Below are 72,089 nucleotides of genomic sequence, written 5' to 3'. Positions count from 1 at the left end.
AAATACACAGAAAAACAGTGTGGACTCAGAAAACCTCATCTGCATTTGCAATAAGGTCTCAATTGAAAAACTGTTGGCAATGTGACCATATAAACTGATATTTAATCTCAGGTCTTTCCACATTATTTCAGGTAAACCTATTTTTAGGGGTAGCCAGGCCCTTCAGCAATTTCCCTTCCTAAAAATGGATTGACTTCCTTCCAAGTTCTGGTTGTTTTGCAGGTTAAATAGGAAAACAATCTGTTGCAACAGATGCAATGCATCATATTTCCAATATTGATAAAAGATGATAAATTAGGAGGGAAGGTAACTTGATAAAATAGAAAGGCATACTTTTGCTTTAAGAACAAGCTACCAGGTGAATGAACAAAGTTTTCATGGGGAAGATACTTTGAATATTACTTAACAGGTGAAAGAGACAAAACAAGTGAAAATTTTTGTGGAAGGCAGAACGTCAAGTACTCATAATAATGTGTTCTTACTACAAATAGTATTTCCTTCATCTCTGACACGTTATTTTAATGAACAAGAGGTAGTAGTCTTATTTTCTGTGTCCATCTTATCAACTCTATGGATTTCATAGAACAATAGTCTTTAACCTGGCAGATGTAGAAGTCTACTCTAATAGAAATTATCAAGATGGAATAGACAGCAAGAGAAGTCTTGTAAATCAGTAGAGGGATTCTCACCTTGGAAGATATAAAGTCAGAAAAAGAGCATAATGTAAAAATTGTAATTAATTATAGTTAGTGGCAATTCCAAGCAAAGATACTATGCTTTAGCACCACTGGCAATTCTGCAAGCCCAGGAAAAAGACAGACGAGTAAAAGCAAACATTGAAAACAAGTGCATCTGTATATATAATTAAAAGACCAATCCAAACCAACTCTGAAACTGAGAAATCAACCACTTTGTGAGTACACAGATAACAAATGTTCTGTCACAGCTTGCTTGACTAAAATCCCCAGACAGACTGGAACAGGATTAGTGGGATCACAAGTGGTTATCCTTCTCTAATGCATTCCAGCCAAGAAGATCTACTTGCTAGCTCCTGCTCTGATATACAACTGCCCAGGAAATACTGTGTGCTAAGGCCACTTAAGGCCACTGAGCCCACAGTGGTGGGCTAAGTATCATTTATAACTGCCAGGCCTCTGTGCATTTTAAAATCTCTTCTGCTTAGAATAGCCTTCCTATCAAACCAGCGTATTTATGGTTGTTATTGTTCCTTTTTTTTTTTCTCCTTTCCCGAGGTCAGACTCTGGATTTTCTTATTTGATATTGCTGGTATTCACTCTACATGGGCACAGAGCCTCTAGAGACAGAAATAAATCTACATAGTCTATGTATCTTTATGTTACTGCTATTACACTTAGCTGAAAATTAGCTTTAAAAATAATTTCTGCTTCCTGCAATACAGCTTTCTATCCAGAAGGTAGAGTCTGTTTTCATTTTTTATCCCCTCCTTGGTTCAGAGCCTGTTTAACAGACTTATTAAAATACTGTACTAATTATGATGAATATACATTGAATTGAGTGGAACTGGACTTTTAATCTCCCAAGACAAGTGATCCTTCTGTTCATATGTCATTGTCTAGAGACATTGTATCAACACAGGAAAATATTTTCTCCCCTTAGAGCATGAATAAATTTGATGCACTCTGTGATGTAACAACCATCTTATCATGTTGGAATCTTCCTTCGGAGACCAAATTCAGTTTAGACAGACCTGAAATGCTTGTGTGTGATTTTCTCACTGAGAAGACAGAAATGCCAGTATGTCTGAGGAAATAAAAGCTTTGAAAGACAGGGAGCACTTTGGTTCTATGAGTTGCTAAAGGAGAATTAATCTGTTCCAGTTTAGACAGTTCAGAACGAAATGAATTCTTAGAAAATTGTGGAAAACTGGTATTACCTGTTTATGCAGTTTAAATCAATCCACACAGTTGAATGTCAGGATTATGAAGGAAGTATTTCCAAGTTTACTTCTGTAGGTTTAGTGCTCATTTTCAGCTTGAACTGCTCCCCTGTGGTATTTTTTTGTATTTCAGTAAACTGAAAAATACTCCAGATAATTTTTATCATTAAAACTTTGAGTTAAATCTTTCTAAATTACAGTTTCCTGGTGGTAGACTACTTGAACTGACTCATGTTCAGCTCTCAGAAGAGCTTACAGACACAGTGTGCATATATGCTGGTTTGTTTCCTATAAAAGCAGGCAGTGCATCAGTCTCACAGACCATGCTACAAGCTGGAATGTGTGCACTAAAAACTAAGGCAGAAAGGTCACTGAATTCCTTTCTTTTCCATGTCCTTTGTCACTAGTTTCTCTGCCCCACTGAGCCTGGGTCCTACAGGAGCCATTTTTGCTGCCCTTTTCCTTATATCCCTACTGAGTTACAGCTGTGTTTCGGTGTTTCTCTGTATGCTCAGGAAATGTGTCTGTATGCCTCCTGGAATACCTGTTTCTGCTTCCATTTCTCAATTTCCTTTTCCTGTTTGAGCTCAGCCAGGTGTTCCTACATCCACACCGGCCTTCTGCCAGGTTTGCTTGGCTTTCTGCATGTTGGGAGGTCTTTGTGGTTTGAAGCAGCTCTCACAGAGATCAGCCTCTCCTGGGCTGTTGATATTAACACCCCACACTTCCATATCAATGGTGATACCACATCACTGATTCAACTGAGTACAGCAACTACAGAAAACCTGCTGAATTCAGGACTGCCACACCACAGCAGCAAGCAACCTGACTCTCACTGCCATTTAAGGCTTAAACCCCCCCGCCCCCCAAGAAAACCACAAACCCCCCACCAAACTTAACTCTCCCCCCCCCCTCCAAAAATCCCCGAAGGCTGCCTGAAAAAAGTATTTTGGTACAGTGCTTTTTGTTTTACTCAGGTTCCTTGTTCACCAGCGTGTCATTTTGTGACTCCTGCTTCAGATACAAATTATATTACATTGTATTGTGCTGTAACAAAATGCTAGTAAGGAGTACAGGAGCAAGTAGCTGATCCAACTGGCTGGGATGACGAGGGCTACTCTTTTCCGCGAGTCGAATGTTAAAGCACATCCCACTAGAGGGCTCTCCTTACCCGTGAAATGGAAATCTGCCTCCGGCACTACCGGGTCTTTTATCAAATTTTCCTGGTTAAAGACAGGTTTTGGTTTATTTAAACAAAGCATTGTAGTGCATTGGTATAGGGGATTGGATCCCTTTTGGAATTCAAAATTACTTCAGAGGAAGTGTGCTGATCCAACTGAATTATTTTTAGTTTGTGAATATGAACATTTTGGATAATTCCTTATTGAACTAACCATCTTGCCCCAGTTCTTATTTCCATTAGATCAGTAGGAATCAGATTAGTCTGAAGTTATTTTATAGGTTCTGCAAATATAATTAAACTATTTTTTGTGGGAACTTCTGTTTGTATGTGCTGGCCTTTCTTACGTGCAGATAACTCTGCTTCCTACCTCAGAGCCTAAAATCGTATTTTACATAAATAGACCTATAATTAACACTGCTGTTTTCATCCCTATCAGTATCCAAACAGCAGCTGTTCCTTTTTTGATTTCAACACTGTTTAAAAACTTGTAAATAAGTAACATTAAGAACAATTAATCACCATTTCTACATAATTGTATGGTGCTATTCTCATCAGCATTTCAAGATAACAGATTGTGTTCTTCCTATGTAAAGACAAACATGGCTATGTTTGTAAAGGAATGTGGGCGCAAGAAATTCAAGCAGGTGAGACCCCTGATGGACTGTAACTCCTGTTGCAGACAAAATTTGGCCTTGCACTCTTTTGCAGTAACCAATTTTTCTCTAATAGAATTATGTTTGAAACATAACTAATTTAGATCTGGAAATATCTCTCTAGAGTGCTCTGGAGTTGCTTTCCTTACCCAAGGGAAAGCTCTCTCTCATCTCCAGTTGAGCCCTTGGCTTGTGCTCTCTCTTCCTTTGTCGTTCTCTCTGTATGTTTGGGACAATCATTTCTCCTTACTCCAAGCAGTGTTTAACCCTTATGTTGCGTTTGCTTTCAACCTCCTTATTCACAAACCTCTTTTCTTCCAACTGACAGTTTTCAACTATTTTTCTCTTGTTCTCTGGAAACTCTAGTTGCTATAGAGACACCTGATGATTACAGAGACAGTGACTACCTTTGTTAGAACCTCAGTTGCTATAGCAATGACTGTTGGCTGTGGGTTCAATGAAATCTGCTACATGGTTCATGCCCTTTTACACAGCAATACAGCTTGTAAAAGCTTCTTTTAATTGTTGTGCTCAGTAATGAGACTGCGAGCCAAATTCTGTTCTAATTGAAGTCAGTGGGAGTTTTGCCATTAACTTCAGTGAGACCACAATTTGATCCTAAACTCCACTGCCCATAAATAACAAAAGGAATCCACTTTCATCACTGTGGCCAACAGTGTATGGCTTCATTCAGCCAGGAACAGCTGAACCTGGGAACAAACCTTTGATGTCTGTGACTGTATTTCAGTAAAGTCTGACTTAAATGATAATCTTTTTCTTTTGAATATCATAGAAATTCTGTGACTAAATAGTCAATTCTCAGATCAAACATATTGTAGTCCTTGTGAGGACCAGTGTGTATTCTTTTAAACAGAAGAACTGTGAAACAGAAATGTAATATTTAAAATATTTACACTATTTTTCTTCTAAGAGAAATGTTTCCCTTTTGTTGCTTTGTGGAAATAGTGACAAGAAAGCAAACATTTTCAAGGAGATATCATCATTTCACAGAAGAGGTATCCCTACTGAAAAGGTAGATACAATGCTGTTCTTCCAAAGGATGTTATTTCTTGGCAGTATCCCTGAATTTTTTTTGACACTATGGGAATGACCTCTGAAGAATGTCTTCAAGTAAACTTTGTCTTTGAGCTATTTCTGTTCTATTTAAGGTATCCTGGAGATACTTTCAAAGTCACAGGAATCCCATTCAAGTAGAAGCTGAGGTTGGAAAGCACTGTATTTGATGTGTCCATCCATAAATGTTTGTTTTGTTAGGTTATACCTGAATTATCACATATTATGATTGTTGTAATCATTTGTGCTTTTATCTGGAGCATCTTCAGGAGCTCATTATTGTTCTTTTCATTGTCCTCTCTCTTCCACTGTTTCTGTGAAGTTATGGGGAAATTTGCTATGAGTTTATGTCAGAACAGTTCTTACACTTGATCCTGTCTATAGGGCTTAAGTTACAGGCAAGATTACAGAATGTCTCATTTTCAGCATGCCCAGAATAACAACTCTGACATGCCCACTTCAACAGCTGCTTCAAAATTAAAAACCTAAGAAATCCCCTTACAGACTTCTACCATGCATATTTTGTGTGACATTTTAAGCAGTCATGACTAGATGAAAGAAAAGTACCTGAAATAAATGCCATTGATCTATTTGGAAAGAGCTAGGCCAGAATGAACAGAGTAGAATTTTTCTTTTGCTAAGGGAAAAGTAAGAAATGGAGAAATATTGTCATTACAGTGGAAAAACCCAAGTGACACCTTATATCAACACATACTGTGTATAAATTTTTACAAGAGTTACTCCCCAGGTACTGTCAGATAGCTGAAGAACATCAGGACTCTCTGTGTACTCCCATGCTTTTGGTGTGCTTACTGCTTTGTAGCATTTTTTGTACCCAGACCAAGACAAAGAAAGACTCTAGACTCACTTATCTCTCCTTTCCCTTTCCGCAAAACCTGGCATTTTTTCTTGCTGCAGCAGACATTTTTGTTTCTCCTTCCACAGCTTATCTTTGGAGAGCAGAAGAAGACTCCTAAGATGAATCATTCAAAAAATCTTTTCTTATGAATTCTGCTCTCCTCTGGTGATCAGTTTCATCTGCTGATCAAAGACCATTTAGGCATTCCTTTGTTTTGACATAAGCCTTTTGGTCAAAGTGGTTGTTCTTACTGTTCATGAATGCCAGGCTTTCTGTGAGTAGAGGCTCATGAATTGTAAACAATGATCTGTTGTGAATCCTATGCAATTATCTTCTTGAATTTCTGATTAATTTAGCACCAACAAGTCAGAATGAAAGAATAATCCAGATTTGAAGGGACTTCAAGGGTCATCTTGTCCAAAGTCTGAAGCAGTTAGATCAGGCTCCAAAATGCTCAGTGTCTCACTGTGTTTTTCTTTCTGGGTATTTAATTTGCAGGTATAAGAGAGAGGAAGCAAAATGTACTGCATTCAGTATTGTTAGCATTTTGAGTTATATACACAAAAAAAATTCATACTGTGGAGATGAAATTCAAAAGTCATACATAAACTCCATAGTATTCAAAGCATCTTATGGCGACTCCAGCATTTTCATTCCTCTGTCAGTTTGGACATGGGATAACATTAGAATTGCTGCTTTCCTTGTTTAAGTTTCACTTTCTTAGGCTTTACATGCACATCTTCCACCAGTCTGGAAGACACAGGAAACTGAAATACTAAAAATTCTTGGGGACCATTAATTTTTGTGAGATTTTATGCTTTGCTAGAAAAACTTTATGAATTGTGTTCTCTGTAATCTGTTCTATTTCTGAGCCACATGAGGAATTTTGTCCTGTCTTCTAACATGCATACACAATGTATTTTAGATTATTCATATAGTCTGCTTGGAGGTCTAGTGAATTCTTGTATGATTTGCAGACAAACTGTGTTCTGGTATTTGAAAAAGAGATGTTATTTTCTATGCCCTTCTAGTAGAAGTGTGTTATCTGAAATCAACACCAGTCAGTGCTGTACATAAATAAGTGTGGGGAAATACTGGGATGGAATATGTGTATTAAAAGCTGTTTTTCAGAACAGCAGACCTTGATGTTTAGCATGTCTTCATGCATGATGCTTTTACTATACACGCTAAATTTTTTTTTTTTCTTGTAGCATTAGTGTCTAGGAAGCAAGATTTTTATCTGCAACAGCAGCATTTGGACAGATACTTAAAAAATTTAATTGAAAGAAAAAAGCTGTTGCAGTGAGTTGGTTTTCTGTCCTGTCCCTTCTGGAGACACAAGGTTGGATTCTGAGTTGAGTCACAAATGAAAGAGTAATTTTATGCCAGTCACCATCTGTGCAGCATCCCAGCACTACCACACATTCGAGCATCATTCTGAAATCCAAGTTACAAGGACACACATCCTCGCCTCAGGAGCGAGTGGTACTGACAGTGCTGCTTGGGAACACTTAAGCAACTACTGCATGATGGTTCATTGTGTTGCTGCTTCACTTATTAAAAGCAGATCCTCATCTCTCTTGTATCAGAGGAAAACAAGATCACAATTTGACACCATAGCAGTGAAATAACTCATCTGCTGCCTAATGCATTATTCTGTTAAGCACTGACATACCAACCAGTCCCAGATATAATCCCCTACTTTTTGTTTTAATCCTCCTGCAATTTCAAATATACTTTCAGTGTTGGAGATTTTTTCCTGCATGGAAATATAATTACATCTTTAAGTTTGGGCAATGAAACATTTGCATCTGGCATGAGTGACTTTGATACCTACAGGTAGATTGCATTAAGCTGACTTTGCTGCTGAAAACTGACAGGGCTTACAATTATGCCATCACTGAATCTGCAGAAGCAGAGCAAGGAAGCAGCATTTGTGAGGCTGCTTTGAGCCAGATGGCACACCATGGCAGAAAAATCTATTTGAGCCCTTGTGTTCTTGCATTATAACCAGCAGATTGTCAGCTGGAGTAAAGTACAGAAAGTATGTAATTTAACTGACCTTGTCTCTGTAGGAATTTTCAGATCAGAGGATGAAACTCTTGATGTTTTTCCTTGGTGAGGCCATTTCTTTTTTCTTCTCTCCCTCATATGAGATGTATTAGTGGTTGATAAGGACTGCTGCAAAACTTGCTCTGAAATGTGAATGATTTGTTAACTTGAAAGACATGCCATTTTAATAAAATAGCACTCTTTAATACTGCTGCTCAATTCTATGACCTCAGGTCCCTAAAAGTAAGTTTATTTTGACTGCAAATGATGAACTACAGCTTTACTAATTTTCATGAGTGCATGCTAGAAATTGTATAATTTCATATTGTGATCTTTAAGTCAGACTTCAGACACAAAATCAGACTGCTTTGTAATTCACCTGCAACTTCCCTGGATAAACCACTTCAGTTTGAATACCCAAAGCACAGCACCTTGTGATGTAACAGAGTGGCCAGCAGGTACCAGCCTTTGAGCTGAATTTGCTGTGGTTGTGATCTACCTAAACCCACTTGTGTGGACATATCCACCTTTCAGGAAAGCCTGGGGCATGAATAACCATGATCTCTTAATTCTAGTCATCCTTATTACAAGGTCTGCAAACATGTAGGCCTTGTTACCATGTCCATCTGCAAAGCTGGGTAAACACTATATGTTTTTCCATATGCAAAACTTTTGGCTGAAGCCAAAACCAGCTAGAACCGGCTTTCAAATTATGCCAACTCGACAGCAATTTGTTATTTATTTCTTAGCAAAGCCTCAGTAAGAGTTAAGCAGATGACTACATATATCAAATACATTTTTCTCCTTCTGGTGTATCTACTATTGCAACATGGAAAGTTGGGTTTTCATGAGCTTCATAGTTTCCTAGACTAGAAAGGACACTAAATCAGTTTGGTGCCTTAACATACTGCATGCAATTAAACTGTAGAAAGCTATGTCTTAAGCTAAATCCATTGCTTAACTGACCAATAGTTTATTCTGCAAATGTGAATTGGAAAAATGACAGAATCATAGATTAATTTAGAATGCAAAGGAACTCAGAAGATCATGTAGTCCATTTCCCTGATGAATGCATGCTCATTGTGGGTTGATTTCAGCTGATTCCATGAGACCCCAACCCTTCTAGGCTTGCTATCAACTTGCTGTGAGCCCTTGGGACAGCAGTGGAATGTCTCTGTGGGACTTCAACTCTTGCCTCCGTGGTAAGAGCTGGTGCCAGCTCTGAGCCAACAGGTGCTGGCTGCAGTAGGTGCAGACTGACTCAGTGGATTCCACCTCTAAACAAAAATTTATTTTACAAACTTGTAAACCAGCCTGCAACACTGAAAGAAAACTCTGCTTCCAGTACACCTGGGTTGTTTTATTAAATTTTTAAGAATTCTCAGTGGTTGCTTGACTAATAAGAAGGAAAAAATTGTTCTAGAGAATTATTTCCTTGCTGGAGATAAATTTCTCTTTTATTAGACAAATGCTTTGGAAAGATTTTTTCCTAGACTAAACTAATCCACCTTATGAGACAATGTGAAACTTTTCATAGATCCTATATAGTAATATATAGTAATAATGCTGATTCTGCACTAAGTAACATTTTTAAAAGTTAAGGAAAAAAAATTACATTCTTTTTGAATTGTATTTTTTGGGGAAGATGTACGCTAATTTCTTTTGTGGTCAGACTTTTCTTTGAAAGCAGGGCCCGTACATTTTTTTTTAAATCCGTGTATCCTGGTGGGGTTTATTATTCTCCAGGTTGCTTCTCTATGAGTTCTCTTTCATATAAGAAAAACAAAACTAGTTTGGTTTTATCCACTACCGTAAGTTGTAAAAGCCTCACTTCACCCTTTGTGGATCTTCTCCATTCCATAGAAATTAAAGCTTTATCCAACACTTAGCATTAAAGCAGAAGTACCTTAATTGCCTTTAGCAGTGGTGTCTGCAATGACTCAGTCTTCCATCCATTTTCCAACACCCTCTGCTGTTCCTTTAACGCATACTTCCTTGATGCTCGCACTTCTCAGATATAATTGTGTTTAAAATGAGTGGTTCATTTATCAGTGACACTTGAACCTGTAAGGAATTAGGACTGGTGCCTCCAGAACACTGCAGCAGTGCTGACAGCTGAGACGTCTGTGACTTCAGTTATGACCTACACAGGAGAAAACAGCTTGGGAAGAGTCCTCCCAGGAAAAAAGAGTAAAAGAGTAGCCTTAGTTAGGGAGGGACATGTAGGCCATTAGTGGATCCTGTAACGCTTTCACAGTTTAATCCTTTACTTTGGAAATCTGATTTTAACTGCAACATTTTCTAATTAGAAGCTAATTTTAGATCTTCCCTTCCAAAGCAAATATTCTTAAAATGGTGCAGTCTCCTGACTATAATTATTTCCAATAGTTTCCAGTGTTTCCAGAAGCTCTGCTTAAAGTCACAGTTATATCGGCAGCACTATGCTAAACCTTGAATTTATCTACCAACTCCTGTGTTCTATCTTTTCTACATCAAATCTTAATTTTTAAACCTATTTATTGCCATGTAGTATGTTCTGTTTTCGTTCTTTGTGCCTAACCCTCCTTACAAAAACTTAATTCCTATTATTGTAGTTTAAAATTTAGTTTTGTGTTTCTCATTAGCTGTCATAAATTATTTTAGCACTTACTTTGCACCACAGTAGAATTTTTTAAATTTCTCTTTTACTTTAGTTAATTATTTATCTTCTAGGTGAAGCTTTAAGATAATCTGACAAGTATAGCTTATTCAAAAATTTAATTTTCTCAACTATTTCTATATTGGGTTTATGTGGCAAGATTTTGCTCGCAGGGGTGTGGTGTGTGTGTGCTGCAGGGGTGGTATGAATGTACCTCAAGTGATAGTGATAAAGGAATCTAAAATACCTCATCTATTAAAAAAGTAGCACCCTTTGTGGCAGCTATTTCTAAGTCAAGTTCTGCATTTCATGACTGTGGTAAGTACTTTCAGAGTCACCAACTGTTTTCTTTGTTTCTTCCAGTATGACTTAATTTTAATGAGCTCCGTGATTTCACATTGTGTTCCCTACTCCTGGAAACTATCAAAATGCAGTTAAGAGAACTTCTACATCCTTTAGAAGATTCATCCCAGTGGCAGGAAATTTTCAATTAGGTTTTAAAAAATGTATCAATAAACGGCCATAAAACAAGTGTTTTAGCCCTTCAGTTTACACTGAAGTTGAAGCATTTTTAGATGCAATGTTTTATAAACAGAATAATAATGGACTTAACTGTCAAACAGTTGATCTGCAGACGATGTTCAAATATTTGCATTTGCTTCAAGTGTGAAAACCAAAGATAGTAAAATTAAATATCTTATAGTTGTTTTATACTTTGAAAGGAGATGCTGTTTGCAGGGTATGGACACTTAGGGACAAGCTACTGGGCCAAAGCAAATATCCCTGTAGACCAGTAGGCTATCATTAAGTGTATCCAGGAACTGGATGTCTAGGAAGCAGCGGGAATAGGGTGTACATGTGCTGTCATCTAATACTTCTGCAGACCTTTTGCACCTGAGCAATCCTTTTCAGCTCAGCTACTTCCAAAGTCAGTTGCCATGTACTTGGTTGGCCCTGATGTGCTTCTCTTTTGTGAACTCTGCATTCTTCCTTACAACCAACAGAAACGCTGGCTGTCTGCAATGCCTTTTGGCATGGAGTTCCACAGCTCTGTCACTCCGTGCAGCACTCATTGCTCTGAAACAGGATCCTATGAGTTTAATTTGGAGGGGCAGGGTTAATTGGTTCTTGCAGTTCTGGTGGTAGAAAAGCTGAAGAACTTCTGTGACATTACCAGCCTTTCCATCACACTCATCATCTTGTACTTTATTATATCCTTCCATTATATCTTTTTCTCAAACCCAACAGTCCTAGTTTGCTTCATGGCTCCTAGGGAGGAAGTCGTACTTTTGGTCAACCTGCAGCTCTTCCAGTCCTAGTTTATGGTTTATTTTTTTAACAGGACCAGCACTCAACAGTAACTTCAGATTTTAATTCTTCCAACACTCTTCTATGCTACATAATACTCTACTTCTACAAGTAATAATAGAGATTTAAATTTGACTTGTAATCTCTCTGTGTTACATTTTCCTCATCTTTAAGGAAGGGATAACATAAAATACTTCTCTGACAAGATTTTTTGGAAGATGAATGTGATAATTTTACTGACACGAGGAACACATTTCATATTTCCTCTGCCCACTGGACCAAAAGAAGTGTCTCATTGGCACAGCACAATGGCATAGCTTAGATCTAAAGGCATCTCTGAAATCTAAAACAGAATACAGCACAGAGCTGGAGGACAACTGACTGGATTTTAGTTCTTAGAGTATGGGACATTAAAAAATGGAACAGAAGCCCCAGTTATAAATTCCTCCCAGAAAGGCTGGCAAGGGACAAAAATTTCTTAATGACTATTGATTATAATTGCTAAAACAATCAATAAATATAGATAGCAAAGGCATTTTCTGAAACTGAATTACTGGAAAATCTTCTAATGTTTTGAATTTGACAAAACAGTATGTAAGAGTAACTTCTCATGGAACAAAATCATGTTAAAGCTGAGGTTCCATCTATTTTTCAACAACTAAGACTGAAGCCAAAAAAACTAAATAAACCTAACTCACAGATTGGCTGCATTTGACATCAGATGTGTAGCTTTTGAAATGCTGATGTCTCTTTTTCAGGCTACACATGTTAAAATTGAATGAAGAGGCATTGTCAGCTTTAATGTATATATGCAACAGCAATGAAGAGCAAGCAGCTGCTGCTGTGGATCTGTTACCATAGCAATGCATTCCCATAGACATTTTCAAATCCATTTATAATAACAGTGCCTTTAGTAAACAAGAAAGCAAAGTTGCTGATAGCATCCATGTGGTTTCCTGTATTATGGATTTTAGATGTTTACAATAAAATAACTTCATTATCAGATGGACAGCCCCCACTGATGGAACATGATGAAGTAAAATATTGTTTGAATCAGTTACTTCAGACACAGGACAACTCCACAGAAGTCCAAGCCAATATCCAAGCAATGATACGTTAAATTTGGTGCAGTTTTATCAGGTTCACACTTATACAAAATACAAAAAGAAGCACAAAGTTCACAAGCCCACAGTTTCTATGCCATGAAAATTTTGATTAGAATAATATAAAACAGTCTGATCAGAGTGGTGTACAGGAAAAAAGAAATAATCCCACCTAAACCCTCCCAGCAGACAAACCTGAAAATCCATGTTAAGCAATGGTACTTCTAAATAAGCAGATTTCAGATGTCATATAATATATGTGGAGCTAATTGAACAAATAAAGTTACACATAAAAGCAGCAAAATTCTCCACTGAAATTAAAGATATTACGCGTTTATGGTAGAACTATTGTGTAAAGTTTGAAATGAAAGCAAATTATTTAATTGAGAATCTCAACATTTCCATCAGAAACAAAATAATTAGACTTCACAACCGGACATAAACATTATCACCCCGTTCTTGCGCCAATATACAGAACACACTGCATGAAATCAGGATAAAAACAATGTTGACTTTATAGGACAGGGATCATCCTTAATCTGTACTTGAAGGTGTGAGGAAAGAGAAAGGGGAACTTGAAAATACTTTTCCAGCTTTTTATATTCAATTTCAATGCAATAACCAGGCACTGTCTGATTCATGATGATAAAGCACATTTGCTAGGGTGTTGATTCAGCAAAATAATCTGTAATGTTTTTCAGGTGCTCAAAGGCTGTAATAGTCAGGCAGCAATTAAAAGGAAGAAAAAATTGAGGAAAAATGCCAGATTACTAAAGGCAATAATTCTACAGAGTAAGTATTTCTGTTACACTGCACCAAATACAGTATACTATGTGCAAAAAATTCAACACAATTAAAAATGTTATGTCTATTTATAAAAATTGTCATTTTGTAGCTTTTTTATTTTTGCTTGCACTCTAAGCAAGAATTAGTATTCTACATAGACAATTAAAACTCCAATTTAATGCTATTTTTTATTGGTTAAAGGACGACACTCGCTTCCACTAGTAAGATTAACAGACTAACCTAACCCACCTTTTAGGTGTTATTTTTCCAGAAGCACAATACTAATTTCATTTTGCCATCGGCAAGTGGCACAACATAAGAAAAGAGATTTTCAATCTGCAGAAGGTAGAGCACAGAACAGAAGTTGTGCTACACATCCTCAGAGAACTGCAGTCAGGGTCCCTCGGAGTGTGATGACTGGTTGGATGGACAGATCCTTCACACAGTCCAGCCACATATCCACATTCCTTCAGACACATTCTGTTTTCTGCTCAAGATGTTTGAGGCTATTAAATGTTTGTCCCAACCTGTGGCTATCCCCCAAACACAAAAAGGGAAAATATTTGGAAATTTCAGGCATGCCCACTACAGCCCATGCCGGGACACAGGCTTCTGAACTATGTGTGTGCAGTCAGTCTGATGCATGTAAACGTAAATATGTAAACTGTGGCTTATAAAGGTGAAGAACTTAGAATTGTTCTTTCCAGCACATCTTTCAGACCTGCCTAAAGGGACAAAGATCCCTATTTTGAAAGTGGCAAGGTGACGTGGTGATTAAGTGTGAGAATGAGTGTCTAGACAATTAAGAAAAAAAATACTCCAAACTGGTTTGCAGTATCTGCAAGGATTTTGAGATAGCTGCCATTTTGAATAGCTGCTTGCTCTACACTTTGAAATAAGAGCTCAGAGTGAAATGCCCTAGTAAGTGAGTCTATTATCAGACTTTTCAATAGAGCTGCTGGATTATCTTTTCTTTCTAAACTGTTTACATTCTGAAGGTTATTTGCTTTCTCATTATGGAGACTGGGATCTAGTCAAGTGTTTCAAATCAAAGTACGAGATCGTTGTGTAGGACGTCTCTGCAGCTGTGGAGTCAGTGATCACCATGAGGCCTCCATGTCTGAAAACAGTGGCAAGATATTATGTCCACTTGTATAAAAGGTCTGTGCGTAACTCCAACCCACCACTGTTACAGAGATGTAAAAAATCCCTGGATGGAGGCAGCAATATTAGGGAATTGTTGGAATGGCCCTCCATACCACACAGCAAACAGAGACCTGTTGCTGTGCCATGGCCCAGCCCTGTGAGAACCTGCTGCACATCAGAGAACGTCGGGCACTGGCTCCACTGCCAGCCTGTGTTTGCATCCCAGCCACTGCGAACCTTGATGAATTACTCCATCACATATAATGAAGCCTTCACAGGAAAACTACTGTAGTTAATTTTGAAGGCTAGTCAGAAGGTGGCAACTCTAGAAAGACAGGAAAAGCACGTATTATAATGCATTATTTAGTTTATTTTGCATTCTCCTGCACTTTGAAATAGATCATTCACAAATCAGGCTTTTAAAAACTACAGGATATATCTGTCATTCTTTCAGAATTAACCATTTTTTACTCTGTTGGTCCCCCTCCTTAGCTTTTTCTTTCCAACTCTGCCCCAACCTTTTTTTTTCTCCACACGTTTTAGTCTTCCAAATGGTTCCATTTTCCCATCAGTCTCTTTTCTTTATCCAAAATTCGTAAAGCTGTGAAATCAAGTTAAAGACACATTGTATAGAAAGGCAGCCTCCACCTTCCCTTATCCCTCACAAACAACCCCCACGGTCTCCAGTGAATGCCAGTGAAACCCGAAATAGCTACAGAACAAGTTTTCTGATATGTTTAGAAACAGCAGATGTATTTGTTTATGAATTTGCAATGTCAAATGCTTTAAGAACATTACATTGTTGTTGAGTGTATTAGACTATTTAAATGATTCTTTGTACTTTAAAATGTCTTCATCTAATAAAGATTCAAATATTCTGTTTTCATTCAGAAGGATCAAGCTGTTTCCCTATAAATGAGCAAATGAGAAAGCTTGAGAAACAGGCAATGCAGCAAATAAACATTAATTCAGTATATTTGTTTATATTTGGATTTGTCAGTGATTTAATAACATACAGATAAGATACTGTAAGATGAAAAAAAACCCACTACCAAAATGTAAAGACCAAACATCTTTAGCTAGTGAGTTTGGAGTTTCCATGGAGAAAAAAAACCCAGTTCATCTTTCAGATTCAATTATGATTATTTGAAAGATGACATCAAGCAGTGCATTTCCTAATGATGACTTGAATTAAGGAAGTTGATATGTATTTATGTATATACTTACTTTGTAATAAAGCCACTGGTTTGTAGACCAGAATTTGCTGATGGAATGTTTTCACCCTACCAGCAGCATTTAACAAGGCATATTGAAATAGATTTGGTCAGTGACAAAATCTGAGTATGAGGAATACTTTATACTAGACACAGGAATGTCACAACACAGTACACCGGGATATCAGAACATGCTGTATAAAAAGAAAAAATGTATGTCCAATATTCTAGATGCTATGTAGCTAATTTTTGTATAGTGCACATAAAATAACTGGAAATTATCCAGTCTGCTACACCTCTTTCCCAACGACCATATCCCTACTGCACTTTTGGGATTGAACAGGAAATAAACTCAGTTGCTTCTCACAACAGGAAGGTTGTCTTTAATTTGTGAGAGCAGTGTCAGACGAGATTAAGATTTCCACCCTTTTTCTTCTCTTTGTTACTCAACGCTCCGTCGAGTGTTACAGAATGGTTCTTGGCCGGAGGCAGGGCCGGTGACACCGCTCACAGCACGGTACGTTCCTCAGCACGGTACGTTCCTCAGCACGGTGTGCGGACGGTTCCTCTCCCGGAGTGGGCATAGCGGGAATGCATTGCAGAGGATCGGGTCAAGCGTTCCAAGGATAAAAGGAGACACACGAACTGCCCCTTGCCAGCACTGGGAAGGACAGACCCTGTCCCGCGGCACCAGCAAGCCGAGCTGGGGCGCGGCGGGAGCCGTGAGGGCGGGCTGGGACACCGGGGTCGGCGGATACTGCTGGGGCAGCACGGCTGTCCCGGGCCGGCCTCGGGCAGGGCGGCGTCCGCGGGCAGCGGGTGAGCGCCGCTGCCCCGGGCGGGGCGGGGCGGGGGCGGACACGGCGGACGGACAGACAGACACGGACGGAGCCATACGCAACATGGCGGCAGCAGCGCCGGCCCCGAGCCCCCTCCCACGGCGGCTCCGCAGTCCGGCGGGCCGGGGGCTGAGGGGGCGGGAGGGGAAGGCTGAGGGGAAGGCCGCCGCGCCCCGCCCCCCGCGCGTGGCGGCCCCGCCCGCGGGGCCGGGATGGGGCGGAGAGGAGGCGGGGCCGCACGCGACAGCGCCGCGTCACGCGCGGCCAACCGCTGGCGGCGCTCGCGCTAGGCCCCGCCCCCGGGGCGTGTCCAGCGGGGGGCGGGGGAGGAGCCCCCGGGGCGGGCGGGGCGCGGCGGCGGCGGGAGCGGGAGCGGCGGCGGCGGAGCCCGAGCCCCTCCCCGGGGGCGGCGCCTCCCGGGCCCGCGCGCCGCAGGCGCCGCCCCCCCTCCCCTGCCCTCCCCCTCCCCGCCGGCCCCTCAGTAACTTGGCCGCCTTTTATCGGGCGGGCGGCGAGGCGGGGAGTTTGTTGGAGCCGGAGCCGCGGCGCGGCCGGGGCGGGCAGCGAGCTCGGCGGAGGGCGGGGGGGCCCGGCGCGGCCCGGGACGATGCTGCGGCTGGTGTCGCTGAAGTTGGGGCGGCTGTACCGCTACGTGAAGCTGGCGGTGCTGGGCAGCCTGGCGGCGGCGCTGGTGCTGAACACGCACTCGCTGCTGGCCTCGCTGCAGCGCAACGAGCTGTCGGAGCGGCGCTTCCTGCAGCTCAATAAGTGCCCGGCCTGCTGGGGCACCAGCTGGTGCCGCAAGTTCCTCAACGGGCAGCTGCGCCTGGAGAGCTGGGGCCGCCTGCGCCTGCTGGACTTCTTCAACGTGAAGAACGTGTACTTCGCGCGGTACGGGGAGCCCCGCGAGGGCTCCCGCCGCGTCGTGCTGAAGCGCCTGGGCTCGGCGCAGGAGCTCGCCGACATCGACACCAAGATCTGCCGCCGCGCCACCGGCAGGGGCCGCTGCGACCTGCTGCAGGCGCTGCCCGCCACCGAGTTCGCCAGCCTGAACGGCGACGTGCGGCTGCTCACCCCCGGCGCCGTGGAGGGCTGGTCCGACCTGGTGCACTGCCCCTCGCAGCGCCTGCTCGACCGCCTGGTGCGCCGCTACGCCGAGACCAAGGACTCGGGCAGCTTCCTGCTGCGCAACCTGAAGGACTCGGAGCGCATGCAGCTCCTCATCACTCTCGCCTTCAACCCCGAGCCGCTGGTGCTGCAGGTAAGCGCGGCCGGCAGCGCCCGGGTGGGCGCCCGCCGGCGCCGCCCGTCCCGGCGGGCCCCTCGCCGAAGCGGCCCTTCCTGCCCCTCGCCGTGTCTGCGGGCGGGGGCCGAGGGCTCTCGGGCAGCTGGCCCCAAACCTCCCCGGATCGCGGAGGCCGCCGCTGGCTCTGTGCCCTGGCTGACTGCTGCAGAGGTGCCGGCAGGGCGGGCTGAGCACAGGGTCCCCGGTCCCTGCCTCTGGGCGGGAGGCGTTTCTTTAGCTCTAGTTTGTTCAGCCTTGATCAGCTCTCCTCCTTCTTTCCTCCTTCAAAGTCTGCGTGTGTTTTCGCGATTTGCTGTCCTCCTCAGGGTTTTAACTCTTATCCCCATCCCGCTGTGCCGTCGGGTACCGCGCGGCAGCCGCGGTCCCCCAGGAGCGTGCGAGGCAGTGCTGGAGGCTGACGCTCCTTGCTGACTTGTGCCTTTCGTACAGTCCGGTGTCAGCGTGTTCCACAATTCCCATATTCCCAGGCAGCTGTTGGGTGCCCGTGAGTCATTTCTTAGGGTCTAGTTTAAGAGGGAGTGCATAGAGACTGCTGCGATGCTGTTGTGCGTTCCTTGTCAGAAACTGACTCATGTGCTATGTCATGTTCTTAATGTGAGCTAAATGTAGCTAGTGCTGGTAAAAATTAGAGATAGGTATTTGTAGCCTGAAAATTAATGAGCAGTGTTCTCTTTTCGGCATTACATGTTCTGTAGTCTTTAATTAGGGACACGGCTACGTGCGAAATTTGTGCTTTTATATGTTATGTAAATTTTTAGGTAAAAAATGCGTAGGAAACTTCTGTTCTGTGGCATCACTCAGTTGTTTCTATTCCATGTCTGTTTAGATGCGGAGCTTTTCATTTTGGCTTTTAACATTATCAAGGGAACTCCCAAGTGTGCATTTAGCATGTAGGTTTGGAATCAGAACTGTTTTGTCTAACTACTGAACTGTCCTTGCCTTTATCCAACATATGATTAAAACAATATTTTGCGAATATATTTTGAAAACATTACCTCATGATAATTATTAACATCTGCTGTTTCTCTAGTGAGAGGCCAAGAAATGTTTAAAAAGCAGTGCTGCAGGCTTTACCCTCCAGAAAGTTTGCCTACTGACTAATTTCTAGAAAATCAATTTATGAACTTAATTACAAGTATGTTTTTCAGTAGTATGCCTTCTGCCCTTTAGTCTTTCCCTGTACAGCTCTTTAGTTTAGTTTCTGAAGTGTTTCCAGTTTGCTTCTCAGCAGATTTGAGGGTAAGTCTCCAGTTTTGCTGTGGAGTTCATCCTGAGCACAGCGAGAAAGGAAACTCCACTTAAGTAAGAAAATCAAAGCTGCTTTGCTCTGCTGAGTATATTCAGAAATTCTTTGAGAAGTGATTTGTTTGGGCTGTCTTTCATACAACTTACTTTTTTGGTTTTGAGCAGTGGCTCTGACATACTGAGTGTAGACCTCGATGGCCAGGGAACAGCTGTGTTTCATCATAATTCTTTACAGACAAAGGGTATATGGCACACTTGTGGCATTTACTGTAATGGGCTGGATCATAAATGGTGGGCAGTGGGTTGATTAAGAGGCTTGATTCCTCTCAGCTTCTTGATGAACTGTAGATGAGTCCTGAGATTGTCAAGCAATTCCGTTGAGAAGAAACTCTTGGGTGGACTTGAGTGCTCTGCTTGACATGTATCTTAATAAGGGTGCAGCTGAGAGCAGAGCAGGTCGCGTTCAAGGGAAGTGAGGCAGCTCTTAGCAGCTCAGAGCAAGGTAAAGCAAGTCTGTCACCTTTTAACAGATCAAAAGTGTTTTATAGAGCTTGAAAATTTTGATGTTTAGGCATATCTTGGACAATATTTATGGGGAGGTTCAGGCCAGCTTTGGGTGCTTGAACATTCCTAGTGGTTTGGCTTCCCCAGAGGAGTGTTAATTAACTTTAGCATTGGGTACTTGATGTTTGAAGATATTCCCTCAATTAGGAATTAAATATATAAAATACATGAATCTGTATGAACTCTTCCCATTCCACGGTACTCCAGGTTTAGTTTCCATCTGAGAAACACGTAAGGAATGGATAATTCTGTGTTCTGCAGCTCTTGCAACAGCAACATGCCAGATACTCTGAGAGGTGATTACTTTCTAGAATTGATAACTGACTACTGAGAAGGTTGGTTGTGTTTGTAGGTAACATTTATAAAGCATTTTATGGTGTAGTTTCTGCAGTATTGATGAAGGCAGGTAGTGCTGTAGGAATGAAACTTGCAGTGTTGTTTTAAAAAGAAGCTGCTTCTAAGAAAAGAAACCTGCATGATGTACGAAAAATCAGATTTTAATTTAAAATAAAGCAGTCAATAAATTGATGCATTTAACTCATGCTGTCTGTCACCAGAGGACACAAGGAAAAATAACTGCTTGTTTTTTGCCTCAAGCCTTTCATGGAACACTACAGTGACTGAGCAATGTTATTATTAACAGTTTTGGTTTGGAAATGGGGATAACGTCTAACTCTTGGTGTACAGGGTATGCAAGTTCTGTGTTGCTTAATTGTGCTATAGACAAATGTAAATAGGCAATTTAGTAGGAATTCAAAGCTTGGTCTTTCACTTATAATAGAAAATTCCCTGTAGTTGTCTACAAGAGCCAGCAATTTGTGTATTATGAGGCTTCTTATCAGAAATTGGGATTTTAGCTCGAAGCGTGTGCAGAGTATGGATTATTCCTGAAGTGGTATTGCTTGTGAACTGCATTGTCACAAGTGATTTACAGCTTCTGCTGTGGGAATTTTTCAGGCGGGGCTTGAACCCATAGCATGGTATTACTGTTCAGGGATTTGTATCAAAAGTGTAACACTGCACAGTTTAGTGTAGAGTACATATTGTAATCCTAACTCGCTAGTTGTATTTTTTATAACTTTCTTGTTAACCTTCTTTGTTCACACTTATTTATTGTGGAGGTGTACTCAGGAAGAACTCAGCCCCTTTTGCCATTTTACTTCGTTAAGCAAATGGAATGACAGCTGCAGTATCTTCAAGTACAGTTTCCCTATTTTTTTTTGGTATTAAAATACTATTTTTTCATCTGTAGAATCTTTCAAGACTGCTCACTAATTAAATCCTCTCACAATTTTCATCTGAATTCCCATTTGAACCAAAGAACTTACATGCTAAAGATTTAACTTCTGATAGATTTGGGGTTTTTTCATCTCCCCTCCTAATAGTTGTTTTCTGCAATAAAGATGATTATGATTAGTTTTTAGTAAAATAAGGTGAGATTTGTAATCAAAATGCTACATCTAAACCAGTATTTCATGTAGCATGAACAGCTTATTTGGACAAAAGCAACAACAAAACTTGCTGCTGTTTCAACAAATTCAATGATAAGCAATGTGTTTTAAATGGGAGTCACTTGGAGGGTAGGATCTATGCATGGCATCCTATTTCTTACTGAATATGATAATGGTGTGCATCAAACACTTGCAAAGACAGGTTGGCTGAAGTTTGGAAGAAATAGAAAAATTGTAAAAATAACTTGGATTAGAGATGGAGTGCAGTGCGACTGTTCACTCTTCGCAGAATTTATAGAACCATTGTAGATTTATCCTTGTCCTGTGACTTTCTATAAGCTACCCAGCTTCCAGTTTGTCTTGTAAAATAGATGTTGTGGAGAAAGTTTTTGAAATATTTTCAGCAGTGATATCTGCTTAAATAGTGGATGTTATTCAGCTTGATCAAGTAACTTGGTTCATTTTTATCTTCGCTTGCAAGCTGGAGCATAAACTTATTGTTAATAGAACTGAAGGGTGTGATAGCTCACTTTTTAGAGTGCTCTTGCACTGATACCTGTTAGCCTCCAGATTTCTTCTTTGGAGGCGCTGTGGCAGCCTCCTGGCAGTTTTGGATAACAGCTCCTGAGCTGCTGCTGTTGTGCCACTGTAGCTGCTGTGCTGTGAGCCATGGTGTGCATCCACGCAGAGTCTGACACGTTTTGCCAGTGGCCAAGTTTTAAGTTTTGTACTTAAACATGAAAAAACAACAGTGCCCCAAATCCTCATTCTCAGAGGTAGGAAAAGTGCAGCGGGACTCAAGACTGCTGAAATAAGAAATTGTTTCTAGATAAGAAAGCTGTTTTTCAGTAAGGTGGTTGTATTTCTCCTGTGATCTTACGCTTACCTGAAAAAACAGTTTACATCTGTACTGGCAAAACTGAAATACAGGATTTAAAAATCATTTTGGCAAAAGTGCATCTAGAGCTGGTCTTGCAACCCTGAAGCTTGCCTTTGTGTTGGTTTGCAGGATTGCAGGGTGCCATGTGAAAATGTCAGTTGCGTTTGCTTTGCTTTGCTTTCAGAGTGTTGTGGTTTAACCCCAGCTGGGAACTCAGCCCCAGGCAGCTCCTTCCCCTCACACTGGGGTAGGAGAGAGAACTGGGAGAGTAGGAGTGAGAAAACTTGTGGCTTTTGAGACTAAGACAGTTTAGGAAGGAAAGCAAAGCCAAACAAGGGATTCATTCAGCAGTTCCCTGGGCAGGCAGGTGCTCAGCCATTGCCAGGGCAGCATGGCTCCATCACATGGAATGACTTGGGAAGACAAATGCTGTCACTGTGGATGTGTGTCCCCGCCTCCTTTCTTCTCCTTTCCCCAGCTGCACGTGCTGATCAGGATGCCATATGGAATGGAATATCCCTTGGATCAGCTGGGGTCAGCTGTCCTGGCTGTGTCCCCTCCCAGCTTCTTGTGCACCCCCATTCCCCCGGCTGCTGGGTGTGGAGCAGAAAAGGCCTTGGCTCAGTGTAATCACTGCTCAGCAATAGCTGAAACATCCCTGACTTATCAATGCCATTACCAGCACAAATCCAAAACACAGACCCATACCAGCTAGTGTGGAAAAAAGTAGACCAGCATACAAAAGAAACTTGAAATTTACACACATACTTTTGCAATTAAAATAAGATGTTTGCATGTAATGAAGATTTTTTTCAAACTATAGAAGGTATTAGTCAGTTAAATCCAGAATGCATTAATGCAACTTTGTCTTGAGCTGCAGCTTTTAACAACCTGTTTAAATGGACAATCTTCAAAGAATGATGGTGAACATTTGTGTCACGTATGTAAATTGCAAGTCTCAAGGACTGTAATTTCTCTGACTCTAAGAGAAATGCCAATTTCTGTGTGCCAAATAGCAGTATTTCTGCATTTTTAATAGACTGTGTAAATCATTGCCCCTCCCTCAGATATGGTTTTAGTTTTCTAAATGCTTAAGTTTAATGGCTTTATTTTTCTCACAACTTCTGATCATTCTCATTCCTTGTAGGGAAAAAGCAAAACAAAACAAACCAACAGCTGTATCTCTATTCGTGGTATAATTACTCTGCAGGAACAGTCTGTTGCCGCATAACCTAAAATTCTTCTGGTTTCTCTACATGTCATCCTTGGGCTTTCTGTTTCATTTTGTTACGGGAAGAGCAATAGTTAACATCTGGTAAACCTGTATTCAAACTTTAATTGATCAATTTGAAACAATTTCTTGCACAGAATTCACTCAAAGTAGCAATTTAACCAAATGCTCCTCAAAATCTTTTTGCTGATTCATACGTAAGAAGGAAATGGGAAAATTCCTCTTTTCTGTTTTTTCATACATACTCTTCTAATCACAAGTTATTTTTGGTAGTTCTATTCTAAATACATTGATAGAATGTAGAATGGCAAGTCAGTTTTAATTCTTGGCACCCTTTCAACTTTCTTCATTGCTGAATTTGGTGTTTCTGTTCCGTAATTCTGATGCCATAATCCAGGTAGCAGATTTAAAGTTATCTGCACTACCTGATGTGTCCTTGGGTAGACTTGTGTTATTTAAGTCCTGGCTCATACAGATACTAGGATTTTAATAGACTGAGTTTCCATTGTGAACCTTTCAAAAGGAACGAAAAATTGTTCTTTGTTGAATTCAAATTGAGTGGCCTCATGTTACAAGAATGTTCCACTGATGTGGTTGTATTTAAAACTGAAGAATTAGTTTTTGCAGTGACACATGACTGCACATATTAGACCAGAACTGGCTTGTACTTGTCATGTTAACTGTCATATTTAATTATGTTCCTTAAGTTATCAAAACTTCTTTCTTAGTGAAAGTTCCCTAGAGTGAAAACATATAGGGTGAATTACAACTGATATTTTAAAATAGTCTAGAAATTCTTGAGGCTGTTGTGGAGTGTATGTTATGATGAATGGCTGTTTGGATTTAAAGGCTGCTGGGAAGTCACTGTACAGGCTTAAATAGAAATTCTCTTGAGAAATTCTCACTGTTGCAGTTTTCAGTAGCAGAAAAAGGTTTGTTACCCCACATTAGAAACCTTGCAATACCAATGTTGTTCTGGTATGTCGGATGTATAGGGGGAGTTGTGTTTTGCTTCCCTGAATTAAGTAATGGAGGCTTTGTTTTAGACTTCAGTTTTGAAAATTAACTTTAAAAATAGGGCCATGTTTGCTAGGACTTCTTTAGAATGATATATTCTAGGCTCATTACTGATGAGAAGTAAATACACAGTGATGATTTTCATCTGTTGCAAATATATTCTGAAAAAAACTTTTATGAACTACAAACCAATTTGAACAAGTGACAACCAATAATGACATTAAATTTGCGGTACTATGGCTCTCGAGTTTAATCATTGTTCATTAATTTATTTGGAAAAGAGGTGTATCTCTGCTGACATTGTGAAATACAACTTTTACAGCTGAAGCGTTTGTCTTCAACTGAGTATTTAGAGTTTTGTGTAGTTTTGTTCTACAGTGTGTTAGTTAAGCCTGGTGTGAACCTCTTATTGGCATGAATTGTATGTAGTAACTGGTTGAAATGTAGTCAAACTTGAACAAAAGTCAATTAAATCAAAAACATGGTTTCAGTGGGAACACCAATATGTGGAGTACTCAATGAAATCCACTGTTCATGCTCTGTATGTAGGCTATATATGTGTAACTTTTGTGGGAGTTCCAGGTAAAGATGTCAGATCTATGTCAGATGGTGTGGCATATAGTTGAGAATTACCTGGTTTTCATTGTACTCACTAGCATCCAAAAAATATTTGAATATGTACCTTCCAGAATGCAGATCAATTCCTGACAAAAGGAGGCATCTGTGTTTAGACTGTGCTTTGTAAGTCCTTTGATCCAAAAAACATCATTGTAAAATCTGCTCTCCAGCTCTTCCTGCTTCCAAAACTTTGCTGATTTGCCTTGGTGACTAATATAAGTGCTACTTTTGTTTACACTACAGAATCAGCAGTACTCTGAGAGAGAACTAATTTTCCTTCTGAGGAAGAGCGTGTTATTTGAGTTCTCCTTGCCCTGTCTGTTTGTGCCTGGGCAGATGCACTTCAGCAGGATGATTTAGTGAAGGTGACAGGGAGAGGATCTTCTTACCATGCAGTTACTCAGAGTCCTATGGAGACAAGTCCCCCCCCTCTGTTTGTGTGTGTTTTTTAAAATTTCAGTGCATACAAGATGTAGCTCTTTGTTTAGGCAGGCTTTGTCTGGGGTGTTTTTTCTGAGCTGGAACTCACTTTATGCAAACATTGGAGGTGACAAACAGCATCTTCTGGAATAGTTTTGACAATGAAAAGCATGGTTTTTAGTGGTACAGTAGAGCAAAAATGGCAGTTGTTGCTTAAATCGATTTGGCTTTTTGGTCTTGAATGAGAGAATGAATTATATGCTTCATTATGATCAACTAATATTCTTTTAAGTGTTTAATTCAAAGGGGATTTGTGTCAATGCAGAATACAATAGGCCTCATCAGCTTCAAGTTGGTGAATCTTCACTGTCTGATCTAATTCACAGCTCTGAACAAAAAGCACTGGCACATTTGTGTATCTTCTCAGGTTTAGACAGATGGAAGTGAGGAAGACAAACGCACTGGTAGTGTGTTCGGTGCTTCAGTGAAGTGATAAATTCACTCTGTTAATTCTTAATATTTATTCTGAGACTACAGTGTATTTTTAAAAGACATAAATGCAGTACTATTCTTTCAGGAACAGCATGTCTATTGTCCCTTTGACTGGGTTTGTGTAGGTTTTTAAGCCTTGCTTAGAGAGATATCTTGGAGATACAGTTAATTAAGTAATTAGAGCAAGCAGAATGTTTTGGGGTGTGTCACTGGGAATGAAGGTAGCAGAAGTTTTTGGCTTCTTTACTGTTTTCCATCTTTCTGTTAGAAGATTATATGTATTAATATGACTACAGAAAGACAACAACATTAATGAGGGGAATCTTCCTAAGGTACCTGGTTTTAGATTTTCATATGCACTACTTTATTTTAAAACACTTTAAAAACTTTAATTGTCTATGGTTTCCATGGCATTTGTGTGTATGTTCACAGATAAAATGTGAGTGGGTGCATCAGAATCAGATTCTTGTGTCAAACAGCTGTTTCTGGTTTTGAACAAGAGCTTGGTTTCTTGCCTTGATTGTCAAATCTATGTTTTTAAGCCTGCAGATAGCATATTTAAGTACAAGATTATCTAATTAAATATGTGGTCTACTAAACCTAAAATAAAGTTATGTATTATTCCCCAGAAATCAGATTTTTGATGGTGATCTAAGAAGCTTTCTGTTTCAGTACGCAATTTGGTAATGGAAAACATATTTATTAATCATAAAAATTTTAATTTCTTACTGCCTTTCAAAATTTTAATACATGAACCAGAAAATCCTGGTCAAGTTAGCTGCAGTTTCCTCTTAGAAAACAGCTTTCAAAATAGAACAGTACAAAAATTTACAAACTGCTGCTTGTGAAGACAAGAGATCTGCACTTTTAATATTCCTGTCAAATTCACCAAGTGAATATAAAAACTACTGAATGAGGCACTTGTACATATTTTTATCCCCTCCTTCTGCTATGGACTTTGGTAACGAAGTGTAGATGTGGCTGTTACGTGCCAGTTGGAAGGGAGCCAAAGCAGAAATGTTGTTTGTACATGTGCAGATGTTGGCAGGATTCCCTGCTCTCCTGTTGTCAAAAGCTGATTTTATTGCCACGGTGTTATAAATATATCTGTTACAGCATGGCATGCAGCTATTCCACTGGTAACAGGAAGGTGTGCACTTCTGAATAAACCAAACTGCTCCTAGAATTTCTTTTCTGGAATGAAATTCAGTGTACACAGTGCAGGAAGTGTAATAGATGTTTGGAAGATCAGTGACTAACGCTGTACTTTGAAAATCAGTTTAATACATTACATAAATCCCTGCTGCTGATGGAAAGGAGAAGTCCTCTTAGCTCTTCCCCTCTTCTGCACCCAGCTGCTGAGGCCTTCTCTTGTCCTCTCAGCACTACATCCTAGCATGAGATGGTGATGTGGTATGGATCAGGCTCTGATCCAAGGGAGCACCAGCCCAGCAAGTACCAGCCCTGCTTTCCTAATGATGTACAGGGGGTTGACATGAGTGTGCTGGTGGGTTGGGAGGGAGGGACACCTTTTCTTCCAATGGTAGCAGCACATCCCTTGCCAGGTCTGTGGTTGAATTAGCATTTGAAAAGGGAGGCAAAGTCATAAGCAGGGCAGGATTTGAACACAGAAAATGAGAACTGTGGAAAAGAAGTTGGGTGGTCCAAAGTAATATTAAAATAAAAATATTTAAGCATTATTGAATTGAGCGTTCATAAAACCTAGCAATGTGAAAATGTCATGCACAGTTGGTGAAATTAGTTAAGCATGTGTTCATCAGGAAATGCAATCAAGTAACTTTTCTCCAATTGAAAGAAGTTTGTATGACGTAGGTAAAACAAATAATTTCATTTGATGCACAACAGCTATTGGCTTCTTGTTTTGTTTTGGTCCAGGACTGAATAGAGTCACTATAAATGCATATGAAATACCTCTTTGGTGATGCTTATTGATGCTGCAGCCATGTTTTTATTATATAGTCTGTTCAGAATAAGTAGGGAACACTGATTTAGCACACACTTTAGTTGTTGGAAGGTTATTCTGCTAACCACAAAACAAGTGAACCCCTCCTGCCCTCTTAACTGTGGAATGTGACATTTGACTTGACCTGAACTGGTGGCTATTTGGCTGTACTTCTACCTTCATTAATTGCCCTGAGTTCTGCAGGTAAATAAGCCTGGAGGGTGGATAATGTCTTCCCTCTTGCATGGTAGATTTAGTTACTGAGAGGGATTTAGTTTTGCTGAGTTATGTGATGTCACAGCTTGAAAATACCATACTGCTCTCAAACCTGTCAAATGAGTTCGTATTATCCTCAGGATTTATCACAGCCTGTTTTGCTTATGTGAGTGGATCATGCGATGAAAAGAAAGTTGGAAGCTCAGACATGCAGACACGTCAAAAACTTTGAACCTCTTCTGTTATTCCTATGGCTCTGATGTCCTTTTGCTCACTAAGAAAGGTGGTTCTTTGTAATGGTAAGCATGGTTACTCACCCAGAAACTGTCTTCTAAGGTTTGCCACCTTAGAGAGCAGCTTCATGGCTTTTGCCATAAAAATGGCAAACGTTGTCAATTATGTATATTAATTGTGATTTCAGTTTCTTCAGGTGTACTATGTAGACCAGGTTGATTATATTAGGCACGTCGTCTTCCCTGCATAGGGAACAGGTGGTGTAGTTCAGACCTGTTCTGGATGGCGTGTTTCCTTCCAGTCTTTTTTTTTTTCCAGTCCTTTCCTCAATTGGCAGCGAATATTTTCTGCCATTGTGGATTCCAGAAGGTATAAAGCTTTCTATTGGAGGTTATTTTTTTTCTTTTTTTTCCCCTCTTCTCTCTGTCTGGAATTTTTTCCCATTGACATGCTAAGATGGCTAGTGATAGAGGGAGGCTGCTGGTCCCCTTTTGGAGTTTCGCAGGGCGGGGGGGGGGGGGAAGAGGGGGAGCACCTGGAGATCAGGGGCAGGTAGAGGAGAGCTTCGGGGCAGTTGCTCGCTCTAGCTCGTTTTGGCTCTCGGGGGAGGACGGCCGCTGGAAAACCTCTCCCTGCCATCCCAGCACCGGGAGCTGCCTTTGCTCGGCTGCGGGACCCCGCACCCCTGCTCGGACACTCTCCTGCCTCAGCCTGCCACCTCCGAGCATCCTGTTGGACCAGCGGGGCAGCCAGTGCCCCGAGGATCCGTGAGCAGAGCCTCTCCTCCACCCTTGCCATCCGGACACAGCCTCCAGCACCCCCGGGCCCCTCCAGCCCCGCGGGATCACCGCAATTCCCCCTGCCCACCGGGAGCTGCTGGCACTGCCTGCCAGCTGGGACGGGAACTGCACCGCGGGGGAAAGTGTCCACAGCCCAAGAGCTGCTACTGGGCTCCTGTTCTGTTTGTTGCTAATTCCATAGCTGTTGTGTCGTTTGCCTTGTTACAGATACATACATGCATATGTATTAGTAAAGGACTGTTATTCCTATCCCCATATCTTTGCCTGAAAGCCCCCTTAATTCCAAAACTGTACTAATTCAGAGGGAAGGCCCTGGTCTTCCCTAGCACACAAAACCAAGGCACTTCTATTGATCCTGAGACCCACCCTGCTGTTCACCCCAGCTGTGGTAAAACCTTTGCTACATCATTACTGCAGAATTGATAATGAGTGGTGTCTGGTGACAACATAGCAAGGCAGAACACCAGGAAGGAGCATGAGCACATGGTGGTATCTCCTAATAGTTAAAATTGGTGTACATCATATTCTATAAATTTGGGGTTGCTTAAATGAGTGCTTTTGTAGTTTTTTCCTGTTGCATTCTTACTCAGCATTCCTCTGTACTTTGGAGGGTAGCTTTTAAGTGCTTGCCTGTTCATATTGAAGTCCTAGGGCACATCCAGCAGAACTGAACTGGGAAAACCATGCTGGTGTGTTGTGGCTTGTTTTGTAATTGCTTGTAGTATGTAATTTCTATTCCGTCTGTTACGTTGACTTGCAAGAAAGGTGCTGTTGGAGACAGATTTTACTGTTGATAAAATTGTTATGTGGCTGCAATAAACACACTGTATACATGTAGCAATTAATCAAGACACAGACTGTTAAGGTATACTAGAAAATTAAGAAACCTCAAAGGAATACTGTCAGCTGGGAAAAGGGAAAGGGTGGTGGTGGAGATGAGGAGGTAGCACTTTGTAGAGTTTTTTTTTTTCTTTAGGTTATTGGAAGAACTGGTTTTAATTAAAAGATCAAGTGCAAAAATATTTTGATGGGAAATATACTTGCGTTACTACAACAGATGTGTAGTAAAACACAAAGATAAAAAGATGGTTGGTGAAATTGTGTGTAAATATATGTGAGTGTGTGTGTATGGATGGAAAGCTAGATATGGGCTATGTATTGTTTCAGGTCATCCAGGTTTTTCCCTGCATTAGTCCAGTAAGGCCTCTTGGTCACAAATAAATACACTTTGTATCATTTTTCGTTTCCCTTGAAAGCTTTGAAATACATAGATTATTGTGTTATATGGGTATTTGCAGCCTTCTTAGTTATATTGAAAAGCCTTTTAAAATCTAAGCTGTTTTGTATTAAATAAAAATTCTATTTTTTTTATATGTAGAGTTTTCCCTCTGACGAGGGTTGGCCATTCGCAAAGTATTTGGGAGCATGTGGAAGAATGGTGGCTGTCAACTACGTGGGAGAAGAGCTGTGGAGTTATTTCAATGCACCATGGGAGAAACGAGTGGATCTGGCCTGGCAATTAATGGAAATAGCTGAGCAGCTGACAAATAACGACTTTGAATTTGCACTCTACCTCCTTGATGTCAGCTTTGACAACTTTGCAGTGGGACCAAGAGATGGGAAGGTTATCATTGTCGATGCAGAAAACGTTCTGGTAGCAGACAAAAGGCTGATCAGACAGAGTAAGTGTCTTCTTTCACTCCCCTCACCCCACGTGTCTCACTTCTTTCTCTGCAGTATCTAAAGTATGTGTGATTGGTGAATACATTTTTTTTTTTTGCTTTATGACTAGACTACTAATTAACAAACAAATTAGTTTCTTCTGCAATTAGACTACTAATTAGCTTGACAAATTTGTCAGTTTCATGAACTGTTGAGCATACTTTTAAATACTGTAAAACTGCGTACAGGAAGAGCTGGGGGTTGGAAGGGAGGGTGTTGGCACAGGGTGTGTTTGGACAGGTGGATGGACAGATAGACAGATAAGCAGTCCTAAGGTGTCTTGACCACCTTAGCTAAGAGAGAGAGAGGGTTTGTTGTCTCTTCCAGGCACCTATGTAACAATGGAAGTCTTGGAATTCTAGTTTCTGTGAATTGCAAACAGTGTTAGTGCCCGCTTTGCCTTAGTGCTCCCATAGCCTGACTTTGCTTCCTGTTGGTTCTCTGTAATAATGGAACCCAAGGAATGGGTAATTCTAGTGCTGTTTGAAAATTCATTTTCTTTCTGTCAGCTGTAAAAACTCAAAGCAGTGGCAGCAGGAGAGGTGTTTGACAAAGTGGCATCGCACAGGTTTGTATTCTTTTTGAGCTTATAAAGAGGACTTACAGACCTAAGGGCTGGAGACACTAAACATGAAACTCTAGATTCTGCAGAAGTTCATGGCAACAAGTCAAGTGATTCTAGTTTGCTTTGGGTGAAGGGATTTTTTTAAGCTTTGCAAATAGGCTTCATGTGTTGTGCTGCAGAATTAACTTTTAGACTGTGTTTTTCCACAACTTTTCTACAAGCATGTGTGTTTTAGGGTTGTTTGGTTGGGTTTTTTTATTAGATTTATTATGTTCTCAAGCAGCTTAGATTAAAACTTACATGAGCCCACCAAGGAAACCTTTTAATATATTGAATATTCAGTACATTTACTGTAGAACCCTTTCCTCTCTGCTCCATTCCTTTCTCTTCTGTTCCTTCCCCTCCCTTTAAAAATAATATTACTGAAGGCTTTCATTTTTGGAGCATGTCTGAATTGCTCAGGCAGAAAGATGTCCAGATGAGCTCTGAAAATATTGATCTGTATGTGGAATAAGAACAAGTAGATTCTTGCAGAACATGAATGCTGCAGTTGTCTCAACAGGACAAAAAACAAAACAGGTTTTGGTGTGATTAATGAACTAACAATCAAGAACACAGAAAACAGAAGAGGACCTGAGAAAATTCTTAGTCTTTGTATAAACTTGTGCCATGGTTGACATGTAATACTGATTCCATGGGTCTTTTGGGAAGTTCTGTTAGACAGTATCTGTCCAGGGTGATCAGTATGCCTGACAGGTATTTCAGGATGTACCTTCTGTCCAGTTGCACTGTACACTAACACCAAATTGTACTCTGTGTGGGATGTCACATTTGAGTTTGCTGAAGCCCTTTTTTCCCATTCTCCTTTGCTAGATTTTTTCCCCCATTGAATTTGCTGTTAATTCTACAGATCTTACATCATGTTTTTATAGTTTTAGCTGTCATCCTTCAGTACTCTTTATTTTTTTTCCCCTAAACTGACTCTCAGTATGCTGTGTATGAGAAGACCAATAGTCAGCTCAGAGACTAGCCAAGCACAGATTAATTTTTCTTTTTACCTCATGCTGCTAAGAGAGATCTGCAGAACTATGGGACTGCATGATAAGGACCTCTTCTCAAAGCTGGCAGCAGTTTGGAATCTTAAGCTGAAAGTTTTCTAACAAAAAGTAGTAAGAACTCGGGAGTGCTCACACTTAGTAGCCTTTTAAGTTTTATTACTGCATGAGGTATTTTATGTAAATCAGGTTTTAAGTTAAAGAAGGCTGTGATGAGAAGTTTCTACATGTGCATAAATGCCATTTCCCTTGTTGAATTTTACTTTTTTCAATGATTCTAAGTAATGTCTCTGCTTTTTTTATGTTCTTTCTGGTTACTGCTGTGTCAAAAGTAAGAAGATAAAATTTCAGAAGTTTATAGCAATTACTTTGCAATGTTGTTTTAGTCCTTGGTAGACCACTTGCCAGCGGTAGTTGCCAGGGCAACTGGAGAACCCAAATCTATGTTGCTAGAATAAATCATGTTGCTTGTTTGTTTTTCTCTCAGCTTTGGCATTGGATTGTTCTCTTGTACTTGCTTATGCTGCATATTTTCCTCTGGGTATGTGTAAATGTAGATTTCATGTGTTTACTGTGCTACTTTTTTTCTTGCCCTCTCCTTGCTATCTGTTTCACCCTTTTTCTTTCTTTCCCTTATTTTTTGTTTTACCAGGACCATTTCAGCAGAGGGACATGTCAGACTGTCAGATGCAGTTTTAGGCTCGAGCATTTCTGAGTTTATATAAACAAAAGTGCTTTGTAGTTTGAATGTTACCAGTTTGCTGTGTAGTGAGCTTCTGATTGTGTTCAGACACACTTAGGCTTTTTCCTCCCCTCTCACTTGTTTTACTGTCTCCTTGTATTCACAGATAAACCTGAGAACTGGGATGTGTGGTACGAGAGCAAGTTTGATGACTGTGATAAAGAAGCTTGTCTGTCCTTCTCCAAGGAGATTCTCTGTGCTCGTGTCACTGTGGACCACAACTATTATGCCATCTGTCAGAACCTTTTGTCCAGACACGCCACGTGGCGGGGCACCTCGGGGGGGCTGCTGCACGACCCCCCAGCTGAGATTGCCAAAGAGGGGCGCCTGGAGGCCCTGCTGGATGAGTGTGCCAACCCAAAGAAGAGATACGGTCGATTCCAAGCCGCCAAGGAACTCCGGGAATACCTTGCACAACTCAGTAACAACGTGAGGTAGTCCACAGTGAAATTCTTTTGCAACACTGGCTAAAACACTATTGCAAAGACACATAGAAAACAGAAGTTTTGGACTCCTGTGTGAAAAAGAGAGAATGAAAACCCCTAGTTTATCAGTTTTCTAAATACTGTAAAAATAGAATTTTATGGTGTTACAACGTTCCTTTGCAAACAAACAAGGTACTTACTGAATTAAAACTTGAGCTACTGACTGTCCTCCCTAACTGTTTAGAAGGGAGTAGGTCACAAAAGACTGTGATAGCTTAATTGACAGCTTGTGTGTCAAAGGGTACTTTACATAAAACTGCATTAGTGTCGCAGTTTTGTGAAACTGATGTTCTTACTTGGAAAGTCAAGTTAGACTGGTGGCCTGTTTTAAAGGCCTTTTTCTGACATCGTTGTCTCATTTTTGTGTTTGTTTAAACACCTTGAAGTGGCATTTACATCCGGGTATCTAGCTGTCTGCATTGTTTCAAACAAAGGCTTTCATGTTAATGCTGTGCAGAACATTCCTACTGTGAGTGCAGGATTCCTGAATTTACTGCCTGAATTTAGAGGGTTTTACACTGTATTTTACTATGCTTAGACATTGTGGTTTGTTTTTTTAAGATCATCATAAGCTCAAATCTCACTTGAACTAACATTCATTTAATGTCTTCTGTGGTTCTGCCACTGGAAATATCACTTAATGTAACTATTGTACAGAACTTACCCTTCATGCCAGTATATACACATGGCTGTTTAACAGTAAATCATGGTATGAGCAGACTCTTACTTTTAACAGAAATAATTTGAAAATTGGAAAGACACTACAATAAAGAGATCTGTGTTAATTTAAATTTGGGATAGAAGATAGACTAAAAATAAAGAATCACTAGTCTGGTGTAGTTTAAGCCAAAGAAAATGGTTTTGTTTATTAGTTTTTGAACATATAGTAAACAAAGAATGCTATACTGTAGTGAAGCTAATAACTTTCAGAATTCAGATTTTGATGGTCCTTGGTTACTTTCTGAAGAACTTCTAAAACTGTGTACTTATGCTAGAAACAACCCTAATTTGGATAATAATGTCAAGCAAGTTAGTAGTTTGTTTTATATCCTTCCCAAGTGTTGAATGGAATTTTCTGAATATTCATCTTTTGGTTTACCAGTAAGCTGTACTCACTCTAGGTACCTTTTCTTGAACTAAATTTGACTATTCCCAGTACAGTTGAAATTGACTTGTTGAGGTTTGTGTAAATATGGAGTTGTTCTCATAAATCAGTTTTTTTATAGAAGCCTCAGTTACTGCTACGAGAACTCACTTGAAAGCTTGCTCCTTAGTTCTTGGTGTGGGTTTGTTTTTTTTTTTTTTTTCTTTTTTTTTTTTTTTTTTTTACAATTATTGCGCTTCATTTTCCTGAAATCTTGTTCATAAAAAGATGCTCTTAGGAAATGTGTGCTTATTGCTTCTAGTAACAGTAATGAAGGAGACTAATATTTCTTAAATGCGTGTGTAAAATACTATTTTGTACAAGCTAAACTTAAATCTGAGCAAGGTAATGGGTGCTACTTCCAAGAGCAGAGCTGCTCTGCCTCCTTTACTGCATCGAAGCCTAATGGAAATTGTTCTGCAAGTGAGGAAAAGGGCAAACTCACTGACTTGCCCTCCTTACTCAAAGCTCACACAGAGATGCAGAGTGCTCTTTGATTTCTTAGGTCACTGTATTTTGAGGACACAGTTTAATGGTGAACATGGTGGTGCTGCTGGGTTGCTGGTTGGACTTCATGATCTTTAAGGTCTTTTCCAACTTCAAAGATTCCATGATTAAGGATATTTTAGAATTGGAAATTCTCACTCTTATGTCATCATTGCCTCTGTAGTCTTAATTTGTTCCCAGTCCCTCGTCTTGTTTTCTGAAGTTAGAATGGCCAGTGCAGCTTTTAATTTTCTCTCCTCATCTGAACAGTTTTATGTGCTTATTCCAGCACAAGCTGTTGGAGAAGGTTCATGTCACTTCATAAAATCCACTTATTTGAAGAAAATAGACTAACCCTCAGACTAGGTACTACTGATGCCTTAAGTTTTAGCTTTCATATTTTCCAGGTTCTGTACTGCATTAGTATGTAACTCTGAACTTCATATGAAGTCTTAGCAAGTTCTCTTCACAGTTTACTTAGACAAAACAATCCTTTTCCAGCCTGAGAACCAAGGACACCCTTGCAGCTTCAGGCCCAAGAAGTGTAAACAACAGTGAATTGAGGAGAGTGATCTGGGAGGATGGGACTTCATAACCTGAAGCTGTAATTGGGCAATTAACCCCAATTTGTAAATGGGCCAAAACTTATAAAAGTGTGAAAACTGGTGACACGCTGTCCATCTTGGGGGGAGCCACAGCCAGGTTTTTGTACTGCTCAAGGTGTATCCTTTGAAGGCCTTTTTAATAAATACTTACTTTATTCCTTTAACTCTGTCTAGCCTCTGCTCTAGATAGCCTCTCCAGGCATCACTACCACCCTACCATAAAAGCCTTGACTTACCACTACAGTTGATTTTTAAACATCTACCACATTTCCCAAAGAAAGAGTGGACTATGATTGTTAAAGTTGTGAAAGAAATAAACACTGCCAGTTTTGGTTACTACTTGAGACAGTTCTGTAACTGTCAGAATGTTCTCTTAGATTTTGTTTGGGGCTTAGTCCTTCCAAAAGCAAGTTACTAAAGCTGCTTGTGAAGGGAACTTGGAAGTTAAAGGAAACCCCAAACCCCCCCACTACAACAAAAACACTACAGGGATAACATTGTGGAGAGCAATAAATCTTGTTCCATTTGCACCTGTCAGATATTTATGTACAATAGCAATTTATATTTTTAGTCATTGCCCATTATTATTGATGAACATGGTGAAATATTTTTGAATGAGATGTTTGGGGTTTGTATGTGCATTAAAATTGTCCTTTTGTACTGTAAGTTACTGTTTGTTTGGAATATTTTATCAAAACTGTCTCCCTGTGCCTTCATATTACAAGAAAGTTGTTTTTGCAACTTCTAATGATATTAATAAAGAATACTTTAAGAACCTTATCTCAGCTATTCATTTTCAGATCAGTAAGTCTCTTAGAATTGACTGAGTCTTTTAGGATTGTCTTAGTCTAGGATGCATTAAAATATACATAGAACTAGTTTTTGTAGTGTTTCAGAATGCCCCATCAGAAGTGAGAGATAGGAACCGTTTTTCCCCTCCTCTCTAGTTTGATCCAACGTGTGAGTGGTGTCAGGACTCTGGTTCCCATCCCGGCAGGCAGAGCCTTTGGTGGCCTGGCTGGTGCTGTCCCTGCCCTGGGGAGCCTTGGCTGGCTGCAGGAGAGCCCTGTGCCCGTGGACAGGGAAGGGGCTCTTTTGGCAGCAGATGAGTCTGGTTGTCCTGCTGGAAGTAACAGAAAGTACCTGTTCTGTGTGGCTGCAAATCAAGGTGAATTTTAGGGGCATTAAGTGATGGACATTGCCAGGGAATAGGGAGTTGCATGTTCAGGTCAGGGCAGGAATGTTCTGACTTTAAAAGAAAAAAATATCTAAGGCTGTTTCTTTTGTATTTGGTGAGTTAACTCTAGTGTTCTGAGGACCAGCACTGTGAAAGCAGAATGTCCTTCAAAGCAAAACAGCTTGTGTTCAGAGAGGAAGAGCCTTTCTGGGTGGGGGGAATATTAGTCAAACAATAGAATATCTTTCTATTCTGAACATGATGCTTATGTGTAAGTTTGACTTTTACTACAAGTTCTATCTTTTGGTATTAATGGAGGCTCAGTGCACCCGTTTAATGCACCCTTGGTATAACAACACATGCCCACATAGGTACCCTGAATAATTTCAAAAGAATGGGATTTTCAAAATGTAGTGCATTTTTATTTTGTGGGGATTTTTCCTCCAAAAGTAGTTCTGAAACTCCTCAAGACACTTAAATAGCTGATACCATTGCTGCTAATGAGGAATGCAGTTTAATTTTGAACTGAATTCTCAGCTTTGCTTTTCCGGCTGGGATAGGAATGTCTGGTTTTCTGTAAAATTGTCAGTGTGCAGCTATTTCACCCCAGGAGATGTATTTTCCTTACAAGGAAACTTAACACTTTCCTTATTTTGCGGGGTTTTTGGTAGTTTCACATATTAAAAAAATTGTTTACTATTTCAAATTTAATTTTCATTTTGTTCTGTGAGAAGGGCCTACCTCCATCAGGAGAGGGCATGGAAAAATAGGACCAGAATTCTGAGGTAAAAAATTGGGGGAATATTGCTGGGAAATTGAATGAAGGGAAACTTGATGACTTCAGTCTACCTCACAGTAGAAAATTAGAATACCAATGATGGGCCTAATTATTCCACTTCTCACAGAATATTGGGAGCAGTTCTAATTGTTTATTTCTATACACTCATTTGAGAAACTGCATGTGGGGATGGTTCAGCTTAGCACACTTTTGCTCGCTTTCCTAAGGGTCAGTTTAGAGCTCTGGCAAAAGGCAGGTGTAACAATTTTAAGAGCTGCTGTCTTTATCGACAGGCAGCACACTTGACAGTGAGGAGTGGAGTTTGTACAGTGAGCACACACAGTTACAGGAATATGGCAAAGCACGCTCTGCTTTTGGAATTCACTTCCTACTTTTTATCCAGTTCTAACATGAATCAATATACTTGAAAAGTCTCAATTTGCTTACTGTTTTATAAAATCAAAATATGTAAACATCTGGCAGCTCTCAATTTGTTTTAGAGAAAGGTGAGACTGGACAAAGGTTAGGAAAACACATTCCTTTCTCAGACCACCTTCTTACATTCTTTGACTTAGATGTTCTTGGTTGTGTTTATTTTTGTTGGTGGTGATGTTTTGTTTAAAAACTTCCTAGTTTACAGAGGAGAACTTGACAGGGAAGATAAAACCAGTTTAATAGCTGTCCCTTCACTGGTTACCCTCCTGTCCTCAGCTGTACATACTTTTGCAGTTCTCCCCAGTGTCTCCTGTAGATACTGTGAGCAGTCCATTACAATATTTTCCTAATTATTTTTCTAATTACAGTTTTTCCCCAAAGGTATTATACAAAACTTCATATTGGGGTTATTGTTAACATCTTCCTAGAAGAGATGGTATTTTATCTCTGCCAAATAGTAAAATTATGTACACGTATGATATTAAATTATGTTTGTCTTTATTTATATAACCTGGTTATTTTCAGCATAATTTAGCACTATTATAGTATAAATAGGCCAGATTAACATTCTGCTACCATTGTCTTCTTTTCTAAACAGTTAATTGGCAATTGAAGTCGAAGTGCTGGTCACCTCATTCCCTGTTCCTTTCAGGAAGGTGGGGTTTGGGTAAAAAGAAGCTGGCTGGTGAAATGTGGTGGTGTTCACTGTTTGAAATGTGAAAGTGCAGTGGAAGTGCTAGCTGGCACATCCTTGCTATGATGTGTGCCTGCCCCAGAGCACATATGTTATCAGAAACAGTTCTTTCAGAATTTTGTAGAAATTCTTTGCTAGTCGGCAGAGCTGTCTGAATTTATAAAGGCTTGTAATGTAATGGCTGCATTATCCAGGTGCCTGACCAGCAATGCAGCAGGAGGGACACAAAGGCTGAGGAGTCTGTGGGCAGGGCTGTCTCTCTGCCCCCCGGCACTGCCCTCTGCTCCCTGGGGATTGTGGCTCACCCTTCAGCGCAGGGCTCAGCAGTCTGCAGCAAAGGCTCTGCATCCTCAGTGTGTGCATGTCTGAGACCTACCTCAGCCTGAACTGGCTCCTGTGTCCTCCACTGACCGTCCTCTCTGTGTCTGTGCTCAATTAGCAGTTCCAGTTTGTGTTTGTTAGGGCTTGGAAGTGTGCACATGGGTAAGAGCTGGTAGAGCTGGTGGCAGGGAACCTGGTTCATGTGCATCAGCACTGCTCTGCAACCAAACCAGCACCAGGAAGCAGGAACAGGACTGAGACATCCATTTCAAATCTTCGTTACTCCTGAACAGGGCTAATGGAAACCCAGGCTCTGAGAGCTCAATATATTCACTAGGCAGAATGAGGACCCTGCATTTTTACTGAGCTTCTTAGAGTTAAGTTTGTATGTTATTTTTCTATTAGTTTTTGCTAATGTCATATTCAAATTTTATCTGTATATACAAATGTATGTATAAATGTACACGTATATCTGTATTTAGCATAAGCTACTATTGCAGAATTCAGATTGGACTTCAGGCTCTCAACTAATGATGCTTTACTCAATTGCTTTACTTGTGGAAAGTCTGATAACCTAATTTCCCTGCCTTTTTTCTGACTTTGTTCATCAGATCTGATGTCTTAAGGACCTAAAAACTGATCTGTAATCAGCTATTTAGAACAAACTAAGGATCTTCCTATTTTTATTTTAAGTTATTTTCAAGTTTAAATTTTTGATTTGCAATGTGATAACTGAGCTTACATGGCACTGTTGTATTTATATTTCAGTGCTTTACTGAAAAGGAACTGTGGTTTCTGATTGTTTTGGTAGTTAACAAAGGTATTTTGATTTGGAATATTACTCTTACAGACTTGCAGATGTTTTGTTAGTACTGTAAGAGAAAGATTGCAGCTGTGGCTTTTAGATGTCCAGCATTCCTCAGCCAAGTCCATCCTTGCAATTCTGAAATGCTCCCACAAGGACCATATCTCTTGTAATTCTCTAGATGTAGAATTCAGGCAGACTGTTACTTCTGATGCCTGGAGTTTTGGGACATCAGTAACTAATCTCTCATAAGGAAAAAACATTTTGAAAAGGAGAAGATATATGCCTGTAGGTGATTTTATTTTTTTTTTCTTTTTTTCTTTTGCATTATTCCATACTTACCTGGAGTTCAACTGATTACATTTTGTGAGATGAATCTAATTGTGCTGCCTTTATAATGTTAAAATTTTGCAAAAGTAGCTTTTTAGCAATTTGTATCAGTGCTTTTTAAGTAGAATTTTTAAATGTTACTGTAATATATTTCCATAAATAAGCTATAATTACAAACATTTTTTCCTAGTGTAACCAAATTTTTTATATTGTGATTTCTATGTGTTTTTTCTATGTGTAGGCTAGCAGTTTATTCTGTACACTGAACATTGGCTGCCCACCAAAGCCATCACTAGCATCACTCTTGGATTTACCCAGGAGGCACCGTTTTTTCCCTGTCTGCTATCACTAAAAATGATGTGTAGTAAGGACAGAATTGCAGTTGCACATGGAGCAGTGTTTGTTTCTGGTCTGTAGCACAGCTCTTTAGTGGTACATTAGCAGAACTTCTCTGTTCTACAAACAAACAAACTGTGCTGCATTGTTTGGGTCGCAATGCATGAGGCATAGTCTGAGATGTGTTGGTGTGAATTGAAAGGAGCTGGTAGAGTTAGAGAAATTGGATTAATGAACAGTATACAAAAGCAATGGGTTGGAAGTTTAACTCTCACTTCGCATGTATTGCAGGCAGAGTGAACCATGTTTAAAATAGCCTACACATTGGAAAGTCATCCAGAGAGAAGAGCTTTTGTTCCCATGAGCTAAACACAGTAATTTGCATGTGGTATACAATGATAACAACATATGAATTGCAGGAAGAGCAGGTATTGGGGGGGTCAGGATCTGTTTTTAAGATTTATTTGTGCTTAATATTTAGCAAAAAGAAAAGAAGTATAATTAGAAGACCATGAACCAGGGTAAGATTTTTTTCCCAAAGCAGAAACAATGAAAGAAGGATGTTTGCTGAAATAGCACCTCAGTCCAGGCAGCTGACAGATGTCTGCAGAAGGAAATCTGTTCAGCAGCCCGTGATCATCCTGTATTGCACATAGATGTTGACTTTATGTTCTATTGATTTCATTTTGGTAGCTGTTTTCTGCTTTGCATTCAAGAGCCAGAATAAATTTGACTTCTGCTTTTCCTTACCCAGTGACAAAGGAGCCTCAGGCCAAGCACTGGTGGGTGCTGGTGGTGGCTCCTGGTGCAGCTCCCTGCAGGAAGGGCCAGGGGGCTTCACCTCCGCAGCCCTCCAGACTGCAAAGGCCTTGGGGAAATGATTTCCTACTTCAGGCTGATGTGAAGTAGTAGCTTGCCAAAGGAAGCTTTGGGGCAGCTTGTCAGGTACCAGTGCACCTTGTCAGGTACCAGTTGAAAAGAAAACTGTGTTTAACTGAGGAACAGACGCGTGTCTTGAAAGTTCTCTAGCAATTCCTGTAGCTGGACTGAGCCCAGTTTCCAGGGAACTTTTTCTCCACCAATACCTTTCAGAGGATGTATTTCACAGTGGCTGAAAGGTATGGTCAGAAGATTCCCCTAAAGGCAAACCACTTAAGAGTATTCAGACCATATGTTTGTAATTAAAATATCTATGTTGTTTAATGTTGTATTTATTGAAGCCTATGCTTCTCTTGGCTTTTTCAAGGCATCTTAGGTTCTTGCTAGTTGTCCTGACAGACAGCTAAGTAGCCCTTGATGTTTGTAGCAAGCCACAGGGGAAAACACAAACAACAGCCCACCAATGCCTTTTGTAATTTGGATAGATGTCCGAGGTGTCAGAGGTGCTTTGAAGTAATTTGGTCTCTTAAGAGAAGTATTTCATGTATTCAGGGGCATCAAAGCCAAGCAGTGCTTCTAAAATTTATTTATTTTATGTTGATTTCAGTTTTGGGGATAAAATGTTCACAGATACCCTTTATATTCACCCTGGTTGTACATCTGCAGGTATTTTTCCCAGTGTGTTTGGGAATGTTTTAATACTTACAGATCACATTTCAAAGCTGAATGGAATCTGGTAGCATTCACTGTACTTGCTGAATATGCTAAAATCCAGTCATATTTAACTGCTTTGATAGTGTAAATTCTAGACTATAGCCTCTTAACTGCCAGCTTGTTTTCCTAGTGAAAAAAGATGGTATAAAAGAGCACGTGCATTAACTGCTGGTTAAATTGTACAAAAAGGCTGTGGTAAATATCTCACTTCTATTTGCTGTGCATAATATCTCTATAGTACTCTGTACAATACCGTGCGGTAGAGAATCTTTTCATTGCAGTTAACCCATGTACAACAGTTAGATTTCTGTAAAAAATAGATTTTGATACCACCTTGGTTTTCTGTGGAACAAAACAGTGCCTGGAGAAATTAAAAAGGAAAAAAGATAGAGAAAAAAAGAATCTACTCGAGTACTGATGTGGCTGTGAATGGATCAGCAAATGATGTGGGAGGAGGTGACAGCAAACAAACCTGGTGAGCTCTGGAAGCTGCTGAGCTGAGCTGCTGCTGTGTCCTGGCCATAGGGAAGGAGGGAATCTCACCACTGCACAGTTCAGCAAGGAAGGGGTGAGCTCCCAGCAGTGAAGGACACAGCAATCACTGCAGTTGTACAACGTGGGGATTTCAAGTGGACTGTTCTAGGCCAAGTCCTGCCCCGAAGGGAACTCTTGGGACTTGCTGAAGCTGTGTAAGGCACTAAGAAATCATTTTGGGTGAGTAAAGTGCCACACTCAGGGCTTTAAAGTGTGGCTCAGCTGTGAAAATCTCTCACAGAGGACTGAATGTTCAAGGTTTGTGCTACAACATCTATGTACTTCTTTATTTTTGAAGAGTGGAGTAGGAAGTGTTTCCAAGCCTGGTAGAAAAGGCCTAATAATCTCCCATCTGGTTTCCTTTGCACATTCTGGGTTTCACAGAAGGAAAATACAGGTGTGTGGGCTCAGAGCAGTCCAGGAGTCCTCTCAGATGGCTTGGAAATAGCTTGTGGTTTATTGTAGCAAGTCAGTCAAAATGCAGGAGAGAGGTGGAGAGGTGGCAAAGAATTGGTTAATCCTGAAATGTAAAGCACATGTAAATCCCAGAGTATGATTCTGGTTTTCAGAAAATGTTTTGCTTCTTCCCCACCTTTCTCCCAGGTTATTGTGTGCACAGTTTTCTTGGTAGTTTTTCTCCATCTTGTAAATCCAGATGTACAATGCTGTGAAGTGAATGCATTTATGTGCTGTGCCATAATAAGATCATATTTTCCTGTACAGAGTTTTACAACGCAAACCTCTGCAGAAAAAGGAAACTCAGGAGCTCCAGCAGAAAGTTTTCCCTTTTTCCTGTTCTGTTTTGGGAGTAAAGATAAACATTTTTGCTCCCAATTCCATTTACTTCAGTGCTTTCCTGTCAGCTTGAAAGGATCAGAGGAGTTCTGCCCTATTAGAACTAGTTTTGAAAGATTAAGAGTTGAACATTTCCCTGTACCACAGGGCTGAATGGATTCGGCACAGCACTTAAACACACACTTGAAATTGAGGATTCAATGAAGTTGCACAGAATGCAGTTTACATTTATGTTTCTTTAAAATGCATTTGAGGACCATTAGCACGTTCATCCTTTCTGGAAACCTGTGTTAGACACCAGAAAAAAAATTGGTTGCATCTAGTTTTTATATAACCTTAGCATATGTAACCTTAACATGCACTGGGATTACTGTCGATTAGTATTTCAGTTTAATGATCAGAAAATTAAAAAGAAGCAAAATATTTAGGAAACTCTTACTATGACTACATCAAGCTAATCATGCAGGTAAAAAGGCTTTAATAATAGTGAGAAGATTATGCAGTGTAAATTGTAGAGTCTGTCTTTTCAGCTGCTGAATATCCAGAACCTGGTAGTACCATTCAGTTTTGCTTCTCTGCTAACTTAAGTTGATGATCAAACAAATATTTAAAGAAAGATTGATCTCAAACTTCCTCTTACAGTTGGAGTAATATTTGACTGAAGGGGGCCAGCAAATTGAGTAGACTGATTTAATAGAATGCATCATCCTTTTCACATGTTTGTAGCACCTGCTCAGCAAAGAGCCCCTGTTATCTATGAAATAAACTTGCAGAGGGAGAGGAGGTCTCCTTAGTAGGTGGTGTAGCACAGTTCTTGCTTGGTTTACAAAGGAGACATAATTTTATTGATTCAATTTTTTGAAAATGTCTTTTGAGTAGTTATTATAAAACTTTAACCTTAGGGAAAATAAAACTTGTTTTAGCTTGGCGACAGCAGTCATTTTTTTAAAATATTGGCTTCATTGAGGGTGTACCTGAATATTACCCCTTAACTGTCTAAGTTCTTATATTCTGATCCTTCCATACACAATGGGAAGTGAATTAAAACCTACTTCTGGAAATATGAATTATTCAATATTGCCTAAAAAAAGAAAATAAATTTAAAAATAATACAATAATATTCAGGAAATTCTGCTAAAGGAATAGACAAAACAAAAATGCTGCTGCATGGATATCAAATTTAATGCCATGGATTTTCTGACATAAGAGGTATATATGAATGTGAGACTGTAATTTAATATTTCCCAAATGGAATTGAAAAGGTGAAAGTTAAAAGTGATTGTTCTAGTATTGTATGCATAAGAAAGCTAGCTAAAATTGAAAAAGGTTCTTCAGTATTTTGAACTTCGAAGATGAATATTTCCTGAAATGTCAGAGTTCCATTACATATGGCTCATAACCTTTAAGTGTGGTTACAGTAAACCAAAATGTATTTCAGATTCAGCACACCTTGATGAGAGATGTGCAGAACTGTCATTTTCTCCAAACATTCACATATGGTCACTGGGGTTTTCCATGGGTCTGCTCCACAGAGACACTCTGCCTTTCAGCAGGTAAACACAGATTTTTTTTTTTTTCTCCCTAAAGAAACTGAGAAAAATCTGTCCTCAAAAAAAAAGCAGCTCTGTACAATCTGCAGTGCTACCCTCTTGTTTCTGTTCAACTTTCAAGAGGTAAGAAACCATTTTTAAAGTGCTGCCATAAAACTTTTTTATTTGTTTGTAGTTTTTTTTAAACATCTTTGGTAAACATTGTCAGTGAAGCTGCATGTTTTAATCCAAGTGCCATCTGGAACTGTCCATCTTTCAACCTGACTGTTTAAAAAAGAGGAGATTCAGCCAAGAAATCTATTTTCCCTGTTGGTTTGAAAATCCCTGGATAATATGTGCTAGCCTGCATTCCCCCAACCTTTTTCAGTGTTTTGGAAGAGTGGCTTTTCTGTTGAGTTTATTATTTGCCAAGTGTCCTCTGTGCATATATAGATCATTGCATGACATGCACTGAAGCTGTATTGCTTTGGAGGGATAGAAACATTTCCAGAAATATTTCTGAAAGAACAAAGACAAATTGTTCTGAGGCGGAAGTTTAACAGCAGTTGGATCCCTCTGCTCCTATGACTCCTATTCTGAAAATTGTGACAATCATTTCTGAGGGAGGAAGGAAGTTGAATGCACAAAGATCTGTGCTAAATGTCCCATGGCTTCGACACCTGAGCTCTGAAGTCTCGTAATGTGAATAAGCTCTGGCTGGTGGAGACAACAGGGAGAGCAAAAGCAAGAAAACTGCCAGGCTGGCATGAAAGACATTTCAATAGGTGGAGGAAAAATCCTCAGTGACACAAAGGGAGTCACCCACCACGTCCCACAAGCCAGTCCTGAAGCAGCTCCTGCCTTGGCAAGACAACCCAGCTCCTGCCTGTGCCGTGGTGGAGCTGGGGCTGTGGGGTGTCCCCAGTTGTCCTGCATCCTGGGGAACAGAGTGGGGGCTGGAGAAAGCCTTGCCAGGATTCCAGCAGGGCTCAGTAGCAGCTGGAACGCTGGAGCATTGTCCAGCCTGGTTTAGTCACAGCCCCAAACCTCACCATGGTATGGGCTGCCATAAAACATTAACCCAGCCCTGGCCAAAGGCAATCCTAAATTAATCCAGGTGGAACCGTGGAAGAGACACTCACAAAGGTGGCTGCTAGTAGGGAAAATGTGTTTATTTCAACAATTTATTCTTAGTTTAAGTATCTTGGATTTTGAGGATGATAGGAGGGATGATGAATGACCTCAGATGATGAGTGGTTTATTGGACATGACCTAATTATACTGAGGGAAATGGGAAATTTTCTGACAGGTTCAGAAAAGCTCTGTGGGAAAGAGCTACCCAAGGTTGTCTTGGTGTGGCAGGAGGGGATGAATGGAAATTAACTCCTGAGAGACTGGTTCAGGCACTTGGGCATCTGGATGATGGGTGCTACACAGGAGCCCAGATGGAACAGCTCAGCTGTGTTTGGACTCGTTGGAGGATTAAATCCCCTTCAGAGCAGCAGCGTGATTTTGAGTTTCTTTGGAGTGCCCTGCAGTGAATGAGTTTATATCTCTCAAAAACAGAAAATAAATTAGTGCTCACAGTAGTTTTCTCAACTGGATATGAGTTTGTAGCAGTTGAAATTCCCTCCACAGAAAAGAACAATTACCCATTGCTTCAGCAACCCCAAAGGACTGTGCTCTGTTTTCAAACACGAGGTTCCCTGGGCTGCACAGTTCAGTACTTATTTCAAATACCCTGAAATATGCCAGAAATGAGTGGTGGAGGATGTGATTTTCCACTGAGTCCCACACATGGTACGCATTTCCTACTGGCTGCATGATAGTGAACCTGATGGCAAATGGCCCCAAAGCCCTGGGAGCTGGACCAAGGGAGCAGTGAAAAGCTGTGGCTGTTCTGGGGTTCCTTTGCTGCCAGGTCTGAGGGGTGACACGGCTGAGGAGCTGCAGGAATGGAGCATGAGGGACTTTCAGTAAAAGTGTTCCTTGTTTTTTCTGGCCTCTACTGTTTATCAGCTAAAGATGAAAACCAGATAATCGCCCAAAGGAATTACAGTCTTAGTCTTAAGCTCTCAGGATCTCTCAGTTTAGAAGCTTTTCAACTGATTTCAATAGTGTGACTGCAAGAAATAATATAATAACATTTTAAAGCTCCTGTAGACATGTATTTGAATGCCTTTGTAGAAGCTACTGTATTACCATTATAATTATTGCAATGTTATTGTGATGGTTTGATTTCTGTGTCACAAAACTTTAGTTTCAATTGTTGCCCATGTAAAATCATAATAAATTGGCAATTTAAAAATTGATTCTGATAATTTTAAATATGGTTTCAGGAAAAGTAAGGTTGGAAGAAGTGCTAAATACAAAATTTCAGAAGCATTCTTATTGTGGATCACAACATTTTCATTTTATTTTAATTTTTTTTTTTTAATTTTTTTTTTTAGCTAAGAGAAACAAGTTATTTCTTAAGTTCTTACATGAATTAAACATGTTTGCTGTGGACTGTGTTGTACCTAAGCTCCCTGAAGTTGGTTTTCCCTCTTTTCCATCCCAGCACGGGGCAATAACAGCAGTGCTGGGGTTTGGAGGGAAGACTGCTGACCCTCCAATGGTTGCTGATGGGCAGATATATTTAGATTTTGATTTTGCTCATCTTCCCTCTTGAGATTTATTAGTTTGGGTCTCTCTTCTCTACAACCCAACTTGAAAAGAAACCTTGAGAAGCGCAGTTATGTTTGAAGCCCCAGCTCCTTTACGAAGTGAAAATCACTGTTCTCCCACCATGTGTGGGGAGGATGGCTCAGGACTGTGTCTGGTTCACAGTTTGCATTTTACCTGAGCTTTAGGTGTCTTGTGGCATCTAGGGAACCAAATGTGATCCCCTGTTATTTTAGTTAACTGACTTAAAATATATCCGTTTAGCCTCATGGGGAGATTAAAGCTCAGTGTGTTTTATAAACTGGATATGATTTCTATTCAAACACTAGGGAAGCTCAAATATTTTAGTTAGAATTCAGAGCGATATTTTTGTCTTTTCTTGTGGTACTTGGATTTTTTTCTTACCATAGATGTGTAAATATTATTTTTCTCTGAAAAGGTAAGTAGTTTTGGGTACTATGTTAGAATAGATTTGCCTCCCTTACTGTCTAAAATGAGTTTTTCACGATCCTGTATTAGAAGTGTTACAGCCTCTCCTCTGCAAAAAGCACATTCTGTAAGAAGTTAATAACAGTAGGAAATTAAGCTAAGAGGCAGGTGCCAAATAACCCAAGTGTACTTTTCACAGTAATGAATAATCTGTGCTTCTTTTCCTAATGCCTTGACTAAAAAGGCTTGTTTAGTGTGTGTGCTTCACACTGTAATATAGTGCTTCATTTCCCTCATAATTTCTGGAGCTGGGAGCTAAAGAAGTAATGGTTTTCTGGGCCTTAGTACACTGCTTGATCTTGCAAAGTCTATTTCATGGTCTGCTAGATCCTAATGGAGATTGTTGGTAATGAGATAACATTTATTTATATAAAAGGAAATTTACTGCCAGCTGCCTAAAACTTGCAAGCAATTGAAGTAATGAGTTGGTTTAAGTTTTTAGTTTATTTTATCAGTATGTAAGAGAATATACAGAGGTCACAGTTTCATCTCCCTCAAGTGCCCCAAATATTATATAGGTCAGAGTACCAAGATATAGTGTCTTTGCAAACTTTTAAATGAGGCTGTATAATGATGATTCTGCTGGAGATACATTTATGTCTGGAGCTTCTGCTTCCCAGGCAATTAAATAATTTGGCAACAAATGTTACACCTCATTCTGTAAAATCAGATATTATGTGCATCTGTTAATATAATCAATCTTAGAGCTGAAGCATGAGCAAAAAGGTGGGGAACTTGTGCAGCTGCTCTTGAGAAGCTTTGAGGGTGACCTTGGTATCAGTTGTGCTAATGACATTTCTAGCAGTGTCTGCAGGGGGCTTTTGCCTAAAGTCACACCGTGAGTTATCCCCGCATTGGAGATTGCATATTGTTAAGAGAAATGAGGAAAAATTGCCATTCTTGGTTCCCAAGTGATATCTACAGCACATCAGTGAAGGCCAAACTGGTAAGTCTAGCCTGGCAATCTCGATGCTGAGCAAACCAGAGAAAATCAAAAGATCATTTCCCTCCCTAGAGCTCGTGTGCAGTGCTCACTATCTCAGCTCTAACTGATGCAATGTGTCCTTCTAGTATGCACACAGAGCTTTATTTTCAAATGGTGGTGATGTGGATGCCCCATTTCAGATTTTTGAGGAGGTTTTGTTTAGATGTTGCTCATTTTTGGTTGGTGAATGTTTTCTAATCAGAGAGATTTCTGTTTTGAGAATTGTCAAAATTGCGTTCCTTTTGCAATCATGAAACAAATTATAAACAATGAAGCATCTAAAATCTGTCAGCCCATGTCTGCATTTACAGTGGGGGAAAGAATATTGAGAAAGATCTCTCTGTTGCTCACAAGGTTAGTAATTGGATTATATATTGATTTGAAGTTCAGTTCTGTATCTGTAGAACAGAGTAATAATGTAATAAGTTCAGAGGTTTCATGAGTTCAAGTTTGAAGTAGTGAAGCTATGGTTTAATTTTGTAGGTCATATCAAATCTGTGCCAGTAATTCTTTAGGGGATGGCACATTGTGTGTGCACCTACCACTTTTAAAGGCCACAGACTCTTAAAAATATCTATTAGTCCTGTTTTAATAAAACCTTCACATCCAAAGTGTTGGAGACACTGATGATTAAGATTTCAAGTGTAGAGGCCTCAGGCACTGTATCTAACTTTCAGAAACCTTTCCAAGTTATCTAAAACAATAACAACTTCTTCACTTTTTACTTCCTTGTTAAAAAAATTCAGCATCTCAGGGCTTTCTAAGGCTATGAAGTTGGCAGACTTTACTACACAGGAAAGTTTATAGAGCAACTTGAGTTTTATAATCGAAGCTTATTAGATGGCTTGAGATATGTGTGTTGCCTTTTCATTTGAATTTATACAGTGCACAACCAATGTGGAAAATATTTTTAAGAGGTTCCAAGAGAAAGTTGATAGCATTAAGAGGGTGGAGCAAAAACTGGCAACCTTTGCCAGTGTTATGGGAGGTGAGATTTTAGGTTTTTCCATTTTCAGGTTTTGCTTTGTCTTTTTCTTTGTAAATGATGTTAAGCTGAAGCTATGGAATTTTGTTTTATTTTATTTTTCCTGGAGAGTACATTTGTTTGGATTGGGTTTTTTTTTTTTTGTCCCTGCTTGGTTAGTTAAGAGAGATAGAGAGAAACTGTGCTTTCAATTATACTGATATGAATCTAGAATAACTAAATATTCATATGCTGTTAGCCTAGACTAAATGGGACAGAAAGACAGAACCTAGCTACAGTATTTTGTTGATGAGTAGGATGGAGATGAGACTTTAGAGCAGAAGATCTTAATTCCTGTCCAGATACTTCTGCTACTACTGATATTAAATTCAGGTTCATGTTTTAGAAAAGATTTAAAATACTGTTTCAGGAAATAAAAATAAGGAGAAGAATCTCCTTTGATCTGCACATATGCTACTGGGAGAAGAACCTTTTGCTCCTTCCCTGCCTTTGTAGCTGTGAAAAGCCAACCAAACACAGAAGAAAGTTTCCAGAAAGCAGCTGAGCCTGCAGGTTTGCCTTTCCCCTGTGGCACCCTTGGCTCTGTAGTCCTGCCATTGTCCTCACTCAGGCACTGGCAATCCTGCAGTTGTTTGGGCAGCCACTCCATGCAGCTGAACTGAAAACTCATGAGGAAAACCAAGCTTTCCAGCTCCAGGATTTCTGAATCAGCTCCACGAAACAGTTTCCCCATTGCTGGGAAAAAGGCTGGGAGGTGTTGGGTGATGCTGGGGTAGCACACGGGACACTCCTGGAGCTGGCCTGAGTGACATAGATGGTCAGCAGGGAGCTTAATGTTATCTCTGGTGGATAATTTGTTAGTGATTCCTAAATCCAGCAGCATGTACTCTGTGTCCAGAGTGGCTGGCTGCTGAGCCGGGGTGGTAGGGTGGCTCTGGAAATGTGGTTGGCACTTGTCCCTGTCCCCAGAATGGCTTCTTCCACTGAGGGTCAGATTTTACACTGAGGATAAGATTTTACCCTGCATCAGGAAATGCACAATTAAAACTGCACGTCAGCTAAGTAGTTCACATTTTTTGGATGTAGGTTAATGTCAGAGCTGATTTATTTTGTGTTAGTTTTTCTTCTGAATTTATAAAAGGACCAGAACTCTCTGTTCTCTGGGCATGCCAATCAACCGAATTAAAGCGCAGAAAACTGATGAATAAAAATCAGTGTAGAAAGAAAACGAGTAGCAAACACCCACTATCTCACTGAGTAACTGTGCAGAGCCAATAATTAACACTAATGATCAGTTCCTGTGGCACAGCTGTCCTCCAGCACTTTTAAAGCACAAACCCAAGTCCCTCACGGCACATCCCTGGGTCAGACAATGGGCTGTTTCAAGTCACTAAAGCAGAGGCATAGTAGGGGTGCTGAAGTAGCTTCTTGGTTTTACAGGGCTGGCCTTGGGGCATGAGCTGCTTTCAGCTGCCTCAGTGCTTTTGGGGGCCAGAGGGAGCCTCTCAGCAAGGCAGGTGGCAGATCTGACAGGGCTTAGGTCAGAAACTGCACCTTGGAAAACTGCAGGTCTCTCCTGCTCGCTATGAAACACCCACTGGATATGTTCATGTCGCTCCCTTGCACTCTACAGAAATTCCCTCTGAGTAGCTGTCTTGTCCTATTTCATTCTGAAGATGGATATGTGCCCTGTCTTTGGGCTTGTAGAAGCTGACCAGACACTGCAGAAGGTAATGTGAATAGAAGTTAATAAGCCATATGAAAAAAAGCTGTCATTTTGTGAACCAAAAACATGCATGGCATTCTAAGCACATGGGGTCATGCTCAACAGAGGAAATACCACTTGTGCTGCCTCAAAACATATAGAGGTGCCACTGGCATCACAAAATCATTTAGGCTGTAGCTGAAACCCGTTCTGGCATTGTAAGAGCCAGGGTTCTCATCCATGCTTGTGGCTTTTGGAACAATAAATGACATTTGAGATTCTGAGTTTGTTTCCCAGCATCACCGTGACACAGCCGTTGTCACCATGACAGCCAGCCCCAAAGAGCAGCACAAACCTGTCACAGCTGCAGAGACTGCACAGGCTCAGTTTTGGATGCCTAAAGGGGAGTGCTTCCCAAGGGTTATGTGCAGGACATTCTCCATTCCAATATCTGCCAATGCCCCAATGTGGATTTGGGGTACTACGCTGACATTAAATTACTGAATTTCCAGCTTCAGCTGGATAATTAACTATGTACTTTCTGTGAGAAGTTGCTATCATTAAATGGTCCCTGTATTCAACACTACATTGCAGGCAATTAACTGTATGATCCATAAAACTATTCTTAATTTTTCTTCATGGAAGGTATTAGAAACCATAAATTATTGATAATTTCTCATATATCTGGATTTTCTTTTATTTTAGAAAGTGGCTTAGAGTGTAAAATCGGTAGGGCAGATCATCAGCTGTAGCAGCTAAGAAGGTGTTGCATTAAAATGTTAAGTATATATTTTGTATCAGAAATGGGGGCTTTTCAAAGTAACAAAAGTTCTATTTTAGTTGGAATAGGACAAGAATAACTTTATGTACAAAGAACATATTCTAGGAACAATAGTACTTTGACCTTTACACCCCTAACTAAAATACTGCATAATAGAAATTTCTATAATAAAAATTAAATAATTTAAAAAATAATAGTTTAGGTTGATTTTGAGCTCATAAAAACACACCAGTGCTGAAAAACAGATGAGATGACAAAGCTGTACTGGAAAAGAACTAGTATGGTAAAATATTAATAACAATTATTTTAATCTACTGCGCTTTGCCAAGAACTGAGAGCTTGAGAGAAGGTTGTCACAAAGAAGTGATGTAGCACAAGTGGTGGCTGAAACTGAGACTGTTAAACGAAAATCTACGCAAACCAGAACAAAAATGACAGTTCTACAATGGTAGCTGTATGTGTGAAGCCCAAATTGAAGGTTATGGATGAGCTTCAAACCAACAGATCTGGGACTGGTGTAATTAGTGTGCTGAGCTCTTGCAACCTCTTCATTCAGCTGAGCCTTCCAGGGTACCACATGTAATGAAGTTTAGAGGCTCTTACTTAATTTAAAGCTGCTCATAGAGGTCGATGTCTCTTGGCAATGCTGCCAAGCCTTGTCAAATCTTTAAAGGAAGAAGCAGGCTTTGGGCTTGAGGTGTTAAACGTGGGTAACTTCAGTGGATTCTCATGAATTCAGAGGGGTTTTTGATGTGTAGAAGGAAGGTAGAATGTGCTGGTGTCTCCTGACGCCTGGGGATGTGAGCAGCCCCCAGCTGTGCAGGGAAATCTGAGTGTTGGTACATCTGAGGACAATGCCCAGCCAAGGTGCAGTGTTCAATGTCCCTCTGCTGCTACTTGGATTTGGTGCCCACTGCAATGCCCTTCAGTGCCTAGCATGGAACCTGGAGCATTTGGTACATTGGAGATATTTAGCCCTTTTATAATTCTTGTAGTATTAAACCTTCAAAGATACGGTGTTAAACTTCAATCTGCTCCATTCCAGTATCTCCATTATCACCTTATACATTCACTTTATGATAATTCCTAAAGTTGTCAGTGGATTTTAAGGCCTTCCCACTCAGGAGACTGTACTTCTGTCCAGATACTCAGCTTGCAGAGTTGGGCTGTGTTTTAATGATGTAATAAATCCCTATTTAGCATTCCCTCTTAGTACTGAAAAAATTGCTATGGGCACATGGGCAAAGATGCTGACTCCGTCTAAAACCTGTGCATGTTCTGGTAAGTTTTTAAATTATTGACAAGTTAGCATTGTACCAGTTCATTTATGCTGAACAGGTATTATTTGTGTTTTACAGCCAGAGTAATGCTCCATAAAAGTGTAAGGCAGCCTGAACTTTGGAATTGCTGCTTTGGCTAACTTGGAAAATGCACGTGGATGGAACCAGGCTCAGCTCCAAAGGTTTTGGCACAATGACAGCGACTGTGAGAGAACACTTCCAGCACCATGTATGACAACGACTGTAGACAATGTGTGAACAGTGGATAGCTGCAATGACAGTAATTACTGACATATTTGTATGTAAAAATTATTGCAATGAAATTTTGACATAATTTTAGAAGCCCCTGTTGTTTGCCCCTCAAGTAAATGGGAAATGACAGAAATAAGTTTAAAGTGTTTATAAGCAGAAACATAAAAATAGTGTTTCTATTGAGAGAGGGAAAAAAAGATATTTAGGAATCGTTGGAAAAGCAAAGATCACCATTGCACTTTTGGTTTAAAAGTTGCTCTTTCTGACCACTAGTGGAATTGGGACTAGTGTTTACATTTGCGTAAGTCCATGGTTTACCTCTGAAAATTGTATTGCTGCATCTGGCTGGAAATGGGCTTTCATTGTGCCCTTATGCTTTTAAATGATAGATATGAACACAAATTTTTAGACCACTGTGAAATACCAATGCTTATGACAGACAGTAATTTCTAGAGACGCATTTTCCTCACTACTAACTGACTTGTATAAAACTTACACTTTGAAGAACTGGTCCTGCTCTAGTTGCCCTTGTCACATTTTCTTCCCTGGCATAATTTAGCTGTGTTGCCTAGCTGCAGTACTTCTGTTTTTGTTTGTTTTTTTTTTTTTTTCTATTTCATGTAGGTGTGTGAATGTCCTCCAAAAATGTGACCATGTGTGACTCCCTTGCAGAAAAGAGGAGAGGCCAGGTTACATCCATTTGTTTGGAGGACCAAGTAGTCTGGGGAAACAAAGTAAGTCTTTTTAAAGCAAGATCTTAGAAAACAAGACACAGCAAGTTGTTAGAGTTGGTGTTTGGCTACAGTGATGTGAGGGGCCTGTGCAGGGCAGGGGAAGTTCAGCTGCTCCTGCCTTCGGCTCCTCCTAATCGCTGAACTCCCTTACGTTCATCAGAATTCGCTGGTGGTGAGAGGCTGCCAGATTTGATAGAAATAACCAGAAACCTCAACTGAAGGGTGAGAACTCTGTAACATGGACCTGTTGTAATGACTAATGTAATCAGAGTGAAGGCTGAATGACACTGACTGCTGTATGATAAACACTAGTGGGTCAAAGCCTGAACACTACTGTACCCTAGGAAAATGCAGTTATATTTAGGAAAAAGGAGGGAAAAAAAAGCCTGAAACATTCCTGTCAAGTCACATTTCTCTTACTGATGTTTACTCCTTCACTGTTGTCTCTTCAGCTTTTGGCTTTCCTTCTAAGTCTTGACAAGATAGACAATATTGTTACATTGACACATTAGAATGGAATAAGAAATACAGGATAGCATTGTGTGAAAATGGTTGTCAGAACAACTTTTCTGGTGTTCTTCTAGACTTTTAGTTAAAATATTATGTACTGTAAACTTTTTTCTATCTCTTACCTCGTAATCTAATCTATGAGTTTACCCTCTGAGCCACTGCACCAGTTTTCTATAGCTGTTCCTTTTCTCATTTCCTGACTTCTCTCTCACACCTGGGCACTTTAATGAAAGAAAAATTGGCAGTGCTGCCTGTAAGGGCTGTCCCAAAGTGTCCTGCACTTGTCTGCCTTTGATGGCATGTGCTGATGCAACAGGAGATGCACTGTGGGGCTGCTGAATGAATAAGTGGGTTTTATACAAGTTGCTTCTTCATGCCACCGCCTGCTCAAGTGCTCAGCTTAGTTGTAGGAAAAGCCATCTATTCATAGTGGCATTCAAGCACATATTCAGTGCTTTACTGAGTCAGAGTTTCAGTGATCTGTTTTTTTTCCTAAATTCTGCCAAATTATAGAAATTACTTACACATGGCTTTGGAACAGAAGTCACCTTTTTGAGATGTTAGCTTGGTGAATTAAACAAAACAAAATCCCAGAGGGAAGAAAACCCACAATCCTTTTCTACATTTTAAGCACAAGATTCTGCTGCAGCCAAACCATCTTCTTCTAATAAAAAGCTCTGTGGTGAATTCAAGTATATATTTGTATATATATATATATATATATTTGTATATATTTCATTTTTCCCTAACTTCATCTTGGTCATTTGGAAAACTTTCAATTCACACTCCTCGTTGGAAAACTTTTAAACCTCGAAGTGGAATGGCACAGGGCTGCAGGCCAGGAAACCTGAACACAGCTCTTTTGCCTCTTGTAGGCCAAGGAAATGTACTTTCACATCAGGCTTTTTATCCAGGATAGAAGTGACATTGTTGGAAGTTTGTCTCCTTGCAGCAGTCTCTGAGGCCCTGTGCTGTCTGGGTGATGAGCTGTGGGTTGCAATGCAGTTGTAAGCACAGCCCCCCATGTTTCTCTGAGAGGTTTGGGGTTGAGCACTTACACTGAACAGTGTTTACTCACTTGGCAGTGTTACCAGCCAAGGATCATCCCACCCCAATAGTTGCCTCTTATGCTAAAAAATTACTATTAAACAATTCTGCTTCTGCTTCTGATTTTTTCCCAGTAACCAAAATGAATACTTAAAAATCTTTATCAATATAATGAATCTCATTCTCATATAAAGCAGGCTTTTATTAGAAAACTGTAGTCATATGTCTTTTCTTACTCAGGGCTAAGAGTTCTGCAAGTACAGACAAGATGAATGTGCTTCACTCTCCCTGGGATTCTGTGTGCTCCTTATTTCTCACAGCTCCCTCGTTTTTAGGATGGACATTGGTTTAATCAGAGCAGTCCTGCCAGTCATACTTAGTTATTTTTGGAGATGTAACCTTGGTTAGTAATTAATTATGCTCTGAATTTGTTACTGAATTCAGGTTCAGAATATGTTAATATATATTCTTATCTTGTATCGCACACTGTTCCCATACTCCACTCAAACATGATTGTCTGTAGTGGTCTGATATTCATGGCAGAATTCTTTGAAGATTTAAGGTTAGGATCCTTGTCAGCTCCTGGACTAATGGCATATTATCTGAGAGAACTGCTCAGCAGCTTATAATATCAATGCTTTATGTGCTTTTATCCTCAAATTCCTACATATTGCATAAGGTAAATATTCTTCTCCTCAGCTTTTGGGAGAACAAACAGAAGAACAGCAGCAATGCCGTTTAAAACAAAAAAGCTCACAAAAAAACCACCAAGCAACACCTTTCTGGCTGTCTCAAGCCAGAAAGTCACACTTAGTCCTTGTTCCCCCTTTATTTGGTGGAGGAATTCCCTGTGCTAATTGGTGCAGTGCTGCAAAAGAAGCAGCACTGACACTGTCCTTGTTTTCTGCCCCCGTTTATTCAGGGATTTACCAGTCTGGCAGGAGCTGCTTTCCTTCTATCAGTGCTACCTTCACAGGAGAGTAAATGCCTTTTTATTCTTCTGTGGGAGTTTATCTCAGTTTCCAACCTATGAATAAAAACATTAGTTGGGAAAATGAAAGATTTTCTTATCAATAAGCCATGAAATTAAGCTCTTCTTTGATCTTGGCTGGAAACCACCATATACATAGGTTTCTCTGGTCAGAGATATTGAAGAATTAAGCATTAAACATCTAGAAAATGAAACAAAAGCCATTACCATTTTTTTTCCCTGGGAAATAATGGTGTCACATTATGCTTTATCAGTATAATTTAGCTACACATTATATAGAAAATAAAATCTGTTAAGGAATTTTGTGAGGAATAATTCAATAGATGAAAAGTTGAAAATAATCAACAGAGATCTTTGTCAGTTGTGGGCAGATCCAAAACCTGTTGAAGTCAATGCAAGACCTTACAGTGATTTAAGCTGGCTTTCCTATCCCCCCACAGGACCATGAGTATGCTGCATGGAGGATGCTGTACTGGTTTTCTCTACCAGCCAAATAGTAGGTGAATATTTCTAAGTCAGAACAAGAGCCAAAGAAGTTTATAAACCCAGTCTCACTGTCAGTTATGACTTAATGCCAGGTTTGGGATGACTTAAAGAGCAGCTAAAGAACACACTGGGCTTTTCCAAATGGTGCAAATGCTTTCCTGTGTGATCTGATGGGTGGCAGGTCTGTGCATTGAATGCTGGGAGTACGTTCAAAACTGGGCTCCTACATAAATGCCAATTTGATTTTAAAAAGGATATTTAGGCCTTAAAATCCCTGAGGTGCCATTGCAAAAGCTACCAAGGAAAGTAACTTCTCATACTAGAATATTTTTAGATTATCAGTAACTGCAATATGCATATTTCAGTCAGACCAGGACCCTGTCTCTGTTATGAGTGGTCAGCAATCATTGTGGAATACATGAATGTAAAGTAATACCACTTATAAATCATGCCAATCAGAAATTGTTTCTTCTATTTTGTTAAGTATAATTAGTATCCCAAATTAATTATGCTTTAAGAAGATTAAATATTTTAAACGGTCATGGAAAAAGACTGCAAAAAATATTAACAAGAATGATTCTTGTGCCATGAGAAAATAGAAAACTTGCTACTTGATACTTGAAGCAGAATAAATTGTTTTTCCTCACAATAGTCTTGACTCATGGTACTGATGGTAATGGAAATTTATCTAAAAAGTGCAACTTAGAAGTTATGTAAATTCAAATTTTAACTCATCTTGGAAAATATCCTGGGAAAAGTTGAAATAATGAAATTCCAAATTAAGAATCAAGGAAAAATGATAAAATTTCTGGGGTGGTATTTGAAGGTTTTCAGAAATGCTTTTTATCCAAGAGCTGAAAATTTGGAATCTGTTTGTGGGAACTCGGTTTGTGTGTTATCAGATATTCCCAAAAAGTCTCCTGGCTATAAAGTTTAAAGTTAAATAGACAGTCAATGTAAAAGCAATTTTATGTTTAAAACTGTGGAATAAGGAAGAAAAGTTGTCAAATGCCCAAGAAAAATGCAGGTCCTTTTTCATATTCACTTTCAGGAATATTCTAAGACTTTTGGATGTTGTCTTAAACCCATAATTTGGGATGCAGTTTAATTGTCTTTATCTTTCATTGTGGACTTATACAACAAGAAGATTTTGCTTCAAGGCATGTGGAATTTACTAGTCAAATTAACGACTCAGGGAACATTAAAGACTGCAGAATTAAAATATTCTGTATATCAAGAACACTATTATTAATAAGCAAAGATATGTATTTAAGCTTTCCAAAATGACTTTATTCTCAAGAGAAACTGCTTTACAACAGAAGCCTCATTTTCTAGTATCTGGACTTAGCTACGTGTATTTAGCAATTTAACTTAATTAATGCAATGTAGCTTACAAAGTTGATGCACTAATAAAATGTCATGGCATCAATAAAGTATCGATGGTGAAGGTGTGAAGCTATGCACTCATAATATTATTCTCAGATGTCACTGGAAGTACAGTAGTTCATTGGAAAAGCTGATCAGTGAAGCAGAGGCTCTCTTGCCACAAGCTCAAATATATAATCTGTAAAGGAGTCAGCACTAGGGAAGCACTGCAACCCCCAGCTGCCCACCAAGTGGCAGCTTGTCTGCTTGAAAGGCTGCTTAAAAGGCTGAGTTCTGTATGGATTCCTGAGGTTACCTGGTGGCTTTTCTCTGCAAGAACTGTGTCTAGGCACAGCAGTGACTGGGAGAGTGAGTACAAATCACCACTGCTAGAGAAGACTTGCCTTTGGAGCTCATCGGTAAGGAAAAGAACTAATTTATGCTCATTTCTCTTTTATCTTTTTTTCTTTCCCTTGAGGAGAGGAAAATGAAAGAAGGCCACATTCAGTAAATGTGGAACTAAATAAGGAGTGACTGTTTGGCTGTAAAATCAATCAACTCTGGTCTTAGACTGACTGTATGTACAAGATATTTTACTGTTGACAGTAGAATCAACTATCTAGTCAAGTTCATTAAAAATAGGTTTAAAGCCTCACATAAGCCTTCTGTTTCTCCCATGCAGAATCTTAAATTAATCCTGAAGGATCCTGCTGAAATCTGATCATTTATTTCTTTGCAACTGAATAGCCACTGGTGGCTGGAAGCTCTGGGATGAGCAGAAAATGGCTTGGGTTAAGAACAGGCCAAAAAATTACAGGGTATGGGGAAATACAAATATCCAAGTCTTTATTAACATTGAAGGAAACAGTCCAGAGCTCCCAGAGATAGCTGTGGAAATTGCCAGAGCCTCATTTAGGTACCAGTAACCTCTGTGGAGCTTTCTGCTTGAGGAATGGCAAAGTGGTGCAAAGTTACCCATAGTATGAGAGCATTTTGCCTGTGAAAATGGAAAGGTTTTGCTCATACAGAATCTAAACACCAAATCTGTAATTTAATCTGACAGGTATCTGATTTTCATCCATAATCAAGCTGCAGAAATGCGTGTGTCTTTTGCCTTTCTGTATCCATTATCCATGAGGGAACTGAGGGCCAATCTGACTATGGAGATGGAGTTGTAATTAAAGCGTGGTGATCTCCGCTGTCACTTATTCAGTGCAAGCTGGAGGATACAGCTCCTCTAATGCACCACTTTCCTATCTAGGGCACAAGAACAAACACAATATTTGTCTTTAGCAGCGGCTGGCAGCATTGCAGCTTGTGCCTGCACTGCAGTTATCTTTAGACTTTGTCGCAGAAATGACCTACCTAATATCCCAGACATCCTTTCCTTAAGGGTAGGGTAGAACTGGAGGTCTCTGAAATAAAATAATCACGTGTATTATCTAATTCTGCAGGCAGCTGAAGGGAGTAAATTTGTACCTTCCAAAATGTCCTTCTCTATGTAAATTGAACAATGTTGACTAAACCACTAAAAGCTAAAATGTGATGCAGTTATTGCTTAGCTGTGTGAAGTAACATCACAAAAATGCTTCAGAACAGCAAGTGAAATATTTAGTTAAGATTTTAGAAGAAATGCTTACTTCAAATATAAAGTACTTAGAGACTTAGCTAAACTTTGCTTTTTCAATGTAAAAAATGCTCTAAAATCTTTAATAACTTCAAAGGTTGAGGGCTTCAGTTTTACAGTACCAAAGTGCTGACTGAGCCATTCCTCAGAATGAGTTCAAAAGCAAGAGCACAACTTCCTTTGATCAGAGACATCTCCTTAATTATATTATGGTTCTAGCGAAGTCTGCATTGCCTTGATAACTGCAACTGGTAAGTTTTACCCTTCTGTTCCTCCATCACTCTCCACATAAACTCACGAGGTAATAAATGATCTCCTTCATCGCATGCCTCTGATTTCTGATTAGATCAAAGTTTTCAGTATACTGTTGGAAAGCCTTCAGTCCTACACATTCTAGCAGAAAACAGCAAAGGAAAACTGCCCTTTGAGATAGTGTATGCCTTTCAAATTTCTGAAACCTGCAAACTAGAGAATGTATTGTTGTTTTATTTAATAATTAACAACTGTGCTCAAGTCTGGCAGGTCATGGCCATGTCCACCAACAAAAGGTTGCATTGGCATGAGAAGGGAGAAACTGAACCCTGCTGAGAAAAAGAGAACAGAAGAGTGCTATTATGAAATTTAATGCCCTTGCTGGGACTAAATACCTGCCAAGGGGTTGCTTGCTTCTGTAATCCTTAAAAAAACCTCACAATATATTCCATCTTTTATAATTGTGAGTTAGGTAAAAAGAGATGCTGGTGAACTATTGATCTCTTTTTTTTCAGCAGATCACTTCCTTTCAGGTGAGACTGAGCACAGTGAAAGACTAGGCAAACCAAACTGGACCCAAATCCTGCCAACTGTGCCAGAGGAGAAAGGATGTGAAGCATCACAGATCCTCACATAAATAACAGAGGCCCAAAAGTTTGCATGTATTATCACATGTCTGTCTGGGATGTCACCTGTTCTAAGACAACTGCCTAGGGTGTCCCCAGGGAGCTTGGCAGCACCTTCCCTGTCCTGGCACTGTGTTTGTACCTATCCTGTCTCTACACCATTTTCCACTTATTTTCGTGCCTTCTCTTCTAAATTATATTCTTTTAATTTTCTTCAGTCATTCTTACTAAACTTGTTCTTCTTCTCCCTGTCACTGTTAAATCTTCCTAACTTCTTGTCTTTCAAAATTGTCCCAGTTTTTTTTTTCTGCTGAATTACACAGCTCGTTCTTGTCTTCAGAGCCAAGACTACAAAAACATAGGAGGAGTTTCTCTTTTCTTGTTTCTCTAGTGTGGTGTTAAATTAACCATGGCAATTGTGCAGTTGCAGAAAAAAACCCTTTCTTCAATTCAGGCCAGAAATTGCATATTCAAAGCATTTTACTGTCAGGCTGTACCAAAAGTATCAAATGTTCGTGTGACACTGGAATTTTGGAAGCTTATATTTTAAACAAATTTGGGAGGATTTTCACACCATGACACTGCAGTGATATTTTCCTTCTGCCACATTTCAATTTCTTACTCTCTAGCTTGAAGGTATCAAAAAATGATTTTTTTTCCTTCTTTTTTTTTTTGAATTGTAGATCATTTTTCCCTTGCATCTCTCTTGAAATTGGAACATTTGTTTAAGCCGACGCTTTCCAAAATCTTTCAGCTTGTGGCAAGCACCCAGCAGCACAGGAAATTCCTCAGAATGGTCAACACTGGCAAAGTTATAAACAACTAAAAATAGGTCTTATCATGGAAGGCTTTGAATGTGCTGACTGTAAGAGGTACTGTCAGCTCCGCATGCAAGAGACAGAACAGAGATCCTGGCTTTCTTTAGAGGTACTTTGGCAAAGACCTGCTCATCTCCTGAGGCAGTTCACATACACTGTTTCTGGGCATGTTTCCAAACAGAAAGTGGAGTAAATGCTACTCCACAAGCCAGGACAGGGTTGAAAAACTGGCTCTGTAGCCTCTTTCTCTCAGAGCAATAAGCAAAAATCCTAGGGTGAGACTGTGGTTTGTATCCTTCTTACAGATCCCAGAGATTGCTGTCTCCAGCTGGTCATCACCACCTCCTTTCATAGTCTTGTTGATTTGCCAGTTGCAGTAAAAGTGCTTGGTTAGATCAGAGGGCTCACTCTTATATCAAATATGAAGGTAAAAAAAGAAATCCATCAAAAAGCTGGAGAAAGTTTGTGTTTTTCTGGAAGGATAGTGGCATAGTTACTATACTGCGGTGCAGAGGCCATCTTACTACTAATTTGCTTTAAAGAATTTATTCTTATGGAAATGTTAATGTTACTCAGTTCATCTTCAAGTGCCAATAGATCAAGCACTGGGGTGTTCTTAACCTCAGCTCTGCTGCACCAGATCAATATGAGCCAATGGTTTTCTGATTAGCTCTATATTGATTGACCTTAATCTAAAAGTCATGTTCCTCCCTAGTAACAGTAATCCCTCAGGAATGCTATGGCTTCCTTGATGATAGATGACATAATAATCTTCTTTACATTCTTTCAATTGTTCATTTTGAGCTGTTTCTCTGTGCAAGTCATGCCTTATCCTTATTGCTTGACTTTGGGTTTGGTAGCAGCATTATTAAGATTAGTTAATTAATTTGTAAAACTTTTTATGTAGATACATGTAGTTATTACTTCTGCGGCATGAAAAATTGTCAGTTTTTTAATATTCATTATCTCAGTAGATGTAGTTTCTAGAAAGAGAATGTGGTGTGCCATTGTGGAGAGGGGATGACAGGATGAGAGTATACTTTTGCCTTCTAGAGGTAGGTCTCTTAAAAAAAAAATCTCTCAAGCCAAAATCAAACCTGGTAATTTTAGGTCTGTAAAGGTGTCAATGACTCAAGGAAGCTTTTTGTTTTGTCATGGAATTTTATCAGTTGTCCTCTCCTTATGCATAAAATATTTTCTACGATCACTGTTAGCTCTGTAAACCTCACCTAAATCTAAAACACAGGGTGGATACTTTCCTTCCCAACTTCTCTCCTGTTTGCAGGACTACCACAGGCTAAATGAAGCCATCATTACATATTTTTTAGCCCCATTTATTTCTTTCTTAAGAGACAACTTTGAATAAACTTGTCCAAACCTATTAGCTTTCGGCAGGATTTGCAGAGGTGTAACCAAGGACAGCCTGGCCTGCAGCAGTTTATGCTCTGCAGGTAACAGCACATGACAACACACACAATCAACACGTCCTGAACATCTCTGTCTTTTACCGTGCCTTTTGAGTCTTGCAAAATAAAACACTTGTTACTGCTCAAGTGCAATTGCATTGTTGTAACACAAGTGGAATAAATTTTAATTTGCTGTAACCAAAAAGATTCTCTTCTTCTTCCAGATCATTTCCCTGCCAGAAGAAAATTGCTATGTACTAACTTTGGTGTTTTGGCTAGAACAGTTTTAGATTCTCCAAGCAACAGGAGATCTAATGTTGCTTTTTAAAGACTACTTCGTTTCATTAGCTTCTATTAGGGGAAATTTGCAGCTTCCCTATTTTTTAACATTACATTAGTAAAACCTGTTCTTGTCACAGGGAGTAATGAACTAAAGAAACTTCATTCTCTGTTCTCAGCTCCAATTACTGTTAAAGCGCAGCAGTTTGGTGTTCCTGGGTGCTCACAGCAATCAAATGTCTTTAAGAAGTGTGGAATATTTACAAAATGTGTTTGTGTTTTATTCTCTGTAACCCCATTTAGCTTACTCACTTATAGCACATCTGGCTAGAAACTGGCTTTTGATACAATACTGACTTAGCAGCTTTTGGGACTGCCTAATCAGACAACTTAGGATGTTTCAGAGTTACCCCAAGCGATGCAATTATGCTGTAGGAAACTGAATTCATACCTGGGAAATAAAAACTATTTTAAATACAGTAACTATTTGAGGGCTGAAGGTTTTATGGGAGAGGAAGACGGTGGTAATTTGTGCTTGCAGAATCAGCTGTGATGGAGGAGGGGTTAACACCTTTGTGACTGTGGCAGCTGTGTAGTTGATTCCTGTTAGGTGGGGTTTTTTTGTTGTCAAGAAGGATTAAATTGTGCCTGCTCAGTTGAGAAGACCTTCTGGGCAGCCACCTAGAAGGTGTTCATTTTGGTGCGTCCTAGCTCTACTTCTTGTTTGTTGTTTAAGAACAATACATTGGCTCAATCACAATACAGAGCTGCAGGTAAGATCAAGAATGTTTTTTGTCTTTCGCTATTGTGAGAGGTGATTAATATATGTGCATGTTTAACATTTTGGGGTGAAATCCCTGGAGCTATGACCAGTTGGTAGAAGGCACTGAAAGTAAGTTGGTCTGGGTCTCCCCAGCTGGTGTCTGCCTCAGCCCCACTCCCATTCATTTGAGGTTCAGCCCAAGGGTAGGAAAGTAGTTGGACACTGGCTCCTTCTGGCTTTTACCTGGCTTTTACCTGATAGCAGCTCAGAGATATTGCCCAAACCCTGGCAGGGACAGCTGCTGGGGTCACCCTAGGGACTAATTGGTTTTGTCTGGCCTATGTGTGGCTTTTGGCATTTGCTGGCCTCTGTGTGAGAAAGTGTTGTGGGTGTGTTCTGCTGTTGTGGCTTTTGTGGCCTGTCTGCAGGGAGGCTGAGATAGAGCTTAACCCTAGTGCTGAGGTGAATCTTATTACTGAGGTCTACATTAATCTCTCTGACAAGCGTGCTGTGCACCTCAGTGCATTTCTACTGGATCCAAATGAATTATTTTTCCTGTGGACAGTAATCTGCTTTAAATATAGCAAGTACCCACACAGCACATGAAAACAGAAACTTATGCCAGCGTGCTTAAGTTATATATTAGTGGGATAGTTCTTACCAAAAAGCTAGCTCAGCAAATAGGAAGGCAATGATCTTTTGTCACTCCTGTACTGGATCTGTCTACAATTAGTGGATGTGTAAGGTTGTGTAAATAATAAATCAGGAGGAAGTAAATTGTATAAAGGCAGAAAGCCAGTCAATCATTTCTAATCATCTCATTATGCTTGACAATATCTTTTAGAAACTGCTTCTGTTTTGATGGGGATGAAGGGAAACTTCCTAGCACAGTCACCAGCTTCTGTGCTTTTAGAGGTCTAATAAGATTACACCAGGTTTGAAAGATAAATAGCTAACTTTAAAAAAAAAAAACTTGAAGTTTTTTCTTTAAGGGAATGAGTAAATCTGACAAACATGGTGGTTGGTTTAAGAGTGATTTGGGAACAAAGCATGTGGTAGCATTTGTTAGGCTTCACAGAAGCAGAAAATCAATTTGCCTCCTGCAAGGGTGGTTGTTATCTCTGCTGTGCATACTTACTGCCCATGTCAGCCCATCATTTCTGGGGCCTCTTGGTTAAAGATACTATCATCTTTAATGAAATTTAGCTCATTTCTTCAAATGATCTCAAAGTCAATTACTATTTAAAATACACAATAGATGCAGGTCTGTTTTACGTTAAAGAAGATTGATCTCGTTCCATCAGTTTAAAAGGTCTACCAGTAGGCATATTTTATGGGCTGTGTAAAAAAACATGGATCAGTAAATCCAAATGCAATTTTTTTTTTTTTCCTGTCTAGTTCTCCTTCCTGAGCTCTGATTTTGGCTGGTTACTGTGCTGCCTGTATGTTGATTGTTCAGCTGAACGGACATATTTGGTGTGGAACTATTTATAAGTTAAATTATGAAATAGTAAGAAAAATTGGTCTGTGTAAAGATATTTTTCTCCTTGGTATTGCCAGCATTGTGTACTACTGAGACTGAGTTCAAAGCATAGTGCCATGTGAGTATAGAAGTTTTAATCTTAAAAGAAAAAGAAACAAATTCGGAATGACAATTGAACTGAAATATTTTTTATTATTAGCTTGAAAAAAGAGATAACTATGTTTTGCCTTGCCTAATATCTTACAACATTTTCACAATTCCCTATTAATCCATCTTCTCTACAAAATTATTCCTAATGAACCTTGCAGGAATCCCATGAGATGTGTTATTGGAGAATGCAATACTCCATTTTTTTAGGCTTCAGTTTGTGTTGTATCAGGTACCAAGTCTCTGGTTCATTTCAGGTAGCACAGAAATGAAGGAGGAAATAAGGAAATGGCCCTCCGTATATCAAATTACTTAAAGTGTGGCAGAGTAAATCTGTATTTAAATACTTTGATGATTGACCTGCTTTATAACCTGTGACAGTTTAATCTCACAAGCTATTTGTGCTATGACTTTACTAGTTTCTAGTTTGGCAAAATACCCTGAAGACACATCACCTAAAATTTGTAGTAAGAGCTGAGTCAGCAGGTGTCTAGCTTGAAGAGTCAACAGTTCAGCATATTTTCATCAACTTAAACTCTGAAAAAAAATCATGATCTTCTCAGAATTATTTATTTGTCCAAATCAATTAGGCCTTTTTGCATTGCTCTCTTCTCTGTCACATCTCTTAGTATAGATGTGTTGTGGAGTTAGGCACTGTGTGCCAGCTCCATGTCTGTGCTGCACTGGTATAGCTCTGTACCAGCAAGGGATGCTCCTTGACATAATTCCAGTTAAAAAAAAAAATAAATGTACTGGCAGTGATATACTGGAGATGGCTGCTGAGTTTTCCAGTAGTAATTTTGACTTCTCAGAATTTGATAACTCACTGAGTGGGAAAAACGAATATGCAGTAAATCCTTGGTTAAGCATATGTTTGTGTAAAAGCTTTTGGTTCATGCATCCATTTGATTGTCAGTCACCTCTAGGAACAATTACTTTTAAAGCAAGGAGGTTTTTAATGGAGCTTGGTCTGTCTGCAGCTTTTGGGCCTGTCCCTAAAGGGTACCACTTGTTTTCTCTATGCCGTCACTTGCACTGTGCTGTGGTCAACATTTCCTGAATGTTCTGGCTGTTAAAGCCTTGCTTTTCACACCCTCCTCCTTTTCTTATCCATGTTTCTGTTTTTCTTTTCTTTTGTTGTTTTGTACCAGGTAAAAAAACTTCAAGACATTTTATTTGTTTGGCTGTAACTGCATGACCTAAAATGTCAGGACTACTATCAAGTATAACTTGGTAAAATAAGAGATAATTATTTTCTGAATGATACCACTGGGATCACTAGAAAGAGACAACAAATTTTACTACTTTGTATTAACTCCCTTTGCCTTATTGTCCTTTTTTTTTGGTGGTTGCTGGTTTGCCAACAAGATGCCTTTCATACTTCGTATCTTGTTAATAATCTATCTAGATGCCAGTCTTAGATTTTTGTTGCTTTTTCCTAAGGCAGTTTTTGACTGAATTTGTCCAAAGATTATTGGTCAAGCAACAAAACTGTCCTTTTATTGAAAATGATCATAGAGGTCTGAGCAGCCAAAACACACATGGTAGTCTTTTCTTGTAGAACTCTATAAAGCCGTGCTGCCGTAATCCAAACTTTCTTAGTTCTTACAGGCTGATATTCTTGTCTATACGTTTAAGAGGAATCCTACTGCCTGACCTGATATGTGTGAATATTTCACAGATAGCTCCAGTATCATGCCCACTAGTTAAAATATTGCTGATCTTTAATCTTCAGTTTTTCAGTTGAGACATGGTGAGTGTTGGAAGCCTGCCACATACCTTGATAAGCTGTTGTAAAGGTTAATTACACATTATTTTACTTCCTTGAAAATCTGTTTCATTTTCTGCTCTGAAATTTCCAGCTGCTGTCACAATGGGGCATATTCCTGTACAAAATGTGTTCCAGTGGGAACATTTATGGGGCTAGAGTTCAATATATAAATGCCTTTTCCTCTAAGGTGAAGTCAGGTAAGAAACATGTGAAAAACTTGCAATAGGTAATGTAGATCTGTCAGGGAAGGCTGCAAGAAGGTGAGAGACCCAGATAGGAGGTAAGGAAGGAGAGTAAGATGCTAGATTTAGGATGAGCCCCTTTTAGGATGTATTTCCAATTTGATGCCTCAGATGCCTCACTGGATGGCTGCTGAGGTTTGTGGCATTTTGAACTAAGTTTGTACTAAGTACAAGCATACAACTGCAAGGTGCACTGGCAATGCAAAGGTGCCACTTGTGTCATTGCATTTCTTGATGTGGAAGTTTCCTGAATCTTAAGGTGGTGTACTAAAATGTTCCCATGTTCCAATGAAAAACCCATTTCTCCTGCATATCATAATACAATTTGAATTGGAAGGGAACTCAAAGGTCATCCAGTTCAACCCGTGTGTGTTTTGTGGTGCAGGTGGGTGCAATTCACCTACAAGGTTATACAGTATATGCTACTTTGGAAACATCTGTTAAGAAGCCAGAGCTGGTTTCCTTCATTTAAAGGATTAACAGAGGGTAATTGTTGTAAAGAGCGCAGTAGTACAGAATACTTCAACCTGTGATCTCTAATCTGACTGGACTGGCAAGTGAGCACAGAGGTGTCAAAACATTATCTGTGAAATGTTTGCCAAAAACTGAAGTGCTGACAAGGATTAGCTGGAGTCTGGCTCCTGGTGATTGTTAGCACTTGCTGGCAACAACAGCTACAAATTGCTAGAAATTGCCAGCAAGCAATTTTAATGCTGAAGTTACAAAGCTGTGAACCAAACATTTTCTGTTTAGCCTGGTGATAAGTACCATGGAGTTCATGTTTCCAACAAAGAATGAGGGCAACAACTACTTTAAGGCAAGTCAAAGCAATGAGACTCGACCCTGCCTTTTCCTCTCTCCCTTTCCCCTCCTATTTTGAGGTTTCAGCAGAAGTGTCCAGAATAGAAAGTTATTTACTTGCTGATGCTAAGTGTAAATTTAGTTTCCTGTTTAATTTGAAGTTGTGCTGGTACAGGAAGGGGAAATGGCAATTTTAAATATGCTCAGGTGTTTTAAATGAGAGTTCATGTTGTAACTCTGCCACCTTTTCAAATTAATAGAAAACTAGCAATGAGTGAGGGGAAGAAAAGGAATATGTATCATAAAAATTGCATTAGACACTTGCATATACCTTCAGACATTAAATTTAATCTTGATAAAAATATACAGTGTCTCTCTGGTCAAAATCTGTTTTACAGACAGTTCTATCTACAGTGATTTCTAGTTGCTGTAAGAAAAAAATAATTCATTATTTGTTCAGTGCAACTGTAATGCAAAGAACACATTTTTACCTGTGCACAGCTCCTTGGTACATTAATTGCATCATGCGTGACATTCAGTAATGTTGTGAAAATACAGACAGAACAGGTTGCTCTTTTTATGAAGTAGATTTGTATACAAATCACACAGTTCTTTCTCTTCGGCTTGGTTACTCATCCCCTGTCATAATCCTCTTTCCCAGCAACTTCTGTTTCTTTCATTTCCCCCTTCTCACAAGTTCTGTTTGTAGTAGCAGCACCTCTGGCAGTATTTCTCCTGTTGCCTTGCTTTGAGAATGTCACAACTTCCCCGGAGCTTGGTGTGATGCTGACTTGTGACCTGCCCAGTGCATCAAGGTCACTCAGCTGCCCTGCCCACGCCCTGTCCTCCCCAGGGAGAGGCAGCACTGCCAGGGGATGGAAATCTGCCACTGTCTGGTGCTGATTGCTGACCCAACCAGATGTGCTTTCAGATCAGTACGTTCTGTACGGCTCCCACACAGATATATCTTGCAGGCATTGTTTAAGTCTGGCTCCCAAAATCCCATAATGCTCTAAGGAGGAAAGCAGATCCTATTAGAGTGCTCTATGGTTTAGTAATTGGAATGGTCCCTCTCTGCAGAAGTTCTTCACGGGTCACGAGAACCATCAATAATACAAATTTTCTTCATTTAAGGACCATTTTATCAGTGATTTTAGTCCCACATGGACTGCTTTTGTACAGGATTAAGAGTTCTAATTTTTTTAGGAAGAAATTGGATGTCTGAAAGGGAGACTGAAATTCTGTTACATTATGCCACTGTTTTTTTTTTTTTTTTATGGGGTGTTAAATAGACAAATATGTATAATGTTGAGTTATAAGTGCCTTTACATGTGGAAAAGATTTCTGTACTGTGCTTTCACATTTTCATCTGGGAACTAGTGCTGCAGCTTGATCCAAGCATTGAAACAATGCCTAATGTTAAAAATGCACATGGCTAGTTGAGATCAGCAAGGTCTATCTTCAGCTGAAATGGTTTCCTGGATTTGGTCCAGGGGGACAGACAGGGGTGGGTGGGTGGGTGCTTAATTCCTAAGGAATAAAAATGCCTCAGTTGCCTTGATGTAATTCCATCCTCCCACCTTTGCCATCTACAAGGGTGGGATGTGGCATTGGCATGACAGCAGTGTGCTGCTTGCAGTCCTTAGCTCTCATGGACAGGAGGAGATTTTAAAAATTACTAAGGGGTTTTCATTGCAGAGCTTCCACTGGAAGCCAGTTATTCAGAACTGCAGATACTGTTAGGAAGTTGACAAAATCATTTGGCCACACTGATGATTAATTTATAAAGGGCTTAAAGGCATTAAACCAGTGACCTGGTAAAAATCATTGGTGTCAGATAAAGGGATGCCTGCATTAACAGAGCTGAGGTCTTTTAACAGCTTTTAGAGGAAAAGTATGTGTTAAAAGCACGGTAAAAATGACACTTCAGAGAACAGGGCAGCCAAAGTAATTTGCAAGGAGAAATAGTGTGATATTTTTACATACAGATTTTTTGATTGTTGCAAATACTAATCTAGACCTGCAGCAGCAATGAGAGATGAAAGCTAGAGAAAAGGGAATACCCAACCTCTGTTTTTATAGAAAGACTTTTTATTTTTCTTTATTATTAAATGCTTGGTAATAGGGAGCTTATCTCTTCTTGCAGTTTTGGACCCTTGCATCTGCCTGGAGTCTCACTGAAGCTATTCCCAGCAAAAGTGGTCTGTCTGAGAATTGTGCCTTTTAGTCAAGGGGCCTTGTTCTGCAATTTATGCCTGT

The 72,089-nt window shown here is 39.9% G+C and overlaps 1 protein-coding gene across 1 annotated transcript; it reads left to right on the top strand.

Moving 5' to 3' along the window:
- Nucleotides 1–17,380: 17,380 nt before the first annotated feature.
- On the top strand, nt 17,381–33,732 carry DIPK2A (divergent protein kinase domain 2A). Its single transcript, XM_062499317.1, has 3 exons — nt 17,381–18,034; nt 30,589–30,892; nt 33,401–33,732. Exons 1-3 carry the CDS (start codon nt 17,381–17,383, stop codon nt 33,730–33,732), a joined length of 1,290 nt encoding a protein of 429 aa, XP_062355301.1.
- Nucleotides 33,733–72,089: the final 38,357 nt, after the last annotated feature.

This window comes from Cinclus cinclus, chromosome 10 (assembly GCF_963662255.1).
Source record: "Cinclus cinclus chromosome 10, bCinCin1.1, whole genome shotgun sequence".
NCBI lineage: Eukaryota > Metazoa > Chordata > Aves > Passeriformes > Cinclidae > Cinclus > Cinclus cinclus.
The sequence above is the reverse complement of the archived record's forward strand: the minus strand, read 5'-3'. Positions and strand labels throughout refer to the sequence as shown.

Coding starts and splice junctions, on each gene's coding strand:
- DIPK2A (XM_062499317.1), top strand. CDS start 17,381: ATGCTGCGGCTGGTGTCGCTGAAGTTGGGGCGGCTGTACCGCTACGTG. Junction 18,035..30,588: donor CCGAGCCGCTGGTGCTGCAG/GTAAGCGCGGCC, acceptor TTTTATATGTAG/AGTTTTCCCTCTGACGAGGG. Junction 30,893..33,400: donor CAAAAGGCTGATCAGACAGA/GTAAGTGTCTTC, acceptor TTGTATTCACAG/ATAAACCTGAGAACTGGGAT.